We start from the raw sequence: 72,089 nt of genomic DNA on the forward strand, positions 1-72,089 counted from the left end.
ATGACGTTTCTAAACTTTTCACTCAGCTTAACTGCCCACAGAAGCAATACAACCAAAACATTATTTTAATTACATTCGCAGTAAAGGGAAAACATCTATCTGGTAGTGGTTTGCCATTTCCTTTTTCTCTTGAATGTGTGTGAAATATGCACACACTTGCAAAGTGATTACTTTTGGAACCATGTGAAAGCATTCATAAAGCTTGATGTTAAACATTAAATGTATCTTCTTGGTGCACTTGAAATATATTTGCAAAATGTCAGGTTTGCTAATCAATGCAAAGAAATGTCACCCTGTGAAAAAACGAGGCAAGCTTCATTAAAGATAAAATTTGTGCATTCAAACAGTGTTAATAGTGAAGAAGTCCACTGCACGTGAGAATTCCCAAGTCAAAGCATGCATAATGAGGAATTCATTTAGAAAAACATATTTAAAAACTGTAGGTGATTCGTCTGCCACCAAGTATAACATACTGTTGGACTTATTCTACTTCCTCCTTTTTTAATGTATTTCTGTGCCTACCGGCTGTAATTAATATTTTATTTCGATGTCAAATGTGATATGAATATATTGTCCAGGTCTGGCTTAAATGGAAGTTCTTATTTAAGTCACATGTGTAAAGGAGAGCAAGATGATATAAAAGCTAGATTTTAAGTGCTGCAGTTGGGCACGACTACACTTAATATAACTATTCAAACAAGTGCCAAAACATTGCATTTCTAGTTGTAAAATAATGAATAAATGGATCATCAATGGATCATCAACAACTATGTTTCTTTCTAGGAGGTTTTGTCTAACACACACACGCAGTCATTAAAAGAGAGCGACAGTCCAATGCCACTTACAAAGAGTCAAAAATTGATCCTGATGTTGTGAGATTATTTTAATTATCTTATGTCATGTTAGACCCCTAATTAAAGATTGTGAAATTATTATGTAGTTTTAGTTTGGATTATTCTCCTGAATTAGAAGGTGATAACTATTACATTTGTTAAACTGATTTCTATTACATTAGACTGCTGATTCATTGTGAATGAATGATATTGTTTTATGATGCATTATGCTGCTGAGTTATAAGAAATACTGTTTTCAGAGAGTCATGGCCTTATTTGTTTGATTAGCAAAGAACAGAACATACTGCACAGAAGCCAAGGTCATAACTTAGGCTCACTGAGAGAGAGAAAGAATGTGGATGTTTAGGTTTTATGACTAAGTGGAGGGGGAGCTTAAGCTATAAGAATGTGTGGAATGCTCAGACACTTCGAGATCAGGCGGACACCCTCCCGCGCTCATCTCCCCTCCGGATGGTTTATGCTCATAAAGTGTTGAATTGTATGGAATAAAAGATTGTTGATTGAGCATTTATACACCGAGTATTGTCCTTCCTTCAGCCCAAAGATCAAAAAGAATTGGGAGAATTTAACAATGTAACATTTATATTTCTGGTTTGGACTTCCCTATATATGCACACACTGATGGAAGGTGGTTTGTGTCATTTGTACTGAATGGAACCAGCAGGTGCAAATAAATCTCAGTGGTGTAATATGAAATTGTACATTCTTTCCTTATTACTTGTCCCAAGGACAAACAAAACAGTTTGCTTCCTGTCCTTTTACTTGGTAGCATTCACTGTGTAATATTGCTGGGATGAAAGCCAACAGATTCCTAAGAAATGCCAGCAATTAACAATAATGACAAAGTTTGGCAATAGATGAAAAAAAAATACATATATAAATAATAAAGATCATTATCTAAGAAAATGATAATGAGGAATGCGTGGGATGGATTTGTAAGTCCATGTGTTCGCTCATTTCTTTCATTACCATTTTTCACTGCTTGTGCTGATCCACCAACTCACATCCTAGCATGTGCCCACTTATTAACCAACTGTTTATTTAGTGATCAAAAGATGTCCAATTTTTTTTTAAATCACACACTGCCATTTTCCATTATTTACTTATTACACAAAAAGCACAGCCCGTGTCACGGAGAGAAGATAGAACTGTGGAAAATCTGAGGCAAACATAAGGGAATAAGGTTTCACTTACACCGGTGACATTACAAAAAAAACCCCAAAAAAACAAAACACGCATCCCTCTTAGGAATTAAACAGATGTAACCCCGCCTTGATTTTCCACAGTTCTTCACAGCCGCCGCGTCTCCCGTCTCCGTCAGTGCAGAAGGTAACTTAGCTCTCCGCGTAAAGCTCCTGGACACCAGAAGGGCACCGCACAGTTTCCGCTTCTGCTTCTCCGCTCTCTCAAGATCAGAACTGATCTAAAAATTTAATAAAATAAAATAAACCTCGAGGGTTTAATTAAACGGCCGGAAAACAGCAAGTGATCTTAGGTGTTGTTTAATTCATTCGTTCACTGTTAGGCTATGTATTTTGGCTCCCAGTAGTTTATTTTTTTTTAACCTACCAGCTTGAACTAATGCCTCGCACCAGAGACGACGCGAAGAGACGGTTCGTTTTTTTAAAGAGTAAGCAATGAGTAAAGCAAATAAAGGATACAGTGGGAGCTAACTGTGGATGATCTTGGATTTAACAGCCGCTTCCTGTGAAAGCAAAGATTCTGAAACTTATGGCGTGAAGGTAAGACAGTTCTGTTTTCTCTGTGTGATGTATTAAACTTGAGAAAAAATAAGATAATCCAGGGTAGTTTATAATCTATGACATATCGCTCAAAGATACATACATACATACATTAAATAACACTGCAGGTAGCGCAAGCGGCTGTGCACTGTTTTATTTGTATGACAGGTCTACTGTTTACCTTATCGATCCTGGCTGGGCGTTAATATAAGACAGTTTTAACCACCCCAAGAAAGGGTGGGTGGCTGGGGGGCTATAAGTGAGTTATACCCTAGTTTCAGACTTGAGAGTGGCGATGTGTCCGTGTCACGGTGCCCTTTCCAACCCGCGAAGCGCTGATTTCAGATCTGTTCGTGCTTTCCAATTTGTAATTAGTGCTGGGTTTTCAGAGGCAGCGGGTTCTCGGCACAAGCTTCGTGCTGCGCAGGTGACTGCTGTACAGGCTGCACACTCCGTCCTGTGTCAGCATCGCTAAGCAGCTTTCACAAGTTATCAACAACAGGAAATAAATAAAGTGGAAAATGTATCTAAACCTCTCTTGATAAGCCTGAGTGCCTCGAGAGCGCTTTTGATGGAGTTTATGTTACCCTTTTATGATCTATGTGAATATTTAAAAAAAAAAGATGTGTATATTATATGTATGTTCCGAGTTACTGCCATATTCTAACTAACACATAAACAGCATGACAAATGACTGAATAATGCTAATGATTGTGGTGATTTTGATTTAAGACTTATCTCTTTTGATTGAGTCAGTGCTAAAAGGGGAGAAAGAAATGAAAGAACAGTATGACTGCCTTCTGGAAAATATTAATAAGCCACCATAACAACAAAAACCTGCTTTGACATTTGGTCAGCAGCTGCTCTGTACCCAGCAGGTATGGATATCTGAATAGGTCAGGTGGTTATAACACCTGGTTGGCAAATTGGTGGTTTCATCAAAAGGGATGCTGTCAGGCTTTATTTGTCAAGGCAAATTGCTCATATCAACTCCACTTGACTAGAATTAACTATTTAAATCTTCTTTAATATAGAAACCAAACCAGTAATCCTTAGTGAACCCATCTTAGGTTAAATGGATAGAGGCTGAGCCTGGTTATTGAATTCCCTTGACACATTTTGAATTCTATACATTCCTGTGTCTGATCTGCTGGATGCTTTTGTGTGGAAAACAGTCTGACCAGAGCTGCCTGATGCAGGCTTGTCCAGCCTAGCTGTTTGGCCACAAGCAGATTTTCTGAATGCAATCTCCTGGATGCTATATACAGAAATATAAGCACAAATTAATCCCCACACGGATTATTTGAATTAATACTCGGGGGAAAAAAACACTAACAAGGGCTCAGATTCCATAAGATTCCTTAAGATGCATTGTGAGAGATTTGATTTCATGGCAACATTTACGTTGAGGTGATGCACAGACTTTGAATGGATTAAGCGCATAAAGATCTAAAGGGAAATCACTCGATGCTGCCGTTCGATCAATAAAATGTTGAGATTCAACACATTGCTCTCAAATGACATGCAGTCAACAGAAATGACGCTGTGTCGCAGCTTGTGCTTGTTAAATCCAATTACAAACCCAAACAAAAGTTGTTCGGGTGCAGGGAGCTGCTGCTGTGAAACCACAGAGTCTTTTATTAATCAGACAGATTTGAAAGTCATTCAGAGGAGAAATCTTACGTCGGACTGGCGTGGTGCAGTTGTTTTGTTTTGCAAAGTAGAAACTGTAAGGAATTTTAATGTAAATTTTTCATCTGTATGTATTTATACTGTATTTATATATTTATATTTTTATAATGCTGTGTACCTTTTGTAATTCTGTTTGCAGTCTTGTATGGTTTAAGCCTTGTCATGCTCTGGAGGAACATTTAATTTCATGGTGTATAGTATTACCTGTACATTATATGGCTGAATGAATGAGGCTTGCCACTTCAGAAATACACTTTAAAAAGTGACTTTTTTTTTTTTTTACTAATCAAGTCTTACATGACTTTATGCATCTTGCAAAGTGCAACTTCATAAATGTGTAGGTGCAGAAATGAAACCACATATATTCCAAGCTCTATAAACACTTTTTAATCATTGTGTATAGAAGACGCAGCTCAGACCCAGAATGTCATGGAGCACTTGATGATACTCAGTCGGGCCCCAAAAAACAGCACATCTGACCTTTGCGTGTGGCGCCATCTGACATCTAAGCAACCGAAGAAAATATAAATAGTTTAGATTTTCAGCAGAACATAGAGCTTACTAACTGGATGCCTGAAATGGCCTCCGAATAGTGTAAGCATGGACTCCTTCAAGAAAAAGCGGAGGTGTATTCCCTTTAATATCCCAAAAGGATGCCCATCCACAAGCTCTAACTCAGCTACAGGGTTCTTCTTGTACGTCTCACAGATTTTATATCAGGGTCACAAACATCCCTGTAAGTAAATCACTTAATTGTATTGGATCTCTGAGACTTTATCCAACTCGCTTACAGTCTCTCTCTCTCCCGAAACCCCTTTCCCAGCATGTCAAATACATCAACACTCAAGGGACGCACACAATTACTGACAGGATGGACGAGCCAATTAGGTCCAAACCCAATAGGAGATCTATTATGATCGTGGTTCTACTGTTATATGCTGTGATAGTCAGGTTAGCTGGTTGGTCTATATATGCGTTAATGGTGTGTCCATATTACATATTGATCTAAACAGTTTAAACACTATTTACAATCACTAGGCTTTGTTTGTTGTGAATAACTGGATATTGATTTTTTTATTACTCATTTAACACTTTGCAATCGCACATATTTTATTTTTAAATGTAGTTACATGGAGAGGGGTACACACACAGTACTATATTTTTGGCAATTATAGTGCAGTTCATAACATTTTCAAATCACTAACACCTCCACAAATTCAATTTTATATTTAGAAGAGACACACAAACATACAGAAAAAAGCTGCAAAACGTACTCTCTTGCATTTAGAAACAGACAAAAATAACTTATACAGACTTACTGCTCTGCTGGATAGAAATCCACCATTGCACATTTTTAATTTAAAAAAAAGAGCCTGTTGGTCTTTATGTTTTTAAGCTTGAGCAACAGGCAGTCAAAACTTAGTATACCTGGAAAACACACTGAACCTTTGAACAGCTCGCTATCTCACTAATCCACAGATATACACACACATGCAAAGTTTTTCCAGAGGTATGATCCTGCTTTACCTGCAGTTAGAGAACAGTGTCAGAGAAAATTAGGCAACACCCTCATTTCTGCATGATTGTACAAACCATACACCTTTTCTTAGTTACACATTGCTAGTACCAGGTTCTACCCACCTTTGGAACTCAGAACTGTGGCATAGATTCAACAAGGTGCTGGAAACAATTCTCAGAGATTTAGGTCCATAATGACATGATATCATCACACAGTTAGTGCACATCTGTGTGATGTTAATTTTTTAATTCGACCACATCGCAAAAGTGCTCGACTTGACTGAAATCTTTAGATTGTAGAAGAGAGCCTGACCAATATATTGGCAAGTTGATTTTATCTACCAATATGAGCTATTTGCTGATCGATTAATATCTGCTTTTATAACAGATTATGAATGAAAAAGTAAAAGTAAAGAAGAGATGGGAGAAAGACTCTTCAATCATGTTATGAGTGTTGATGTTGCATAGTTTTTCCTTGTTGGCAGCACATTTGTTTGTAAAGTGTAAACAAGTAAATAAAAAAATAAGTCAATAAATGATAACCTATCTACTTGTGTTGTGTGTTTGTGTGAAGTGTCCAAATATCAGTGTCAGTCTTACAAATCCTATATCAGTTGGGCTCTACTGTGGAGGCAGTTTAAGTAGACCACATAAATCTTCATGTTGAGGAAACCAGTTCCAAATCATTTGAACTTTGGGACATGGGGTGGTCATAAAGCAACCTGATATCACACCAAAATGTGTAATAGACACGCCGGTCCACTGTGTCTATTTCACGCTTTGCCTCTCCAAAATGTGAAATGGACACACATGCAGAAGTTGCATGCAGGGGGAGATAATATATTAAAGACAAGAAGTAATTTCAGGGTTCTTAATCATCAGAAATGAATAAGATGGGTGGCTAATATCTATATACATGCAAATGGGGAATAATGTCTGTCTAGCACTTTCCTGGTTATTTTCATGTTGGCTTGAAATAAAATATCTCCCTCTGTTGTTGCGGCAATTTACTGCAACTTCTGCATGCACATCGTTTTCATGCTTTGGAATGGCGAAGCGTGAAAAGGGTCCGATGGATCAACGCGTTCATGGTATTTATGCCATGAACGCATATAGGTTCTGACCCAACAATATGTATGTAGCAGTAGAAATGAAGACATATCAGAAAAGGCAATGTTTTTATGATCTTCTATTGTCCAATTTTGGTGATCCTGTGTAAACTATTCTTAGCTAGCAGGAGTGGCAATCCAGTGGTCTTCTGCTGCTATACCCAATGTTCTCATACCCCTGGTATCAATAACGCATTTTCACTGACCATTTTAAGTAAATTCTAGAGATGGTTGTGAGGGAAAAACCCGGTACATCACCACTTTCTGAAATACTCAAAACCAGCCTGTCTGGCATCAATAACCATTTGTTCAAAGTCATGTTTCTTCCCTATTATCCTCTGTTTAAATTTCTGAAGGTTCTTTTGACCATGTCTACACAGTTAAATGCATTGAGATGCAGCCGTGTAAATAGCTTAGTAGAAATTTGCATTAATTAGCAGGTGAACAGATATACCTAATAAAGTGACCAGGGAATATGCGCACAACATATGTGCATGGATAGTAGACATCGTTGGCTAATTGGCTGTAGCTCCTACAGGGAGTGCAGAATTATTAGGCAAGTTGTATTTGAGGAATAATTTTATTATTGAACAACAACCATGTTCTCAATGAACCCAAAAAACGCTGAATGTTTTTGGAAGTAGTTTTTAGTTTGTTTTTAGTTTTAGCTATTTTAGGGGGATATCTGTGTGTGCAGGTGACTATTACTGTGCATAATTATTAGGCAACTTAACAAAAAACAAATATATACCCATTTCAATTATTTATTTTTACCAGTGAAACCAATATAACATCTCCACATTCACAAATATACATTTCTGACATTCAAAAACAAAACAAAAACAAATCAGCGACCAATATAGCCACCTTTCTTTGCAAGGACACTCAAAAGCCTGCCATCCATGGATTCTGTCAGTGTTTTGATCTGTTCACCATCAACATTGCGTGCAGCAGCAACCACAGCCTCCCAGACACTGTTCAGAGAGGTGTACTGTTTTCCCTCCTTGTAAATCTCACATTTGATGATGGACCACAGGTTCTCAATGGGGTTCAGATCAGGTGAACAAGGAGGCCATGTCATTAGTTTTTCTTCTTTTATACCCTTTCTTGCCAGCCACGCTGTGGAGTACTTTGACGCGTGTGATGGAGCATTGTCCTGCATGGAAATCATGTTTTTCTTGAAGGATGCAGACTTCTTCCTGTACCACTGCTTGAAGAAGGTGTCTTCCAGAAACTGGCAGTAGGACTGGGAGTTGAGCTTGACTCCATCCTCAACCCGAAAAGGCCCCACAAGCTCATCTTTGATGATACCAGCCCAAACCAGTACTCCACCTCCACCTTGCTGGCGTCTGAGTCGGACTGGAGCTCTCTGCCCTTTACCAATCCAGCCACGGGCCCATCCATCTGGCCCATCAAGACTCACTCTCATTTCATCAGTCCATAAAACCTTAGAAAAACCAGTCTTGAGATATTTCTTGGCCCAGTCTTGACGTTTCAGCTTGTGTGTCTTGTTCAGTGGTGGTCGTCTTTCAGCCTTTCTTACCTTGGCCATGTCTCTGAGTATTGCACACCTTGTGCTTTTGGGCACTCCAGTGATGTTGCAGCTCTGAAATATGGCCAAACTGGTGGCAAGTGGCATCTTGGCAGCTGCACGCTTGACTTTTCTCAGTTCATGGGCAGTTATTTTGCGCCTTGGTTTTTCCACACGCTTCTTGCGACCCTGTTGACTATTTTGAATGAAACGCTTGATTGTTCGATGATCACGCTTCAGAAGCTTTGCAATTTTCAGACTGCTGCATCCCTCTGCAAGATATCTCACTATTTTTGACTTTTCTGAGCCTGTCAAGTCCTTCTTTTGACCCATTTTGCCAAAGGGAAGGACGTTGCCTAATAATTATGCACACCTGATATAGGGTGTTGATGTCATTAGACCACACCCCTTCTCATTACAGAGATGCACATCACCTAATATGCTTAATTGGTAGTAGGCTTTCGAGCCTATACAGCTTGGAGTAAGACAACATGCATGAAGAGGATGATGTGGACAAAATACTCATTTGCCTAATAATTCTGCACTCCCTATATAGAGCTTCATAAAATATAAGAGGCTTACAAACCTTGGCTCAAAATGCAGGAGAATTATTTTCTAGTGAAAAACTGCATGAGACAGATGAAAGACTTTGGGTTGATATTGACAGGATGAGCATTATAAGACAAGGATTGAGAATTAATAGCAAAATAGAAATAAATAAATAATTTTTCAGGAGAAATGAACTTACTTCACCGTTCTCTTGTTGTGTGGACAGTTTGGTATGAAAAGCTTTTAAAAACCACAAATATGTGGTTCACCCAAGGGTTTCTCACTGTAGACTTTAAATTAGCGGCACTTGTTCGAAATCATTCCAACTTCTGCAGATGGTGCTTGACACCCAGAGACCCTCTAGGTGGTGTAGAAAGAAAAAAATACTCTTCTTGGCTGTGAATGTGAACCTTAACAAGGGCCAAAATTAAAAGGTGAAAGTGAGATGAAGTAGGGCGATGTGTCCGTTTTGATACAGCACATGACTCATTCGTCTCTTTGAACTATTTCTTTTTAAGCGATGTCAAATGCCAAACGAAAGCTGGGTTTGTGTTATGTTAAAGACTCTTTCATGGAAGTTCCCTTGACATTTTCCTCAACAGCTCAGGAGTCTTTTGTTTTAGAAAGCAAAACAAGCGTTTATTATGAATAACTTCAGTCTTACTCTTTGTGAACTTGATGCCCAGTCAAATATTATTTCATTAGAAAAGTGACATTTTTAGATGTTTTCACAACCACAGTCAGGAGCATAGTATAAGAAAACTGAAGAAGTGATTTACTGCGGTTATAATAATTTAATTGATCAGTCCTGGTTATGTAAACGGTTGCTTGCAGTAACAATCTCACTGAAACCAGCCCTTTGATTTCATTATTCTTGCTGTTGCTTTGAACTCATTGTCTTTGTTTTCTGGTATGGATTTTTTGGTTGCTTGCCATAGTTTTCGCCAGCTCTGAGCACAAAACCATAGGCAGCTATTTAAAACAGATGAGCTTAGATTAGCTTTGCGCCCAGTAAAACAAAGGTATAACTGGTGGCTGGTAAAAATGTGATCAAACACTGAGCATTTTAAGATTTTCTTTAAAAAAAAGAAAAGAAAAAAGATCTAAGTCAAGGCAGGGATTAAAAATAAATGGATTACTGGACCCCTCTTGTTTTTGTTGTACTGTTTAAGCCTTAGAAAACTGATTCCTTAACAATATGGGGAAATTGGGCATCACTCAGTAATATTTTCATAGAAATGTTATCAGTTTACGTACACAATAAGTTTGCACTCACTTCATTTAATGAATCAGGTTTATTCTACCATAGATTAAAAGAAATGTGACTGAGATTGTACTGGAAAGCCCCCATTTCACTGTATGAGAAAATATACTTGTCTACATGTGCATAACAGAAGGAGAAATGGAACGACTGGAAATGGAAAGACTGGAACTTGAACCCCTCAAGATAAACAACATTTTGTTGTGCAACCCCTCAGAGCTTGAGAACGTTTGACACATATTCCCATACACTATCACGGGTAATTGTTTGTGCTTCTCAGTAGGATTGCTTTGTTCTGCATTTTTCTGTGTCATCATTACACACCGTGTACCACTAGGCCTTATATGGAAGGAAACCCTGCCTATGTAGATTTGGTACTTAGGGGCCTGGTCTTAAGCTCCTCTAAACTAATACAATGTGCTTTCTTTCAGACTTGTTTTTCTTCTTTCTGCCAGTGAGACTTTCCAAGAGTCCGAGATACTCGTTTGTTAGTTCAACCAGTGGATGGGTATCTTTTTAATTTATTCGTGAATGCAATAAATATGTGTAGCATATAGGAAGCAGTAAAATAAGTACCATTCATCCATCCATCCATCCATTCGCTTCCGCTTATCCTTTGCAGGGTCGCGGGGGGCGCTGGAGCCTATCCCAGCTGTCATAGGGCAAGAGGCAGGGTACACCCTGGACAGGTCGCCAGTCTGTCGCAGGGCCAACACACAGGGACAGACAACCATTCGCACTCACTTTCATTCGCACATTCACACCTAGTGACAATTTAGATTATCCAATTAACCTATCCCCACAAGCTGCATGTCTGTAAAATAAGTACCAACACTTTAATATTTCTTGTGTTTGAAACTGCAGATAAGGCTTTCGTTCTTTCGCATCTCAGTGATCACAGAACAGCTTGAGAGTAAATAAATAAAGTGAAACCACCACAAGACACTATTGTGGTTTCTGTTTTCACAGCCAATCCATCTGGTCACCTGACCTTTGTCAGACTTACACTTGTTGCACCTCATTTCCCACTGTGGAAATGTGAGAAGCAGCTGCTCAGAGTCTCCATTTAATGACACACAGTTAAAAATTCACCTTGAAACAAAGTGACATATTTTCATGTGTTTAATTAAACAATTCAGGACAAATCCAGGGAATCGTTTGACTTTTCAAGTTTCTCGTATAATAAGACCTAAAGTGTGTGAGCAAAAAAGAAGAGGCAGATACTCAACATTACAGGTGCATGCACTTCTGTTCATCTGTTTCTGGCTCTGTTTTACATGGGATGCAATGGAAAAGTAGTAAACGGTGTGCGTGTGTGTGTATGCAACGTCTCAAGGGACCACACCAGTTGTTAGGTTGGAACTACCCTATCACCTAATGAGGTCAATGGAGGATTGTTACCAACCTCCGTTTCCTCTTTTGGCAGTGGGTGGATGTCCTTCCATTTTTACCCTTATGGCTTGATCTGAATAGAGAATAGCTCAAATCTTCACAACAGTAACCTTTATGTCTCACTGTATAAGCAATGTTGTAGCATAGGTAGAATTTTGTAACCTCTGCGGTTAAGCCTTCATGGTTGACTCATCGGTGCTTTTTATTCAGCCCTTTATGTATCTCTTTCACTCTGTTTCAGTGTGCCTGTCTTGACGCTTCCTGAATCTCCAATATATCATTTGTTTTCACCTCCTTCAGACAGTCTTTTCACAGTGAAAGCTCCCTTGCCAGTGTTAAAACGCATACTTTGATTTCCCTTGATATGGGTTATTGCATACTATATCTAAACCAAATAAATGGCTGGGTGGTCTCTTATGTAAGTCACATTGGCGCTTGTGCATCCTAATGCAAACTGCTGAGGGCCTTTCTTCTTTAACTCTGTTTAAACAGAGATATGCTAACCCGGTGCACACTGTGTGAGAAGGATGGATTTGATTTAGTATGATACATATATAAATATAAATACAGCTTTCAAACTGCTCCAGCGTCTCTTCGTTATGAAATGTGATTGTCTCACTAAAACGAGAGAGCGTACCTCTGTCCACTTTCATTTGAACAGAAAACACAGCTTACCAATTATTTTTAGTAAATAAGCTCCACGTTTTCTTTTTTATGTAAAATGTTTATTGCTTTTATGTCAGAGGTGTGCCTGATCAAAGCAAATGCACCCCATATGGATGTTGGGAGAAAAACGTTTAAATTGCAAGAGCCGAGAGAAAGGCAGCATAATTGCAATGACAAGATCATGACACACTAATTGCTACCGGAATGAGCAGGTGTCACGGTTCTGGGTCCGTCGGACCCAGTAGTTTGAGTTTTATTATGTTTTGGTTTTAGTTTGCATCAGGGATTGTTTTCTTGTTCTCTTGTAGTGTTGATTATGATGATGTTTATTATTTGAGTTTCATGTTTCTGTGGTGTTTAGGATTTGTTCTTCAGTTGTGTCTGCTTAGTATTTGTCTAGCTCCATGTGCCATTTTCTGTCTGTCTCTCTATGTCGAGTTTGTGTCTTAGTGTGATGGTTGCTTGTTCCTGTTTTATTGTGATGGTCTGCGTCTCATGTGAGTGTGTTCAGTTTTACCTTTGTCTCGTCTTGTTGATTATTCCCAGCTGTGTCCACCACCTGTGTGTAATTCCCCTGTGATTCTCTGTGTATTTAAGTCATGTCTGCCGTCATTGTAGTTGCTGGTCCGTCTGTGTATTCCACCCTGCGTCATCTGTGTGTTTCCCTGCTGTCAACCGCTAAGTGTTTCTGCTCATGTTCAGGTTCGTGTTCTGTAGTTAGTTTGTTCCCAGTCTAGTTAGTCATAGCTCCCTTTGCCGTTTGTATTTACTTTCATGCTCAATAAACCACCTTCACACCTTCACGACTGCCTGCGTTTGGATCCTCCTTCATTGCCTCCACACGGCTCACCTCACTCGCCGTGACAGCAGGTTTATTTTAGGCACAGTAAAAGTCATACCAGCTACCACCTACACAGCCGGTCCGTACAACGTGGCTTCACATTTGCAACGAGCTGCATTTTCACTCACACAGCAACAAAGGGGAGCTATTTTCTGAGAAAGCGAATTTACAACATAGTCACTGACTTCCTCAGCTTCGGTCATTCTGACCCAACAACAAACAGGGCTGTGCCAGATAGAAAACTAATTAGGATGAAGGTTATCACGGGCTTAAATCAAACATGTTGTTGGTACTGACAGACTGATATCAGTTTAAGCTTTTGTGTTCAGCTTGTATAGGCTGTTACTAAAAACTAGACAAAGATTTAACAATGAAGGGTCTGAACACAGACTAAATCCCTGTGTGCACATAAACATACACGACAAAGGAAAACAGGTGTAATAATCAGTTTAGAAAAGGCAATTACCTTGATCCAACATCCACAAATTAGATTTATGTAACAGAAGAGAAAATGGGGAAAGGCAAAAAGAGCCACTATCAGACAATGTGTATCTCAAGAAGCATAATGATGGTTTTGTAGTACAGCGAGGGAAGTTATTTATTTATTTATTTATTTTTTATCATTCATTTCTTCAAGTCAGAGTCTCATTGAGATTTAAATCTCATTTCCAGGAGAGACCTGGCCATCATGGCAGCAAAGGTTACAGCAAATACAACACATAACAAGTAAAAAACAAATACAATATTTCACACAAACATACATTAAGAGCCATATTTAAAAACAGTAACACTGACTAAAAGAGTTATTCTCTCACTCCTTTAAAATGGACCTAAACTCCCCCATGGTAACCATCTCTGCCAATTTCAGTTCCTCCTGTAGACTATTCCAGGAAACAGGGACAGCCTTTTATTTAAATGCCTTTTTCCCAGTTCTCTTCTGATTTTCAGGACAACTTATTTGCATGGCGTTGTGACAGCGAAGGCTATATTGGTTGTAGTTTTTACACATATAAATACACAGATAAGACTGAACTAGCCCGAGGAGAGAGTTATAGATAAAACCAACCAATGGGAACGTCTGCTTATATACACAGATGGCCGATTTCCACATCCAATAATAACATAAAAAGGCACAATGATAGACACTATCCACCCTCTTTATGTACAGGGCAGGTGCATTCATAAAAAGCAGATCACCAAAATCTAATAACAGTTAAAAAAAAAAAAAGTTGCATAAATCAAGTGTTTTTTCTCACTTGGATAAAGAAACATGATTTCCAAAAAACTTCACTTTTACTTTCAACTTGGACACAAGCCTTTCGATGTGAGTTTTCAATGACAAACCTTGATCTCTAATGATACCTACAATAGATAGAAACACAGATAACAACTCTTTGCCATTTGAGAATAACGTGAACTTAGATTTATCTACATTTAACACCAGGTTAGTTGTAAGTTGAGTTAAATGTTACTGAGCAACATCAAAGGCAGACTGTAAAAAATCAAGGGGTTTGTGCTACTGAAGGAAATAAATAATAGGTGTATCATCTGCATAAAGATGGAATGCAGCATTAGATAAATTTTCACAAAGGTTATTTATATAGAGAGAAACAATTATTTGATCTAATTCGGGATATGTAAGTTTGCTCACTTGTAAAGAAATTAAAAGTCTCTGATTTTTAGGGTGGCTTCATTTAATGGAGAGAGACAAAATTTCAAGCCTAAATCCAGAGTGACCAGCATTTGATCCCTAAGAAAATCATGATTTAGTACTTGATGAAGAAACCCTTTACACATCTTAAGAGAGGTTTGGTTCCACTCTATAAATCCTTTTGTTTTCTTGGCTGCTGCTTGGTAACTCGAAGCTGCAGCTCCCTCCACAGATTTTCTATGAGGTGTGAAGAACAACTTAGTTACTCCATTTCCTTAATGTGTTACTTTTTTAGCCACTCTTTTGTTCCCTTGGTGGCATGTTTTGGGTCATTGTCATACTGGAAGATCCATCCACTACATGGCCTCCGTTTACTGGCTTATCATCGCAGTGAAGTCACACTTTACCCTCAGCAGAAAAATAGCCCCAAAGCATAAAGTTTCCAGCTCCATGTTTTACTGTTTGGATGGTGTTCTTTGGGCCATGCTCAGTATTTCCCATTATACAAAAACATCAGGACAAATTGATACCCCTCAGCTTGATTTTGATTTTATCTACCGCAGCACTTCCTCTGAAACCATCTCTGAATCATTTAGATGTTCACTAGTAAACTTAAGATTGGCCTGTACATGTGCCTTCTGGATCAGGGGGACCTTCTAGACACTCCAACATATGCTTTAGTGTGTTACTATTGGTTATCTTGGTGACTGTGGCAAGATCTTCCACTGAGGGTGACAGATGGTCATTTTTTTATTCCATTTCCGAGTCATTGCACCAACAGTTTTATGTTATCGCCAAGCTTCTTGCCAATGCTCTTGTAGCACATTCCAGCATTTTACAGGTGTACACTTTTCTCCATAGAGATGGAGAGGATGGAATAGAGGAAACTGATTGAAAAATGTATTGATTCTGTGCTCAGGTGTGCTTTATACATCAATCTAATACGTTGAGATCAGGAGTATCTGGAATTGATTGATTGATTGACTGTAATCTATGTGCTGAATGACTAAATCCGGTTTTGCTTTGGGATCAAATAGTCGTCACTCAGTGGCATGCAAATCCATTTGTAACTTTTATATAATGTGTTTTTTCTAAATTTTGGTTGATTATGGTTGATGTCTCTCTCCATTAAAATGAAAATATCATCAAAATTAATGACTGTTCATTTCTGTGTAAGTGACCACACTTACAAATTCAGCAAGGAATCAAATAATTATTTTTCCCGACTGTAAATGTTCAAGTTTGAGTGCTTCTGTGAGATTAATAATCAAGTTTAAAGGCTCATAAATAGCAGCAATTTAGTACAGCTGCTATTAAATGGCGCTTACTGTAAGATTAACAGGGTAGTTGCATGGTTTATTAAACTGAATTTTCACAACTGGTACTTGATGCCAACATTTGTTGTTGTTTAATGTCGTTTAATGCCAACAGAGTCGTGTGTTTTTCCTATATTAAAGTTGCAGGTTAGGTGTGCATTTATGAGAGGATTATAAAGTCATTATACTTAAACTATTTTCAGATTATGGGGGAGATTTATAATTACAGGGTGTGTTTTGTAAATGTAAAAGGTAATCACAACATAATTTGCTATCTGAAATCTAATCCAATAACAGAAATTAGAGAACTACAAAAAATGACCAAGTATTCATGCTTATGAGTCTATTCAATCTTTTATAATGCATGAATGCATGAATCAAAACCTGTCGGCGGGGGGGGGGGGGGGGGGGGGAAATAAAAATTCCTTATTTTATATGATTAAAGAAAGTGTCCAAAAGCCCAAAGTGAAGTTACTATCTGTTGTTTTTTAGAGGGTCGGCTTGGCAACGTGCAGATGAAAATCACATTCATATCACATTAGATAATGCCTTATGCTCCCATAGATCACTGCTGGGTCACCTGGGAATAAGAGGATGCAGTGAGATGTGAAACTGAGGGATTGTGGGTATAAAGTGAGGTCAAGCTATTTAGAGATTTCATTCAGGACCGGTCAACTGCGCACAATTCAGAGGTCATCTGGTTGGATAGAATGCTACATAAAAGTTGAAATAGGCAACATGTTGTTAAAATCGCTGAATAATAAATTTTTAATTTCCTTTTAGCAAATTTGTTTGTTTGTTTTAGAGACGATCACAAGCAAGGGGTGACTTTGGCAAGTTATAAGTGTTTTACAGCCAGATCTTGTGGGAAATGTGAAGCATTATCCAGAGCAAAGTGTGGTGGAGTGAGTGAAAAGGGACAGATGAAGCCAAATCTGAGCACTGACTTATTTCAAATATACTTGGATAGAAAAGAAGAAGGAATGGTTTTGGGGGAATTGTTGAATTCAAAATTTGGCCTTTGTTCCCTCTTTAGATTTTAGCACAGAGAGCTGGATACACTTCATCCGCTGTTCTGTGGTGCAGCTGTTCAATAATGCAAACATGCCATATGCCCAAGACTGTGTAAGACGCTTTATAGCATGAACAGCTCTCAGTAGGTTGGCAGTCTTAGCTGGTCTCTATGGATAGTGGTTGCACAGTGTGTGGGAGAAAAAAAAGGAATTTTCAAACTAACAGTGCTTCTATTGACCATGACTCTATTCAACTCACTCCCTGTCTCCACATCAGTGCGGTAAATATATTTATGCATTGTCACCGGTCGTTTTAGGAACATTCAGTTATCATTATTTTGTCAAACACAGTGCATTTAAAAACACCGCTTTCACTCGCTTAATTTTTTTTAACAGATGTCTGTTTTTGTTGTTGTTAAGTTTAATTGACAATTTCACAATGTTTCTTACTAATTCAACTTGTGAGTCTTAATGTACTACAAAATCCCTCTTCTACTAAAACACACTGTAAAAAAAACTTTAAAAAAAATTCATCCTAAATATTTAAGATGCATTTTTTTTTTTATCAATGAATGCCTTTTAAGTTAATTGGTAGTAGTCCAGAGCTATTGATACAAAGCAGCTGATTCTATTCTTCCTGAGTTACATAACAGGAAAAAAAGAGTTTATTGTGGCTGTTTTTCTGTCAAGAGTTAAAAAAAAAAAAAGAAATTATATTAGTCTTCACAGCTTTCCTGTCAATAGGAAAAAGAGAGAGGTGTGGGGAAAGGTTTGAGGACAAAGAAATCTTCCGAAAGACTGTGCAGCTGTATTATTTACAAATCCACTTCATACATGTAGTCAGCTAAAGAGCTCAAAAATACCACTGCTTATAAGCAATGACCACATCATAATGTCAGCCTGCAGTTTTCTCCCACAAGCAGTGAAAATGCCCCCAGGACATGAGTGAACACTACATGACACATGGGAAATATTACATTTCCTGCAAGCTAGTAAGCCATCCTCTATGGCAGCTGCTGCCTCTAAAAGGGAACCAATGGTGATGACCCTTATCGCGGAGGAGCCTAACAATCTGCCTGTTCAGTCCGCTCACTGTTCTCAAATGAAGGCCAATACACGTCAGATGCAGATGTACGGGAGTCAGCAGATGTGTGAGCTGGTAATTATGGAGCATGTTTACGAGTGTAAATAAGCAATTGACTGGGATTAAAAAGCAGAGGAGGACTACATTACAGACCTGCATGTTTATGTCTGAAATTAAGCTCTCCCTCCCAGTTAGTAAGCTGTTGTTGTTTGTTACCTGTGTCACAAAAATGGCAGCAGTTTGCCCCATTTTTGCCTTCTGGTCTCTCTCATGGTTTTCTTCTTTTATTTACTTGTAAAAAACATATACACAAAGATTAAAAATGGCTAAAAAGGCAGGTAGATAATAGAACAAACATCTTTTAATCATACACAAAGTAATATATCTACACCACAAGGAGCATTCTTGGGTTTTATTTATTAAGTTATTCTGTTTTGTGTACTTGTACTACCTCTTGGTTCTCTAACTCATTTGCTAGCTTGTAGCTCCCTTCCAAGAATCTGCTTTTTAATAGTGTCAATCCAAATAGAAGCTTTCAGTCAGCTCTTGGCCACATGTGAGCTCTTTCATGCAGCAACGTTGTTGTTTGAACATGCAAATAATCCTTAGATTTCACTGCGGAAGCACTGCTTGCCTTGAGCTAAAAGGCGAACTCTACCACTCAGTGTCAGATTGTCTTTAAAATCTTATGACGTCCTGTCTGAGTTTTCAATTAATCAGTTTACTGGCAGCACTGATCTCCAACAGACCAATGCACAATGCCCACAGTTCACACTTACGCCACACATAACACATCTTATAATAATAACTGGTGCAACAATTTTCACATAATTTTATCTGCAATGGTTCCTTTTTTATCCTTGCTTTGTTTACTGTTCTCTGTTTACTGTTCTGGCTGTCAGCTTTGTTTCATAGGACACCCACAACACCCAGGGGGTTACTTCAGTTTTTATCTGAGATTGTATACTCACACTTTAAAGTTAAAGCTCTTAGGCAAACCGTGGTCATTTTATGTATCTGAGCATGTGTGCAAGCACTGTCCTACCAGCAGCTTTCTGACTGCTGCTTTCATATACATGCCACAGACACACAGAAGCTTCTGAGCTGAGAGGATAATAATGCAGAGGATTGTAAGACCACTGACAGGTGTCTGGCGTCGCATGCTGTGGCCCTAGACAGACGTGACTGAAACAAAAGACATAAATTTAAGAGTAAAAAACAAAAAACAAAAGCAATGAAACGGACAGCTAATTAGTGGTGCGCCTCAATGGAATTAACACCATAATGGGCCTCAAAAAATCGCATAGTAACAGCTTGTTTTTAGCCGCATCTTCTTTTGTTAGAGGATCACAAAGTGCATGTTTTTGTTGGGAAACAGAAAACACGGTCTGAATGGTGGGTTTTTAAAAGCAGGAAACAGTTTGACTATATAAGTAATTGCAAAGAAAAGCGATATTGATCAGCAGCACAGGAAAACCTTTGCAGATGTTGAAAGGAAAATTTGTGCTCAGAGAGAAAGCTCATTTATTGCAACTCTGACAGTCATTTGTATTGTAAAATAATGTAGCAATCACAGTGATCATTTAAGTTAGTTTTGTACCGCTGCAAACATCTGACAAACATCTAACACCAACAAGTATTATTTAAAAATTAACATGGACAAAAATCTATTTTTTAATTACTTTTTCCTAAAAAATTAAGGACAAATAATTGATATAGATCATAAATTAACAATTTCAGTGAATACTGTGTACTGCATATAAAAAAAATAATCTGATATCTATTAAGTCTGTGGCACTTCCCTACCTTTTGTATTATGTATGAAAATCTTCTAACTTTCTTAATGCAGCGTGCACTCAAATGTATCACTTTGTAGCCCAGAGACTTTTAGGGGCGCCATTTTATTTTTAATGTGCTTTTATTTTGGAGGGAGAGGTCAAGTGGGGGAAGAAGAATAAAGCTGAGCCACAAGCGAGAGGATAGTGGATAGTTAACTAAGATATCGGACTTAGGTCCATTGGCAGACTCCACAAATTACAGCAAGGACTGCACTGGACCTAAGACTAGACCAGTGAGGATGGAGACTCGGCCTGTTAGATTTTCAGTGACGTAGGAGTATGCTTGCTGCTCTTCTTACTGTGCAGCAGTGCATATAAGGATACCTCTTCAATTTCAGTTGAATTTCCTCCACAGAATAGAGGTGCCATTTTTTTTTCAGGATTTGCCTGGTAATTTCAGAAGCCAGAGATATACTGTATGATGTGACCTAAGTTATAATCATTAAGCTGTAGTTTGTGATTATTACAAAGCACTTTGCATGGTTTAAATTTTCTGTTAAAACCTCCATTGTTGCCTTAGTGCCTTTCAAATATTTGCAAAGCTAATTGCTCAGACACCCCCCGCTGTTGCCACAAAGTATTAGATGTCCACACAGCCCCAGATAGCACTGGCCATCCTGTCCAAGAGTTTTGCTTTCTGTGCTGTTTGTGTAATTCGGTCTTTTCATCAATTCAAAGTCCTTATTTATCCTGATCGTAACATGTTCTTTCCTTGAGATTAATGCAGTTATGCAGTGTGGCAAGAGCCTGATATTGAGACTAGGCCTAGTTCCAGAACAAAAATAAATTACGGCGCATCTGCGATAACTGCTTATCACAGTCATGTGGACACCTAAAAGCAATCCTCGTCTGCCAAAAAGTGGTTATCGCTGACTTTATGTCTGCAGCTGCTTTTTTATTTTATTTTATTTTTTTATCAAGAGCAAACAGACTTAACATTCACATACACAAAACTTTATTTCTGTGGGAACAGGAAGGTTGCGTGTTTGTTACATTTTAATACTTCTTTAACACTTCAAAGCGAAAGTAGCATTTCCACTATACAGCTTAACAACATGTGGCATGTATGGGATTACAGGCGATACAGTAGTGCTACTTAAATTTGTATGTTCTCAATATTTCTAATCTTCTTTTTGAAGCCCATATATTTGAAAACTAGATCATAACTGATACGATTCACAGACTGGTTCATATATAACATGATATATGCAATTATTTTAAGAAAAAATTATTGATGTTGCAAATTCACTGAGAGTGTAATTTGTGCGTTTGCATCCCTGTAGAACTCAACCCGATTGAGATGGAAACATTCATTTAGTAATTTGTGTGAAACTACTCCCTGTTACCATGTGTGCCACGGTCCTATTTACTTATATGTGCACAGAAATGTTCTTACCCTGCACAAAAAATAATAATAGTACATGCAAAAATTACCATCAGATTCATAAAACATTGCCCTCCAGCCAATTTTGTTCTTATCACAGCGCAAATGTTAGTGAATCAGAATCTGCTTCAGGTCTACATGCTGCCATGCTCTTTGTAAGGAAGAAGTTCACTTCAAGGTGAAGTGGAGAAGGCGGGGTGGATGTTGTAAAAGATAATTGTGGTGTCTGAGGAGAAAGAAAGAAATGGCGCACCTTTGCAAAGTGTTTTCTACAGAAGTGATGATAGTTTTAAAAAAAACAAAAAAAGGGTAAGGCTCAGGTTGAAATAATAGTGCTGAATATCATTTGCCCTGAGACGCTCACTGTGCTACAAGTAAAATACATAAAAAAGTTTGACAAAAAAAAATACTGATAATACTGGACTGTAAGTGAAAGCATCCAGCTTGAATGATAATACAAAGTAAGTTAATGCTAATGAGATATGCTTAAAAAGGTTGAAGGTTATGGCTATTACATGTCATTTAATATCTTACTTCTATCCATTTCATTCTCATTATGAGGATTTTGGCTCATGGTGATGGGGAAAACTGTAACTAATAACCAAAGAAAATAGAGAGAGATAACAATATCCCCCCATCCATCTATCAGTTATCTTCCACTTATCTGATGTCAGGTTGCACTGCAGAGGATATTGCAGACAACCTCCTCCCCAGCCACATTTTCAAGCTTTTGCTGGGGAATCTCATTGCATTCCCAGGCCAGATGAGAAATATCAATTCTAGCGAGTTCTGGGTCCAGGGTCTCTAACCTGTTGGGCGTATCCGGCGCACTTCCAAACTAAATTTTGTAGGAATTTAAACTAAATTCCTGCCCTTGCTTGTCATTACCAGAAATACTAGTCAGTTAAATATATTATTTTAGTTTATTATCGTATTAGTGTACAGTGACAGTAATCAGTTCAAAGATGTTACCATGCCACCGACCACTTCCCAACACTGCAGCCCTGACAGGCAGTGGCAACTTGCCCGTTTCACTCTCTCTGTGAATAAGACTGAAGAAGCTTCTTGGATGAGAGGTGAAACATCTTCAAGCAACTTAAAGAAGTTCAGACACTTTTCTTTCCAAGCTCCTTAGACTCAGTGAGAGATGGTTAGGTGATGTCCTTATCAAAACTGATTTTGACCCACCATGCAATACAATCTCAGTGGCAACAGCTTTTCTTTTCAGTATGACAATGATCCAAAAGACACTGCACATGCAGTAAAAGCACACCTGGATAGGAAAACACAATGGAACACTATCAGCCCTGGATTGGTCTCCCCAGAGTCCAGGCGTCAACATTACTAAAGCAGTGTGGGATCATCTTGACAGAGAACAGAACAAAAGGCAGCCAACATCCAAAGAAGAGCTGTGAATGTCCTTCAAGAATCCTGGAGGACTATTGCTGAAGACCGCTTAAACAAATGAAAAGGTAGTTGCCTAAGAGAATTCAGTTGAAGGTGGACAAACCCCATAAACTGTTTTTGCTTTTTATAATGTTTTTCAGTTTCTATTTGCATGTCTTGATAAATTGCTGCTATTTTCCATTTTCCTAACAAAATACAAAGAAATGAAAAGATTCAAGAGTCTCAAGAGTATGTTCTAATTTTTGGATTAGTCACCCAGTTTATTTTATTTTCTCTTGTTTAAATTACTAGCAAATGAGTTCCTAGAAGCATCCAAAGCATTAACATATGCGATATGGTAAGTTAAACTTTAAATTTCCAATAGCTTCATGGACAAAAATAAAAGCACATGCCTTTTTTTTTAAGGAATAAGTACATTCAAAAAATGCTTTAGGCTCTCACCTTTCATTAATTTTTTTCGGTGTACCAATTTTTTTAGTCGTTTTGCAGCAACTATAAAAAGCTGCAGTGTTTGAATTCTACACTGAGACTGCTTGTTAATATTAATTGGTTGCTACCAATCCAAGATTTTACTGAACTGTGCAGAACCCTTAAGTCTCGTAATGAGTAACTTGCTGGTGAGATTATGTATCATATCACTTTTCCTGCTTTACATGTAAAAGTTTAAATGTTAAAAGATGTTGTGAAAGCAAATCTCATGCAATCTGCTCAAAACAGAAACAGCACAGGACCAGAGGAACCCGACAGTCTACAGTGTTTGGGGCCAGGTAGCTGGCTCGGGATTGGCAAGAGCAATCTTACAGACGACAGCTGCTTTCACAAAGTTGAAAGGCTCTTTACAGTGTTGTTTGTTCAGAAGAACACACAAAATATCCTAAATACATTCAAAGGTGTATTTCAATATTCTGTTAGATATTTTAATACAAGCACTCAGCAGGTATTATTTGGTGAAAAGGTTCAAGGTTCAAGGTTCTTTATTTGTCACATGCATAGTTATACAAGTATAACACACAGTGAAATGTAGTTATACTTGTATAACTACGTCCTGCGTGCAGTGAATTTGACGCGTTTTTTGACCACTTATAATGACTCTCTTACCTGTCTGAAAGATATACTCTATTTTATTAACCAAACTGGTCACAGAGGGTGGAATTTAAAGTATATGAGCTATTTAAGGCAGCACAGAGAGCGTGGATGTTTTTGTTTATAAGCAAGCACCAACTATCAGGCCAGCAGTGGGAACAGTCTCACGTACTGTATCTAAGTAAGTAGAGTGGGAAAATAAATAAGATTAGACAGCACAGGGCATCTGCAGGGTACACACAGACTGGTGCCCTAGAGCACTGCTTACACATCCTAACGGGAGCATGTTTCCCTCCCTTCTACTTCTCATTGCTTCTCACTTAATCCTTCTTTACCCTCTCCCTGGGTTTTGGTTTTCCTTTGCCCTCTGCTGGTACCTTTTCTTTATAATTCAGCTGACTTCTGAGCTCAAGAAATAGAAAAACACAAAGAAAGAGGCGTAGTTTTTGGTGTTGTTTTTCACTGTACTTAGTTGCATAAATATGATCACAATGTGGGGATAGTATGCTTCCATCTCCAAGGTCAATAATAATTGAGGCCAGAACCAGTGTGTGAACCTCTCAAAAATATCAATAATCTAATCATTGCAGTGAGCAGACCCTATTAAAATTCCTAACAGTGTGTCCTTTGCAATGTCCTGATCACTAAAGATTTTCAAGGATGCCAAAATAAGAAACTTATTTGAAGGGCACAAAAAGCATCTGCAAAAAGATATGTCCTCTACACACCAGTTGTTGCAAGCAGGTGTTAAAAGTCTGTAGAGAAACCTGATGAAGAAACTAGATTCAGTAAAGACGCTAAAAAGAACACAAGCCTGAAAAAGAAAACATTGGCTGACATGTCCGGTTTGCTACAGGTGACCTGGATGGATGTTTCACCATTTTGTCAGGGCAAGCAAGGCGAGCACTGCTTGCCAAAACTCCACCTTCTTTTTTCATTGATATTTTCATTTTCATTTTTCCTGCTGTATATATTGACGGTTCACCATGTCAACCACTGCTCAAGGCTTTTAATTCAGCTGTTTTGTTTTTTGATTTTTTTGTATTATTTATATATTTAATATGCTAAAAAGAAATATCATCAGGCCTGTGTTTTTAAACTCATGCACAACTGTTTTTTCATAGATATGTGGTTCTCAATGGACAGCAACTACAATATGTGATTTGTAGAATATGATACTGGACACTGAACAGATATTATAATATTATATTAAATATATAAAGTATTTAAAATTAATTCAACCAAAAGATATGTATTAATAATGGGGAACATTTTTCTGCAGAATAACATATGTACTAAATGTTTTCATGGTGTTTCATTGCCTTTTATCCTAATGAAATAGTTTGAAAAATTCATCAACCGCTTATCATTGTCAGCTAATAGGAAATAATAGGAAAACATTTATGTAAGATTAGATTGCAGAAAGGTGAAAACCTCCATGAACAGTGTAGACAGTCAGCATAAATAGTATGTTTTAATCTGATCTAATTTATCTTGAATTGCTAAATATTAGAGAAAAACGTTTTTGTTTGTGATTGTGGATGGGAGGGTGGTTAGTCTCTGCTTGGCTATCTGCAAAAGTAACTGCATGCCACTTGGTTTCATGTTGTATTATTTTAAGGAAGGCAACTTCACAGCAACACTTGAACATAGAATAGATTCACATTTTCACATTCCCGTTAAATATTCTGTTCATCAAAACAATGTTAAAGTAAAATATTGAATTATAGATCACACACTTAAAGTTATTTTAAATTTAAAAGTAATTTTTCCTGTAAGTAATGTTACATAAAATCAGCAAACATGCAGAAAAGAAAACAACAGTAGAAACAGTAGCAGTTTTCACACAAAACCTCCATTTGAAAGTAACACCGAACCAGATATGCAGCTTTGCCTTTGGCCGTAAGCAAGGGGGTAACACTGACTGATGACAGTCATAACCCAGCAACAAAGAAAAAACAAAAACAACCTACCAAAACAATTAAAGGACAGGACAATAATTGTTGGCTTTAAATTAGCTGAAGAGATAAAGCGAGTTAGATCCAAATAGGGATTTGAAGTAGATTTCTGTCAGCAGAAGTGGCAGCTTGAAAGGTTGTAGAACCAATTAGTGTGTGAGTGAGGAGGAAAGAGGAAGTGAAAATGGAGCTTAGAAAGTGGAGGATGACATAAACATTAATCTAGACAGGTATGTGGGAGTAAAAACACTGCTGAGGGTATTGTAAAATAGGATGCGCTTTGCAGTGGATGTGTTTATTTTGTGACTATGACAAATCTGAAGGCAAGATAATATTTTAGCAATATTGTAGTCAACCGAAGATGAATGCAAAGCACACATCAGAGTAAACAGACTTTCATATCCCAGAACCATCTGGGGTTCAGTCATATTTCCTACAGCATGATTTTTTGGCAAGCTGCAGTTTTGCTTATAGCACAAACTCTCTAAATCAGTTTAATAGATAATTATAATAATGGATTGGATTTATATAGCGCTTTTCAAGGCACCCAAAGCGCTTTACAATTCCACTATTCATTCACTCTCGCATTCACACACTGGTGGAGGCAGCTACAGTTGTAGCCACAGCTGCCCTGGGGCAGACTGACAGAAGCGAGGCTGCCATATCGCGCCATCGGCCCCTCTGGCCAACACCAGTAGGGTCAAATGTCTTGCCCAAGGATACAACGACCAGGACAGAGAGCCCGGGAATCAAACCGGCGACCTTCTGGTTATAGATGCGCTTCCCAACCCCCTGAGCCACGGTCACCCGAAGATAAAGAAATGTTTCATAAACTGTAACACATCAAGTGTTACAACTGGACTTGAATGACAGAGAAATATAAAGTTGCTTGCACATGATAATGAATTGTGGCTTGTTTGTGATTGCGTCTATATTACAGCTTTGTGGAAATTGAACCATACCCCTGTACTGATGACACTTCATTGCCTCCAAATACAATATTCACTTACCTTTAAAATAGTGTAATAATAAGTCTTTTGTGTGTTTTCCTAGTTTATTATTTATTTATTTGTTTATTTTATTGAGGTGCATGATATATAACATTAACAGGTTAGTAGAATTGTACTATCAGACAGGATTGTGTAAAGGCACACATATCATTATATGTGTGCCTTTACACATGGACACATGGAAATTTATGCAGCATTAAAAGCACCCAAAAGTACAGGTCAGATTTTAGACTTTGGAACTACCGATGAATCCAGTGAGATTTGGAGCTCCTTTGTGGAGACAGGAGAACCTTACAGAAGTACAACCTTCAGTGCATCACTTCAACCATCAGGCCTTTTTGTTAGAGTTGGCAGAAAACCCATTCTTCACTAAAAGGCACATAACAGCCCCCAGGGAGTTAGCTAAAAGACATCTGAACAGCTCTCAGACCATGAAAAGCCAAAGCCGCAGGTTTGATGAAACAAAGGTGGCCTTTGGTCACAGTTCCCAAGGGCATGTGTAGAGGACAATCAGGCACCAAGAATCACCTCATAGGATTCCCCCCCCCCCCCCACAATTGCTTTGTCTCATTCTGAAACTGTCAGAGCTGTATCATGGGACAAAACAAGTCTATTGTGTGTCTGCAAGCAGTAGTCGATCTAGTTATTGTTTCACCGAACTGAAAAATGCCTCTAATTGTTTTTCAGTGCTTTAACAAAAATAAGCTTTGTTCTTCTTGCTGATACTGATTGCTTATTGTACAGTATACGGGTGAGTTTTGTCCAGCTGAATGACATTCAGTATCACACTGGTATTTTTAGATTCTCATTTTAAACTGGGAGACAATTCATGAGAAAATTCCATGCTCTACAGTATATTAATTACAGATAGGCATGAACAATAGTATTTGAATCCTAGCTCCAAGATTAATGTTATTATCTTATTAATGAGCCACTGGCTGGCCCATTAATAAATGACAACTAATGTGGCTGCAGGATAATCGCTAATAGTTAAACAGCTAACATTAACATTTGCACCGGTCTGGCTAATAACTGTTTAATACTTTAATCTTGTTGAAACATGAGCTCCACTGACCTCCTCAAAGTGTCCTTCAGTGTTGTGAATGGTGACTACTTCAGCTGCTAGTGAGGGGAGGGGCTTTGTGCGTCCTGTCCGCAGATGCTGTGTGAAATTGTGTCAACTGGAAGAGGTGAAGATGGCACTGTTGGTGTGTTACTGCTGCAAATAAGTAAGCCAAGAAAATAAGCCAAGTTTTTTTATTTACTTATTTATTTATTTTTGCACTGATTAGTATCTGAGTGTTGGCTTCTTTTTTTGACAACCATGATTTACAGTGAAAATCATGGTTGTCAGAATCAGTCATCCATATGTAACACGTGCACTTCTTCAGCAAAAATCAACAGATTGCACCTCCAAATAGCTTAAAATTCCACAATTTGTCATATTTTTGATGGACATCTGTTTCTCTTATTAATAATGCATATATGATGTCTTCCCTCACAGTGGACCAGGGAAGAAGTCTCCTTCCATGGTGCAACCATGCCCTAAAATAACTTTTCAGTGTCCTCACGGCTAGCATTCATGGTGTATAACAAATGATGTTGTGGCTGGTGGTTGCATACTTACCAACATCATGCTAAAAAGTGCTCCTCTCATATTTTATTCAGAACAGTGGAAGGAACTTGGTGGAAGTTAACATTATCCAACACAGTTACATAATTTTGTATTTAGTGTTACATAATTTTGTATTCCCACCCTAGTGGGAGACACTAGGGTCTCTTTAGGTCAGGTTGGGTGTTATAGGGATGTGTAGAAGTACCAGCCATAAACATGGCAGAATACATTGGTCTGATATGTCAGTCAAAATGGTATCCATCAAAGCTCAGCTGAGAGGATGCAGTAATGTTTACATGCTGTATGTCTGTATGTCTGTCGCTAGCATGAGCCTGTTGTCACTGGAAAATGGATGGATGCAGACCGAAGAGGTCAATCGATATAGTTCAATATATAGATAATAGTTCATGCTCACAACAAGGTTTGCAGATTTTTTTATATCCACTTTTACTTCTGTGTGAATGGTCCTGGTAACTTTTACACCGATAAACAGTTCTTAATGCCCTTAGTCACTTGTCAGATGCAGCACTTATTCCACTTCAGCCGTCAGGGCCTCTACTCCAAACACTACCAAGACGATGTTGTGTGATCTGGTAGGAAGGCTTCTGTCCCCCTTGTAGCCTGAAAGATTGTCGCATTTGAGGGTTTATCATAGATCACCATGTCCTTCTCACATCATGTCAGCAGGCTACAATCTAAAGATTAACCTAATGATGTAGTATTCCCAAACAGATTGTTCTCCACCTTAGCTTTGATGGATAAACAGACCATTCTTGTGTTAGACTAACGCCGGTCAGCACACAACGGTGAACTATGGAGATAGATATTCTTACTTTTCATACTCTGTATTTCTCTGGTAAGTGGTTAACCTCATGAACCTGTTGTAATATGCATTAGTTCGTGCTCTTCATACCTTTACCGTGTCACTGAGATCACTGCTCTTCTTTCTCTTTAAATTTTAAAAAACTGTTAACTGAACAAAGTCATCCTCAACTAAAATAATAGGGATCACTCCATATATTGCCACTTTTGCAGCTGTTTCCCAACCTGCCAGTACCCCCCTAACTTTTTCTGCTAATGTTTCTGCATTTTGTTCTTTTGGTGTGTTTTTTTTTTTCCTATTTATCTGCTTCTCTGATGTCTTTCTGTTGTTTATCTTGATGATGTTGCCTCTTAATTACATGTGTTATGTTTATATAATGTCCATATGCTTGTATGTGTGTTCTTATGGTACATAACTAGTGGTTAGTTAAAATGGTTTCAAATTTGTGCAGGTGCCCTTTTAGCTGTTGATATTTCTGCCATCAAATGTTCTTAACATCTTGTCAGGTTTTTTTTTAAAACAAAGGTAAATAAATATAATAGTTAAAAAACACAAAAGAAACCAAAAAATTGGTTTCAATTCTACCAAGAAAATCGATGTGTTAGACTTGTTAGATAAATCCACACGAAGTTTGATGCTCTAACTGCAGCCAAAGATGGCTAAGTACCTACTAAGGAATGCACTTAGCAAAACACTTCGAAGGTCTGTTTTTGCTTTGAACTGGAGTACAGTGTCTGAGGAAAGATATTAATTTTACATTTCCATTACAAGATAAACCTGTATCAAAATCTTGAAAACTTAACCTCAGATGTCATCCTGTAGCTTTTTATTTCTCAGTCGGCAAACCCTAAATGTATACAACATTAATAAAGTATTTCTTTCCTTTTGCATATTTTGCAGGGCCCATTCTTGGCCTTTGTCACTCACAGCTAATGGATGTCTTTACCCAGTATGCCTACAATGACAGTTTCTATGACAATGGAACATGGAGCTTCAACGATACAGACCAAGAGCAGAAGCACCCCTACAACTACTACGCCATGCTGCTTACTCTGCTCATCTTCGTCATCGTCTTCGGCAACGTGCTGGTGTGTATGGCTGTGTCCAGGGAAAAGGCTCTGCAGACCACCACAAACTACCTGATCGTCAGCCTGGCTGTCGCTGACCTTCTGGTGGCCACACTTGTTATGCCCTGGGTTGTCTACTTAGAGGTAGGATTGTAGAAATTCACGCACACACACTCTCTTTGCCCATATTCGAAGAGACATATAGCCTGACATGACCTATGCAGCAGACATGCTCTTTTATTTCTTTTTCTTAAACCTTTTTTTTCCCCTCTGTGTCTCGGGTTTTCAGAAAGCAGAAAATTGCCATCTTAAAAAGCAGTATTTAGTTTTCTTTTTAAATCATTCTTTTTAGAAAGGGGTTAAAAAACTGGAAAGGGCAGGACTTTAAGTGAAATTGCATGCCAGTAAAATAATCTTGGTGAAAAGGATTTGAGCCAAACAGTCACCCACAGTTAACTACAGGTCACAGGCTCAAGGTGATACAAAGGTGAAGACTAATGTGTTCACATCAGTCCTGCAGTGGATAAAGGCCTGTAATGTAGTCCCACTATGTGACAACAGCAAAATGTCAGAGCAGTCTATTTGAACAAGAGCTGGATGTTAGGCTATAATTCACCCAAATACTGGGCTACATCCTTTCTCATTCAGAGAACTGCTGCATTTGTTTTTTAAATGAATTATGGTACATCATTTAAATATGACACATCGGAATCACATTTTTAAAGAGAAGGCAGACTTCGATGTTTCATAATAGCATGCACATCCTGCCAAGTGAGTGGGATGTGGTCGGTCTTTTTGAAAAATCTTTGCCCATCTCTGGAAGCTACCTCCTTCATCCTGCGGTTATTTCTGACCATTAGGCTTCAGGTCACGCTGTCTGATGTAGGAAAAAAAAGCAATCTAAGACTGCGGGGACTTTAATCCCCCCATGTTTCTCAGAAACTCTTGATGATTATCACTTTAACCAGATTATAGTGCATTTAAAGAATTTCATAGCCCAACTCTGTCCGTATGATCTGGGCATATTTTTTCAAATAAACAAAAGAATATTTTTGTGGTCATTGCCAAAAACAATCAGATTCAAGCTCGTTCATGCATAAAGTATCCAACCTGCACATTCTGTTTGTTTTTATCCAAATTATTTACTTGTTGTCTCTGTTGATTTGGCCAGCTGGATACATGCAGATGGAGCCTACATCAAAGCGGATCGCATAAGTGGGAGATGAATTGTAATCAGCAACGTATCAAAGCCCACAAATTACAGCATAAAACTTTATCAATAAAAGATAGCATTTGATATCAGAAAAGTAAGTCTTTGATGGTGTAAAGAGATTTAACTGAACAAGTGTGCGTTACTAAGTGTAACACATTTGAAGTACGGCGAACACTAAAACTACTCCGGATCTTTCATCAAATATAAGTCACAGCATGCTTTTGGACAAAAATCTGACTGTTTGCTGTTCCTTTATAGGATCTGTTGTGTGCAAACATAACATCAGATTACAAAACACTCACCGAGTAGTTGGCTGCTCTTGTTTCTCCTGATGCCCCACACTTAGTTCTGGCTCTACACATCATAAATGTAGTTTGGCAAAATTATTCATGTAAATCTATAGGAATCAAAGTCTAGCTCGATAGGATTATTATTTTACTTAGCTAAATGTTTGGCGTCTGTGTTTTCCATTCAATCTACATCTCTTACAGTTAAATGGGGGGGGGGGACCACGGGGGGAGACCCACATGAGCAGATTGGTGCATTAAGAAACAGATTTCTTCAATTTTATAGCCATTTAATCCAAACAGGCTAATAACAGCAATTTGGAGAGTGAAGTCCTCCTTAGAATAATATGCTGGGAAGCAAGTGCTGGCTGTTTGTCAAAGTCAAAAGGGATTACTTCCCAGCTTGTGTTTAGAGTGGGATGCTCATCTGATTCTGGTGTGTCCCTCCAAGGCTGTCAGGCCTCCTACTAATGTGAGATGGGATAAAGTGAGACGCTAGTAGTTGGTCCGCTAGAAATCCTTGAAAATAGGAAATTATTTGGAACTGCTGCACAGTTCACATCATTTTGAGGTAAACACCAGACAGTTTCATAATCTCTGGATTAGCGTGTTGAGTGAAGATGGCCTTATATGTTCAGAGCTCACAACGGAGGAATTTAGGCAGAGATTTGTCAATTATTCAACTCATGTTCTTCATAACATCTTTCTTCCATCACGGACACCATCTGAAATTAGGCTTCGTTTCAGATGATTAAAACAAACAAACTTCATGACAATACTTACAATATTGTTTTTGTTTTATTCTGTTTTTTGCTGAACTCGGAGAGGCCTTTCTTCAAGCCCCATCTTTCCTTTTTGTTCCTATTTTTCTGTATTCATGTGTAGGCACTGAATTTTTTTAGAATGCCACTGACTCAGGTCATCATGTAACTCGCGTATTAACTCGTGTTAAGAATGTAACAGCATGAACTACAGTGGGAACATAGTCACAGAGTGTGGGCAGGTTATTCAACTTGCCCTTTATTATTAAATACTAAATTTGCATTAATTAGTGCAGGTTTCGCTTTCTGCCTAGTGTGACTGATTTAGAAAGCGTACGGAGGGAACATTTTGCATAACTAGAAGTTGAGAGTTAGTTTAAAGTAAGGGTGAATAAAACGTGTATATAGTAGAATATTTGCTTTCAAGGTGTTGCCTCATGTCTTTATAGCATCCACACAGCAGGCAGATGTTTGAAAACTACTGCAAACCAAATGGCTCATAAATGTAATCAGTGGAAAATATTCATCATGCCAACAACTAAACCTGTTAGTCTATTACCTTGGAGTGCATAATTGGCGATCAGCTACAGTGACCTGGTCAGAGCCATGAATTTAATGAAGGCTATGAACAGTGTTGCACAAAAACTGCAGGAATAAACACCCGCCTTACCTGCGGAGGCAGCTAATGCTGTAGTTTAAATCCTGTTTAAGGCTTTGTAAAGAATATGCTGTCAGGCATTGTGGCTGATATGTGTACAGAATTTCAATTTGGAAACCAGAGAAAGTTTGTAGAGTAGAGTGATGGCTCCTGTTGTATAGGGGTGGGCGATAGAAACGATATAAATTTGGCCAACGATAGAGATTTTGACTATATCGCTCTATCGCGATAGCGCATGTTGATGATGTCATCAAGCTGCGCCTGTTTTGGTCAAAAGCATCGCAGCGGCTAAAACCATTATCATCTGCAAATTATGACGGGCGACAGTCATAGCAAAGAGATGAAGCACTTTTGAAATATGGGGAAAGCCAAAAACTGCGCTTCCTCCACTTCCATAACATTGATACATTAATGTTGAATTCTCTCGCAGCTGTTCTATTCCCATGTTGTTGCAGTATATTAATAACTAACCTCGTATTGTGGATGAATAATCTCAGTTGTTCTCCTGACTGAAGTACAGCATCCTGCTATGCGATTGCATTTGTCCCTAACCACCAGAATCCTGCACGTTAACTTTTATCGAGTGGAAAAAAGTTGGCATCCATCCTCCAGCTTCACTGTGCTAATGTTATGCTAACATAGCTGTGTCGCTAGCAATCACGTAGCACAACATTATATACCAGGTAGTCCAACTACAAACCCTACAAACTAGGGGTGGGTTTTTATAATCGATTTATTGATTAAAATCGATTCTGGCTTGGATAATGTAAAATCGATTCATTAAAATCCTGAATCGATTTTTTAATATAAATTTATTTTGCCCGAAATGCCAGAATCTCAGGTGAAATCTCACAAAATTTCAACAGCCACCAAACAGCTAAGACAGTAAATGAGAGCAGGAACACGGATTCTGCACAAAGACTTAAACACACAGCGCAACCCACGGATCAGAATCAGTTAGATGTTGCCTTTCTCACAGTCGGGGCTGAAAGCCGACAGCTCGCTGATTCTGATCTGTCGACGGGTCTGCGCTTTGTGTTTTTCCGGCCTTTTATGTGCTGATTCTAAAGCTGTTAGTTTGATGTCTCTCTAAACAATATTGACCGAACCAGCAGCAAAAGAAGATCCAAACTATGCTTCACATAAACATCGTCATGAATTCAGTGTACTTTTACTGTTATGCTTCGACCACGATGCACAGCTGCCCCCCCCCCCCCCCCTCTGTACTTCAAGAACAGTTTCCCGTCTAAAAATCTGTTTTCTTCATTATTCGATACTTCCGACGCTTTTTTTTTTTCGTTTTATATACTTCCAAAAAGAAAACCTAATTTCTGCCGTTCAATACTGAACAAACATAAACTAAAATTATGCAAAATGCAAAACGTTTAGTCGTGTCTCTAATAAAACCGCTGTAACTTCAGAGGTAATGTTCATGTGTTGATTATTGGTTTTCTTTCATTTTTGATGTACTGCAGAATATTTTTATAAAATCCCAGGCCAGGAAAATCACCTTCATGTTTTTCTGTGTTTTATCCTCAGCTACTTTGACACAAAGGCCTCTGCTGTGATGCTCACACCTTTGATAAAGTCTTGCGTGTGTCAGCTTCCTTTTTATAGATACAAAAATATGTAAATGTACTGATCTGAATTATAATATTTCTGACTGTCAAAATTTCCCAGATTCAAATCGAATTGAATCGAATCGAATTGAATCGAATCGAATCGTGGATCGAATCGATTCGGGACCTTGTGAATCGGAATTGAATCGATTCTAGAAATCAGTGACGATACCCAGCCCTACTACAAATGCCACTGCTGTTTAGTTTTCTGTCTTCATTTATGTCGGAACTGGTAGCAGAGCTGTACGTTTTAATTAGTTTAAAAAATCTCTCAGTCAGAACATGGTATGAAATGTTTAGGTGTAAACTAGCGAGCTAACTTCCTGTTAACTTCTAACTCCATTAAATTTAACAAATTCTGTTTTCATGGACGCATGGATGTTAAACTTAATTGTTACACCCGATAAAGCAGCAATGCTGATGATTTAATTAAAGATGAAAGAATTTAGACCGTATTTAACTCTTAGTGTTTGTTTTACTTTGGGACCTGAAGTTGACGGAGTTTTGGACCCATATTACTCCGCAAAGCTCCTCACTAGGCAGCCGTAATGCTCTGACAATCCATCAAGCAGTGCGGCTTACCAAAGCTGTACTAAAACATTTTTTAACAGATTTCTGCACGCAGAAATCGGTTCGAGGTCAGTAAGCACAACCAGAATTCATACATAAGGAACACTCTCAATTTTTGAGAAAATTAAAGGATTTTTAGTGTGGAAAATACGTTATACAGAAGAAAAGAATATATCGTGATATATATCGTTACCGCACATGCTTCAAATTATATCGCGATATGAATTTTAGGCCATATCGCCCAGCCCTACTGTTGTATTTACTTCTTTTGACATTTTCAGGGAAAAATCTCATCTGACTGATGAGTGACATAACCCCATTTTTGTAGTAAAGCTCTACATGTGTACATTACAGCAGCGGTCCCCAACCTTTTTTGCGCCACGGACAGGTTTATGCCCGATAATATTTTCACGGACCGGCCTTTAAGGTGTCACAGATAAATACAACAAAATAAAACTAGTACCGGTACCGAAAAAAAAGAAGATTTATTCATAACACACGTGAAAAGACCCAGGAAAACCGAGTTAACGATAAAAACAATAACAAAATAACGCTGAAAACCGATAAAAACCTTGAAAACCATACATTTCACACCTGAGCCTTAGCTCTCGCGGCCCGGTACCAAACGACTCACGGACCGGTACCGGTCCGAGGCCCGGGGGTTGAGGACTGCTGCATTACAGAGTCAAATTTCCATTTTTACCAATATGATTATTTATTCATGTATGTATTTATTGGTTATTTGCCTATTTACGTACACTATATTGCCAAAAGTTTTCCCTTGCCTGCCTTCACTTCACATGTGAACTAGAATAACATCCTATTCTTATTCTTCATGGTTTAAATGACATCTACCCATCCTCTGCAGACAACAGTGTCAACTCTCCTGCGAAGGCTTTCCACAAGGAATTTTTTTTTACTATTCTTCTAGAAGCATATTTGTGAGGTCAGACTGTTGTTGGACGAGAAGGCCTTGCTCACAGTGTCTGCTCTAATTTATCCCAAAGGTGTTATATCAGGTTGAGGTCAGGACTGTGTAGGCCAGTCAAGTTCTTCCACACCAAACTCGCTCATCCATGTCTTTATGGTCCTTTCCTTTCTTTGTGCACTGGTGCGCAGTCATGTTGGAAAATCAAGGGGCCACCCCCAAAACGTTTCCACAAAGTTAGGAACATGTGCAAAATGTCTTGGTATGCTGAAGATTAAAGTGTTCCTTTCACTAGAACTAAGGGGCCGAGCACAACTCCTGAAAACCAACCCCACACCACACCAACAAACTTTTACTTGGCACAATGCTGTGAGATAGGTACCATTCTCCTGACAACTTCCAAACCCAGACTCCTCCATCAGATCAGGGAAGCATGATTCATCGCTCAAGATAACATGTCTCCATTCCTCTAGAGTCCAGTTTTAACCCAACTGCATCAGACGCTGCATCGCATTTCATAATGTGGATACAGCTGTTCTGATGAGCCCCTTGAGGAGACTGTTGTTGTGATTTAGTTCTATATAAATAAATTGAATTGAGGTAATCTGAAAGCCACATAAAATGTGGAGATCTGTAGCTACTGATTCTGTAGAAATTTGATGATCTCTGCACACTATGCACCTCAGCATCTACTGACCCCGCTCTGTGATTTTGGCTGGCCTACCACTTCATGGCTGAGTTGCTGTTGTTGTTGTCATAATACCAATAAGAGTTGACTTATATTTAGTTGTGAGGAAATTTCTAAACTGGACTTGCTGCACATCCTATCACATTACTATGTTGGAATTTACTGAGCTGCTATGGGCGAAACATTCATTCGAAAATGTTTGTAGACGCTGTCTGCATGCCTAGGTGCTTGATGTAATACACCAGTGATCATTAAAGTGATCCAAAAAACACCTGAATTCAATTATTTGGATGGGCATGAGAATCTTTTTGGAAATTTTCTGATTTACTTTAATGTATCACATTCATCAGCCACTTTTTAAGGTACAGAAGTTCAGCTGCTTGTAATGGGAAATAATCTAATCAGCCATCACATGGGAGCAACTCAATGCATTCAGGGAAGTAGACATGGTCAATACAACCTGCTTTATGTCAAACTGAGCATCAGAATGGGAAAGAAAGCAATTTAAATGATTTGAATGTGGCATGTTTGTTGTTAAAAGTCGAAGCATATCAGAAACTTAAAATACTGGGATTTTTCCACTTGACCATGTGTAGGATTTGCAAAGATCCTAAAAGACAAAGTCAGTTCTATATTTAAAAATCTGTTTAATACCAGAGGTCAGAGGAGAATTGCCAGCCTGCTCCCAGCTTAAGGCAATGGTGTCTCAAATAGACACTCATTACAATCATAGTATGCAGAAGAGCATCTCTGAATGCATAACACATTGAACCTTGAAGCAGATGGGCTACAGAAGCAGAAGAGCACACCAGGTGCCACTCTTGTCTAAAATTATTACCATTCATCAAAGTTGGAAAAATATTGCCTTTTTTTTTAATTTTTGGTAGGATCAGAATTTGGTGTAAACAACATCATATCAGGAGTTCAGGCTGCTACTGCTGCTGCTGGTGTAATGTTGTGGGGGATGTTTTTGTGGTACTCACTGAGTTTCTTTGTACTACTTCAAGCATACCTGAATACAGTCATGATAAAAGGAAGTCTTGTTTTACATATCAGGACATAATAAACAATTGTCAAGTTCTTATAGAATTCAAATGAGTTGAACACAAACCTAGATGAATTACAACACATAACGTATTAGACTGTTTCTTTATTTTTTTTATCTAAAAACTAAGCCAAAATGCAGAAGCATGTTGTGAAAAACTAAGTACGCTCCATGATTCTGTAGCTTGTAGCAGCAATAATTTGCAGTAATCAAATTTTCTGTATGACTTTGGTCTCAGTCTCAGTCTGTCACCCAATGCAGGAGGAATTTCAGCTCTCTCTTATTTACAGTGTTGTTTCAGTTCAATTAAGTTTGCAGGAATTTTTTATTATGCACAGGTTTCAGTCGGGTTGAGTTCTGGACTTTGACTCGGCCATTGTAACATCCTTTTTTACTAATTCTATTGTAGACTCACCGCTGTGCTTGGACTCATTGTCCTGTTGCATGACAATATTTATGCAAAGCTTTAACTCTCTGACTGATAGACTTAGATTTGGCTCTACAATGCTTTTATATACAGAGATGTTCATAGTCAACTCAATGACTGCAAAGTCCCTGGATCCTGTAACTGCAAAACAAGCCCAAATCACCGTCCATCACTGTGCTTGACACCTGGTATGAGGTGTTTGCGCTGCTGTGTTTATGCTGTGTTTACACCAAATGTGGTGGTGTGTATTAAAGCCAGATTTATAGCCAGATATCTCCACTTTGCTCTTTCCTGCCCAAAGGACATTATTCCAGAAGTCTTGTAGCTCAAAATCTGATCTTATGAATCTTACAATAAGAATCAAGCTGCTTTGCAAGGTAGACACCACAAGTCAAAACATGCACAAAAATTGTTAATTGTAGTAAAGGTGGGAAGAAAAACATTGATGTTCAAAGACATGTAGCACTTCTGTCAGTAAAACACAGATACTGATGCTCCACCCTGCTGAGCAAAAATAGCATTTTTAAAATAATACATTTTCCTTCTTTTTAGTTATAAAACATTAATAAAAGATAAGAATTAATAAAACAGCACATTATTTTGACTGTCAAAGGAATGACTCATTTAAATCCAAATCAGCTAATCCTTTCTCCAGTTGACAAATGAGAATTCATTTGACTAGTAAATGATGTATCTCATATAACATCCTTATTTCGAGTTACGTGTTGGCAAGATGGCGTCGTAGCGCTAGGGTTGCCAACTCCCTGAAAAATAAATAAGGGACACCTCGTGGCCAGGGCCGGGCAACCCAGTTGTCTTCACCCTTCCCAGTGTGGTAGCTCTTTTTTTGTGTGTGTGAAATTATTTTTTAACCATTTGACTTGAATTTGATTTAAGCAGATGCATATTCTTTGTGATATGACCATATGGGAAACAAATGATCATTTAGCCATTTATTTTTAGCTCAAAATGACAACATTAACACAGTAAAACAGGTCTCTTTCTTAAACAGAAGCCTGTCATGCTTAACTTTTGAGAATATAAGTAAATCTTTCTTTAAAAGAACTCTGTCCTGCTTAACTTAAAATTATATAAATTAATAGAAAGCAATAGAACGAAAAATATTCTTGTAACAGTGCACATATAGTGCATTTAGTACAATTGGCTTCAGTTGAGGTATTATTTCAGCTTTTCTAATGCTAATCAGCTGCTCCTGTTTGTAAACCCGCTTGTTCCCATGATTACGCACCTTAACTCATCATCATTATTCATCTATGTATTACTTTTATGTATTAGTCATCAATTTGTTGTAATCATCCATCCTTGCAGTTGTTTATTACACAAAATAAATGATATTATCACACTTCTGGCCACATAGCGCTGATATTCACCGCACATGCCCATATTAACCTTAACCAGAGGGTTTAAACAACAAACCAGTGTTTACATACCATATCTGCTTCTGCCGTGGCCTGGTGGACAAAAAATTGGTTAAGGGTTCCCCGAGCTTTCACGCCCCTCATGTTCTTCTTGTGCCCACCACTAGAAGCATGCCTATGGAAAAAGTGCGCCGGCACACAGTGCAGTGCGCTTTATAGGTGTTATTGTGCACTTTCCCAGCCAGGTGTTTTCCTTTTCCCAGTCCTCCCTGTACTTTTGCAGCCTTTTTTTTTTCTTTCTCTGAGCGAACAAACATTGCTGCTCTAATGCTGGGCTTACACTGTGCGATTTTTGGCCCATTTTGAGCCGATTTTTGAGTCGTGCGACCGATTTGGTGATCGGCCCGATTTTGGCCTTCATCGTGCATCGTGTAGTATACGTGGGGTAACGAGAAGCGATTAACACCTCACGACCAGCTCCCGATCATCAATCGCTCGTGAGGGTGTCACCACAGCCGCTCACACTGCTCATGCGCAAACACGTAAACATCGGTGAAAAAGACGGCGCAGCACGGCTGTGCAGCGTGTGATCTGGACACAAGTGATGGAGGCACTTGTAGAACTTTGGAAAGCTCATCCGAGCCTTTTCGATGTGGCATCACAAAATTATCACGACCACAACAACCGTGAAAATAGTTGGATTTACACTGCTGCTCAATCACAGCTGCCTGATCATGTTTTTCATTAGCAATTTAGCAAAGTTGATGGTGGTGTGTCTGTGTGAGTGAAAGACAGAGAGAGCGAGCGACAGATTTTCTGTTATAACCTTCATGTTATGGAGGCACAGTGTGAGCACTCAGGTCGCATCAGAGCATCGGGCCGTATAGTGTGAGACCCTGCATCGTGACCTGCAAACTTCTAATCCCTGCGAGTCAATCGTGCAGTTTGAGCAAGAGCTGAATAACGTGACTGAAAAAAATCGCAGTGTCTGCCCAGCTTTAGGTGTACTGTCATCCGAGACGTGCACCGCAGTGTCGGCGTTTGTTTCCCTGTTGGCCATGCTTGTTGTTGTGGTCATCTGTTGTCTTCCGGTATTTTCTCCGCAAGCGACCTTTCCTCGACCAATGAGATAATCTGAATTGTCATACTTGAATTGTCATAAGTGTGCTGTCAGCTCATTGGTCACAAAGCAGGAGAGGGGCTGGGAATTATGTTTTCAAACAAAGCGTTAATTCCATTAACATTTATAGACTACTTTTGATTCTCACTGTATTACGGGACAAAGTGCGTCCCTTATTAGCTCAATACGGGACGTGTACTTTTGTTTCTAAATACGGGACGATTCCGTTTTTTAAGGGACGGTTGGCAACCCTACGTAGCGCGAACACCCGTCTCGCTGTGCTCCGGTGAGGTCCCCCGATTATCCGTCTAAAATACGTGTTCACCTGGTGAAACGTTACAAATGTGCGTGGGAGTAACTCTATAATGAGTCTGGACGACTATTTTTCTAAAATGCCTAACGTCAGGTCTAAGAAAAAGACAGCTCCGGTTGTGCAAGCTAGCGACATTGTGGGTCCTATGGCGGCTGAGCCTGAAGAAGCTAACGCCAGCGACACAGAAATCTCCGCTGACGCTGAGGAAACTGGGAGTGATATCGACCCGAATATCCTTGCGGCTCTGAGTAAGATAACTGACAGCATTACAACTTTATTGGATGTTAAAGTTGATACTGTGCTGGCCGCAATCCGTGAACAGACGTCTCGGATCCAGGCTCTGGCGACACAGGTGGGAGACGCCGAGATACGGATTTCAGGCGTGGAAGACACGGCAGGTGTATTGCAGGCGAAAGTGGCTCGACTCGAAAAACAAGTAACTGACATGGCAGACCACATGGACGATTTAGAGAACCGCAGCCGCAGATGTAACCTTCGCCTGGTCGGGCTTCCCGAGGGCACGGAGGGAAATGATGTTGTCGCCTTCATGGAGTCATGGCTCCCCTCCTATCTCGAGCTCACAACTAAAAATTGGAAGATCAAACTAGACCGCGCTCACCGCTCTCTAGCACCGAGGCCGGGCCCCAGCCAGCGTGCCAGACCCATCATTATGAAGCTTCACAACTTTGCTGATAAACAACATGTGATGGCCGCAGCTCGGCGCCTGGCTACGCAGCCGAACCAACCAACAAGTCGGATCAAAGTCTCCTTCTTTAATGATTATTCAGCGGCGGTAGCCAAGAAACGCAAGGCTTTCGACGAGGTGAAAAGCTGCCTGAGGAAGAAGAATGTGGATTATGCGCTTCTCTACCCCGCCACACTGAGGCTGTTTGCCAACGGCAAGGAGAAGAGATTTAACACACCGGAGGCAGCTGCGTCCTACGCGGACTCGCTGCCCTGAATCCCCGTAACCACCGGAGTACTCCTTTTCTTCACACTATGCCTTAATTAACCGGTGTGAGTACTTGCCGAATCTAGGCGTATATGACTCTTTTTTTTTTCGTCCTCGCTGCTTATAAGCGACCAGGTGAAATCTTCCACCCCATCGGGCACCGGACGGACTGTGTTTTCGTCTATGGGTAGGCGTGAGTTACGCGCGTGCAATGCCCTTCGGCTTTCCCGACGGGCAGGAGGAGATTGGTTTTTCCCTACATGTTTAGTAGGGCTGTTGCCAAATCACTGTTCTTTGAATGTTCCGTCACACAGCTCTTTCATGCCTTTTTTATTTTTATTTTATTTATTTTTTTTTTCAACCAGGGTGTGGTGAACCCTTTGGCTCAATATGCTTTGTGTGATACATGAATAAGTCTAATAATGAGTAGGCTGCGAATATGCACCTGGAATGTACGAGGGGTTCACAGCCCTATTAAGAGGAGGAAGATATTTACTTGTCTAAGAAAGGACGGTGTAGATGTTGCTATGTTACAAGAGACACATCTTGATAATAATGAACACTTGAAGTTGCAACAAGGATTATATGGACAAGTGTTTTTTTCATCCTTCACTACAAGAAGTAGAGGAGTGGCAGTGTTGATTAGGAAAAATGTACCTTTTGTAGTAACTGATTGCGTTAAGGATCTGAAGGGCCGCTACGTGATAGTCAAAGGGATTTTGCAAGGCCAAAATATCTTATTACTGAATGTTTATTTTCCACCTGCCCACCCAACTACCTTTCTTACCAAAATGTTTCTGGAATTAGCCCCATTTCTTCCTAACTCTACCGTTATTATTGGTGGTGATTTCAACTTAATGTTAAATCCGCTTATGGACAGATTTCCACACAGCATTGCAACTCCTTCTCCTCAGGCCAAAGCGCTTCATGCTCTATGCGACGAGTTTGGACTTGTGGATGCTTGGAGATATACTCACCCCTCCGATAAGCAATACACATTTTTTTCGGCTCCGCATAGGTCCCAAACTAGAATTGATTACTTTTTTCTCCCGAAAACTGACTTAGGTTCAGTAGTATCGTGCGACATAACAAGTATAATCATCTCAGATCACGCTAGGGTAATCATGGATCTCGATCTTAAAGCTGCGCTTCATAGGTCCCGCCACTGGAGGCTTAATACCATTATTCTTAAGGATGAGGAATTTACCTCTCACTTCTCTGCAGAATTTAAAGCGTTTTTGGATATCAACACCCCCTCAGCTACTACTGCCTCTGTTTTGTGGGAAACATGCAAAGCTTATGCGAGGGGCCTAATTATTTCGTATTCTGCGACAAAGAAGCGACAACGGATGGAGGAACAAAAATCTTTAGAGAGCGAATTGATGGATAAGGAGAAAACATATATTGCCTCCCCATCACCACCATTATGGCAAGAAATAACCGCACTCAGGTCAGCGCTGAATTGCCTTCTTACCAGAGATGCAGAGAAGAAACTTAAATACACCAGACAGAGGTTCTACGAGCATGGAGATAAGGCCGGTAAATGTCTGGCGTACTATGTTAAGAAGCGCGCAGAATCGAATACCATTGCAGCGATATCTGATGAAGGTGGCCACAAGATATATGAAAACAAACTGATAAATGACTGTGTTAAGAAGTTCTACGAAGCCTTGTACTCTTCTCAACAAGTCCCGGAGGGGGTGCAGCTGATGCATAATTTCTTCACCCAATTCGACTTACCAAATTTGTCAGAGGAACAGAAGACTGCCCTTAACAGCCCTATAACTAAGACCGAAGTGTTTAAGGCTATTAAATCACTGCAAAGTGGAAAGTCGCCAGGGCCTGATGGCTTCTGTTGTGAATTTTATAAACAGTTTCGGGATATTATTGTGGAACCGCTTCTTGATATGTTCAACCACTCCTTCATTACGGGTGAATTCCCGCAGACACTGAAGGAAGCCAACATTTCCCTAATTCTAAAGAAAGGGAAGTGTCCTGATTTGTGCGGATCCTATAGACCTATAGCCCTCTTGAATGTAGATAGGAAACTGCTTTCTAAAATTCTGGCCACCCGCTTAGAAAATTTTTTACCTGTGCTGATAAGGGAGGACCAGACAGGCTTTATAAAGGGTCGAAACTCAGCCACCAATGTTAGACGCTTACTGAACGCTATTGTAGCTTTCAAGCAAAAATCTATTGACGGCCTGGTGCTTTCTCTCGATGCGGAGAAAGCATTTGACAGAATTGAGTGGTCTTATTTGTTGTATACTCTGGGCAAATTCGGCTTAGGGGAGAATTTTATAAAATGGGTCAAAGTTATCTACAATAATCCACAGGCAGCAGTCCTGACTAATGGACTTAGGTCTGATTACTTCAACACTCATAGGGGAGTTATGCAGGGCTGCCCCTTATCGCCCCTTCTATTCGCTCTGGCCATAGAGCCTCTTGCTGAGGCCATAAGGGCGACGCCCACAATACGTAGTTTAGAGATTGGACAGCTGTGTCATAAAATAACCTTATACGCGGACGACATCTTGATTCTTTTGACTAACCCTGTAACATCCGTACCCAGTCTCATTGAGGTGATTGACAGGTTTAGCCATTTCTCTGGCTATAGAATCAATTTGGCTAAGTCAGAGGCCATGCCTCTCGGTACTCTTTTCACAATGCCGGCTACTGTTCCTTCCTTTCCTTTTAAATGGTCTCCTAATGGATTTGTGTATTTGGGGATCTTTATTACCCCGTCTCTCGACCAATTGTACAAAGCCAACTTCACACCCTTATTTGGCAAACTCAAACAGGACCTAGAGCGGTGGGCGTCACTTCCTGTCTCCTGGCTTGGACGCATTGCCCTGATCAAAATGAATGTGCTGCCCAGGCTATTGTATCCTATCCAAATGATCCCCGTCTTGTTCTCTAAGAGAGTACTGAAGGACATAAATGGTTGGCTCACCTCTTTCATCTGGAACAAGCGCAGACCCAGACTCAAGATGGCAGTGTTGCATCTGCCAAGCTCCAGGGGCGGCTTGGATCTACCTAATATTAGATTGTATCAGCTTTCTGCCCATTTAAGATTTGTGAGCGACTGGGTTAGGGGTAAAACCTCAATCTGGTCGGATATTGAGACAGCTCTGTCACAATGCAAACTGAGCGATCTATTATTTTGTAATGATTTTAACGGAATCAAGGCCCTTTGTACAAATCCTGTAACAATCAACACCCTAAAAGCGTGGCGAATTGTCCGCCGTCTTGAGGGAAGATCGAGAATAACATCAACCTTTACCCCTATAATGAATAACCCTGCTTTCCCTCCGGGTTCTTTGGACCCCGGCTTTCAACGATGGTCTGATAAGAATATTAAGTCTCTTGGTGACCTTTTCTCGGGTGGTGAACTCATGTCATTTGAACAGCTTACCAACAGTTACGGCTTGCCTAGACAGGATTTCTTTCGTTTTTTGCAAATACGACACTATATCACTCACAATACAACCCTTGCTGAGCACCCTGAAGTATCTGATGTTGAGAGGGTTTTGTTTGGGCAACAGCTGACGGTGTCTCTGAGTTCATTTTGCCATGTGCTTAATGCTTTGACTACCACTGATGCACAGGGGATTAGAGGTGTGTGGGAGAGGGAACTGTCGGTAACCATAGATGAAGATAAGTGGGATACCATTTGGTCTCTCGCAAAAAGGATTTCAATTTGTACTCGGACAAGAGCAATCCAATTTAAGATTTTACACAGATTACACGTATCCCCTCACCGCAGACACCTCTTCAGCCGCTCTCTTTCCCCTGTGTGTCTTAAGTGCAAAACTGATGTAGGGACTTTAACTCACTGTTTTTGGTCCTGTTATAAGCTTCAAGAATACTGGGCTGACATTACAGGTGAACTGGGGAAAATCTTCCACGTTGATATAGAGATGGACCCTTTGTCCCTGATTCTAGGTCTTCCAAGTGACCGCCTAAAAGCGGCGGCCAACAAAAGATTGTATAACACTCTAACATTTGCAGCCAGGAAAAATATCCTCTTACAATGGATCAACGATAGGACTCCCACTGTCTGTGGCTGGCGCAAAATAGTTTTTGAACTGATTCCTCTGGAATACCTCACACACGTTATACACCACAGTGTGGGTCAGTTCTATGGGATGTGGCACCCCTTTTTGGACTATATTGGACCGGACCTTTCCGCTATCTTATTCAAAGGACTACTACACACGTGATCACCACCCGGGCGCTGTAAGACTGACTCACCACCTCTTGTATGTTATATTTTGTATTTTGTATCTTGTAATATGCCTTATTTAAGAGCTGTTGTGTACGTTTTGTGTTTGTACTGTTTTGTTGTTCTGTGTCTACTGTCGAGACACTGTTGTGTTAAAGGAAAATCTGCAATAAAAACAATGATGAAAAAAAAAAACATCCTTATTTCTACTTTTTCCCAGCATTGTAGATTGAAATCAAATGCCAATACCCTCTAAGTGATATGCATATGCATAAGTGGTATGCATAATATGAATTATAGATGATAATTCACCAAAAAAATGAGCTTGGCAAATAAAAATGACACTGCAGTATTACAAGAAAACCCATTATGGGAATGGAAAGTTCTTCAAACAATCTACTAATTTGCAAACAAAGATGCAGTCAATTAATTTCAATAATGAAGTGAAGTGCAGGATTTAAGGAGAAATAAATAAACCCATCATTAAAATTCAATAATATAATAGCACTGTTGTGTGTTGCTGATGGACAACATTAGTAAACTTGTCATAATTTCTATCTTTTTATTGCCTACATTTTTCATTTGTTGCCAGAAGCATAATGCCATTGGGTTAATCATCCCATTCCCATTCTCATGAATGAAATATTTCTGAACATGCTGAGGTAATATCTTCAAATTTGGCACAAATGACTCAAAATGAACAGATTTGAATAAAGTAAAGACCTCATAACACAACGTTTTCAACTGAATACACTTATAATGACAAAAATCTATATAAATATTTCACAGCATAAAATGATGATGTGTCATAATTTAACTTCAAAAGATTAAAGTCATCTTCACTTTAACAGAAAAATGCAAACGGTGGGATAACTGAGAAGGACAGATCGATGTTTCCTGACAGGGGATCACGCCAGTTTTGGCACACATGCATTTATTATGACTGTCTTGTAAAAAGCTGTTTAATATCCACAAAAGGTGTTTCGCTACATAGACTGAACAGACCTCAGTTGCAGCCACAAGGACATGAAATGGCTTTCAGCTCTTGTAGGCCTTTTAAATTTTAACACTAAAATTTGTTCGCAGCTCTAGCAGGACGGGAACTTGCACGGGTGTGTTGGAGTAGCTTTGACTGAAAAATAAAAGTCAAGTGCAAGGAGCAAAAGGATGATAGCAAAGAGAGAAACAGTCAAAATGAAAGCATACTATCATAGTGGTGCTTAGCCACAGTGAAGAGAAACGTCAAGAGTTAAAGGTTGGAAAATTGTGGAAAAGAGAAGAGAGGAGAGGTGAAATCAGTTTTCAGGGCAACAGAAAACTGGCTATAACGACACCAGCAAAAAGTTACAGCTCTTTAATGATGGGAGCTTAGTTTTATGAAGACACATCCACAAGACAAAGATTAATCAGCCAGGCAGGAGTTGCCCCTGAACAAACACATCTCCCTTACCCTTGATAGAGCTGTGGGAGGAAACAGGCAGGCTTCAGTGTCAGACAAGCTGGGCGGCTTCAGACCTGTCACAACATCACTGATGTTGGTTTCATCATGAGCTTAGATCATACAGCTGAGAGCAACGGTGGCATGAATTCAAACAGGTTTCGATCTCGTCTTTGATCAAACGCTTCCTCGAGCTAAAGAGTAGGATACATGGTAAAGAATACTTGTCTTGTCTAAGGAGGATGTCTATATGTTTTTGAAGCTTTTACTTCTTACCACTGTAAGTGGAGAGATAAGATAATCTGTCAAATTTCAACTAGTCACTTGTAAAATTCTTCATAAAAAAGAAACTGACATATTATTTGGATTTGGAGCTCTTGCAAAATGTTTATGACAGCAAGAAATCTCTTCATGTGATAGAACGGATGCTTTTTTAATACTTACTCATTCATAATTCAGTCATCCATTCTTTCCTCTTATGTCTCAGTTTTGTTCCTTTGCTTCTCTCTTTGTGTTGCCAAGTTTGAAATGATATGGGAAATTATGCAAGAAGGCTTTAGTGTCAGGTTTGCTTTTTATTGCTGAACACAAACACATTATTTCTGCCAAGAAGCTTCCATTGCTAGCATATTGACTTTTTTCTGTTGACTCTGGCAGTTAACTGTCATTTGTGGATGTTTTCCTCTCCTAGGTGGTGGGAGAGTGGCGCTTTAGCAAGATCCACTGTGACATCTTTGTCACTCTGGATGTGATGATGTGTACAGCCAGCATCCTCAATCTCTGTGCCATCAGCATTGATCGGTGAGTTTGCCACCTCGCAGATTGTTTAGCCTGTTATGATTCCAGCATGGATTTCCGATGGAAATCTTTACCTGCTGAATAATATGAAACAGAAAACTGGTGTCTTTTAACTGCATGACCATCAAAGCACACACAGCTATTAACAAACAAAATGAGATTTTTAAGCCAGGAATACACCATAACAACACATTCAGTTTCTGTTTATCTGCAATACTGATTACCAGCCACCAGATGTTCAGGACAGAAATATGTATGCACATCAATATGGCATATTGATGCAATTTTGGAACTAAAATGAGTGCATTATCCAAGGACCACCTGTAAGACAGGTGCTGTGGAGAGTGAAATCTAATAGCATATTTGTGGGTGCCTGCACACTGTCAGCAGCAACCTTTTCATAGACATATGCCAGGGTTAAAAATTTTAAAAATAGATGAACTTTAGCAAAGGTTTAACTACCGGGTACAAAAATTAGCAAATCACTGAAAAGGATTTCATCTTGAGTAATTAATTGTTAATTGAATATGTAAAAATAAATACATTTTGTAATATAAATATACACCAAATTTTAAAAAAAGAGTTTTAATTAATTAAGTCTTTAAGAAAAAATAAATAAATATTTGCTGAACCCAATTTCTCAAATAAATATTGTTTGAAATAAACATCTTAATGCCTAGTGTGTCATGTTTAATACATATAGTTTTTTTGTGTGGTTTGGGGATTTCTGCATAATCAGTGTAATTTTTTAAATCCTGAAAAACCTAAATAAATTGCACGATGTATTTTTAAGCATTTTTTAATGTCAGATGTAGCAAATTAAAGGACATTTAAATGTAATTTAATCAATTTTATTAAGCAGATTTGTTAGATGGTTCAATAAGCTCAATAAATGGTTCAGAAAATTTGAATTTCCTGGCAGTTATTTCATAGGTCATGCTATAAAGGGTTAAGTCAATGTGATGACTTGTCAGATGGTGTTTTGGGTTAGTTGTTAATTTTTAGTTAACTGCTGAGTAAACCCCAAACACCATTTACAAAAAAGTTGCGATGGACAAGGCCGAGAATCAACACTGGATGCCGGTGATCTTAAGATCCTCAGATGGCAGTGCAATAAAACAGGAATCCTCCTGTCATAAGAATTCCTGCATGGGCTCCGGAACACTTCCAGATAATATTGTCTATAAGTTGTATAAGTTTCATGATCCATAAATGCTGCCATCTTCTGTGACCCAAAGCTCATTTAAAATGGACTGAAGCAAAGAGGGAAACGGTTCTGTGGTCAGACAAATCGAAATTTCTTACATTTTTTGGAAAATATGAATGCCACATCATCCACACTACAGGAGCGGGAGAGAGACCATCCTTGTTGTTAAGCCTGCATCGCTGATGGTATAGGGGTGCATTAGTGCATGTAGAAATGGCTGATTGCAGGTGTAGAAAGGCACCATCAGTGCAACATATAGAGCAAAACAAACGTCACTTTTTCAGGGACGGCCTTTTATATTTTTGTAGGACAGTGTTAAAAAGCATGCCGCTAATATTACAACAGCATGGCTTTGTTATGTAAGAGTCCGAGTGCTGAAACAGCCTGTCAGCAGACCAGATCTTTCACCAACTGAAAATATTTGGCACATCATGAAACAAAAAATAGGACAAAGAAGTCCAGCAGCAGCCCCCCTCAGTTCCCAGATATTTACAGACTGTTGTTAAATGAATAGAGGACTCTAAATTGTGGTAAACATGGCCCTGTAACGACTTTTTAGAGAACTGCTTCTGCCATAAAATAAAAATCAACCTTTTTTTGTTTTAAAATCATGATTTTTTTTTCTATAATCTGTTGTGAATGGAATATGGGTTTATCAGGTTGTATTTACACTTTGGAGCTGGGGTTATGAATATTAAATCCTGTGATCAAGTTCCAGTAATGCCATGCATGCAGTCTGGCCAGTGTAATGTGTGAATTGTCCCCCTGTAGTCTAGACCTGCCTCACAACACAGGGTGTTTCTTGGAATCCCAAGTATGAAAAAGGCACCACTTAGTTTCTAAATGCTAACATAACATAACACAATGCTAAACTATACTATACTTATTGCGTAAATTTTATTATTTAAAAAAACATATACATTAAATGCAAATTTGTTTTCTGTCTTTCCTTTAAAGTTGTCATCCTGAATCATTAGTCATTTGTTTTTTATGCAATTCACAAACGACATGTTTTCTGTGAGAGAGTGCAGACAAAGCAAACAATCTACATAGTCATTTAGACTGCAGAGCTTGCTGGCTTTTCAACCAAATTAGCTGCAAAAATCCTTAAAATAATCTAAGAGCGGAAGACTTTGACTGTGGTTTAGAACTAAACTTGTAGCAAACAGTCAGGTTTATAGAGCATATTTGCTTAAAAAGGTTTTTGCTGCAGCTGAGACCACAGAGAGCAAGGAATGCATCAAAAATATTAACACTAGTGGAAAACTAAAAGAGTGAGCTGAGGGATGCTGAAATGTTCCACAGACCTGAGTCATATTTGAAAGTTTCTTTAGTAGAGGTGGCAACTACATTTACACAGCAGCTTAATAATGCCATTATTAAAGATATTCGATGCATTAATAAAAAGTGCAATTTAAAAATAACAGTGAATAATATCACTTTAGATTAATTACAGTATCTCAATTATAGTAGCTTACAAACATCTAAAAGTACACTGTAAAGCTTTGACTATCAGTATTAAAGCCATGTGATATAATTGTGTAAATCTGAATGCTAAATGATGTACTATAAGCAAGAAAGTTTCAATGAGTATAGGTTATTAAGCATTCATTTTACATAATTCACTCATATATCCTAACTAAGTGTCAGTAGTAAAACAAAGTTTGAATTTTTATGTTACTCACATAAATTGTCCTCCTGTAAAGATGTAAAGATGATCAAAATACCAAAGAGCCTCTCACATGCAAAAAGGGTGTAAAATTAAGATTTAGATGAAAGTATTAAATAAAACAAAAGGCTCAGGTTTGAATATTAAACTGAGCCAGAGGCATTCATAATTCAGATTAATGATTGCATATTACATAGTATGTGTTACAAACAGCATATGCATCAATATTATTTAATAACAACATGAAATATTTTTATAATAAAGAATTAATACAGATTATTTTAACAAAGTCAAAATAGCTTAAACGTAGCACTTCAGTGTTATATTTTTCTAGCATCAGTTTTTAACTATCTGCTCAGATACAGTCTTTCAGAACACCCATTACGTACACAGTAGTTTGATTCATTGTTTAAATATTGATCGGAACTGCTTAAAATCAATAGTCTTTGTTTAATTCAACATAACAGTGCAAGAACACTGCTTCTTGTCTTGTCAATAAACGTGGATTCTTTAAAAACTAAATTCTCTCATTTTGTTCTGTGATTTAAAAAAAAACTGTTTAACGATAGTGCTGTGATTAAACTTTATGTAATTTTTTGAAACTTACACTTGAAGGCTGTTCATGGGAATATCAAGGATATATTTACCACATTTTCCATCCATCTATTCTCTTCTATCTTCATTTAATTTAATTTAATTCTTTCACGATTAATTTAAAGATACACTAAAGGAGCATATCCAGTGACACTGATTTATTTCTCCATTTTAAAGAAGTGATCTGCATCCACAGCAAAATTAAATGGGTTCTTCTTTTGCCAGTGTTGTGCCTTTCCACCTATGGTCCTATAATTACACTTTGTAGATATCGCATAGTCTTGCTGACTAGTAAACAAATACAATAATCTCATAACTCCACACAGGCTTTCACTTTAGTGTAGTAATAAATATTCACCTTGGTCACATTTTCAGCTCTTACTGAGGTGAGTGAATTAGAATACAGATGACTTGTATGTGGAGAAAATCTTATTAATCTGAATAATGTGATCGTATATCGCTGTTTTTGTATGTAAATGAATGTTTCAAGCACGCTAGAGAGGAATCTCACCTGAATTTACATTTAGATATCAGTGATATGGCCTGTGCTTGTTTGCCGCATATTTGTGAATACCAAATATGTGAATCATTGTGACAGAATCAAGAATCACTTCACCTGGCTTTGGCACGGTTAAGGATCCACTCACATGATGGCGATTTATTTGCAACAGTCACAGATAAATGTGTTTCCAGCTCTAGGCAGCACAGTAATTTATACATCCAAGGATTGCTTCCTGCTGTGCTAACTTTGTTCTTATTCTCTAATGTGGAGCAAATTGGGGTGTGATGAAATTATGGGGTCTATTTCTGTGTGCAAATGTAAGTATTCACTCTTTTTAGAAGGATGACTAGATTAATTGCAATTGGAGTTGGGGCGCCCTCCAACAATGGCCAATCAATTTAACCACTCACTTCCTCTTTAGAAGCAGAAGACTAATGGGACTAAGACAAAACTGCTTATGTGTAGGAGGTAATACGAATGTACGCGTGGACTCCAATCTCCAATTATGCTCGCCAAAAAGCAGGCGGTTTTATGGCTGAAAACACTTCTCTGTAATAATGCTCTCAGTGAGTCATAATATGCAATAGAATAAATTAATTTAACGTTATTTGAATGTGTTTATATACAGCACGTTGCTTCAATTACTGTGAGAAAAACTAATGTCTGTTTACATAAATGGTTTGCACAATTACCTAAAACTACAGCTTCCCAGAACAATCTTATTAATGTAATATGAAGCACATGACAAAAAAAAGGTTGGAAGAAAACATGCATCCCATGTCTCCAGGTGTTTGAGCTGCTTTACCTTAGCGCAGGTGCTTATTTAGTGGCTACATATTTTGCTAGAGCTTGATAGTGTCTCACAAGTTTTCAGACTATTGACCTGATGCACACTGGTCCTATTTTTGTGTGTAAGCTTGAAATGACAGGTCTTTTGTACGCAGGCTGCGTGGGTTTCTGCGAGGCTGCCACTGGCACAAATAGCCAAAGGGCTTGATTGATACTAAGTGAGCTATTAATCAAGGGTGTGGTGATTATTACATGTTCACTGAGTGAGTCATATCGCCGTGCTCAATGTTCTAACTACACTGATGAGCGCCATCAACAGCTCAAAAATAGGGGGAGAAAACACTTAAAATGGTTATTATTGTTTGAATGATTCATGTCATGCATGCCAAAAAAAATAATACTAACAACTGTTATTGAACTGTCTGACGCTTCAGCTTCTTTGCAACCACCTTCCTAACCTGTGCTTTCCACCAGCCACCAAAAAAAATTGTAAGGTAACGTTACAAAAATCCCCTATGAGCAAGAAGTTGGCTTCTTGCTCATAGGAGGAAAAACTTTTACTGGAAGAAATCTCTGCCAATATCATCGTAAACATTAGATTGGTAGTCAGTAACCACTGATTTTCTGTCACAAAGACACTCAGTCATGCGCTCTTAAAGGCTTTCCCAAGCTGACTTTCTGAGTAAAACACTTCAAAACCAAAAAGAAAATCAATGAATGAGAAAGCTGGGCATTTCCTAGTGATTACTGCAAGCTCACTAATAAGGTTAACTAATGTATCAGGGTTAAATGATAAGGCCTTTCCTGCAAGAGACTGGGGTTAAAACAGCCTTCCTACTAGTATCTCATTTTATTGGAGCTGCAGCTTACAGCACCAGTTTCCACAGGCCAGTCCATCTCGGAAAAGGATTTGATTAAAAATGACAGGCAGCATTTCTTGTTTCACCCTTTTCTGGCTCCATGCTTTCTGTTGTGCTTTGAGCTAAAAATTTCAACTGATGGAGAAAGAGAACTGGAAATAGAAGTGGTGTGATCACTTAATGAAAAAAATACAATAAAATGAAATTTTATTAAAAGCATGTGTGTGTATATAAATATTTCAAACCTGCTTTACTCACTATGTACAACTATAAAAATGTGCCATGTTTTTCACCAATTATAACTATGACAACTATGTTTCCTTTACCCCTTACAGCTACACGGCAGTTGCAATGCCAATGCTGTACAATACCCGCTACAGTTCCAGGAGACGGGTCACGGTGATGATCTCTGTGGTTTGGGTACTGTCTTTCGCCATATCCTGTCCCCTGTTGTTTGGCCTAAATAACACAGGTAAGAGAGAGTACAATACACACATGATCTTCAGTCTGTGAATCAGAAATGCTTTTGTGATGGTGCAAGACAGAGTGATAGCAGAGGTAACAGACGTTTGCCACTGTACTTAAGCAGACCATCTATGTCAGCACCCAGTTACAGCTACAATACTGCACTGTAAATTCACTATGGAGCTATTTGTGCCGGTAAAGAACTCCTTCACACCCGTGTGTATCTACTTTTAGTGAGCCTTTGGCCTTTAGGTTGGTTATTCCAAGGAACAGGGGCTTAAAGGAGGATTACTAGTAAAGCAGTTTTGATTAAGTGCTTTTTGCGAGGCGCCACCTTGTTGTTGACCAACTCCAGTGGCCTGTCACTTTGAAGCTCCGCTCATCCCTTTGAGTCCTTCATTTAATGCTAGTTCAGCTCAGACTCAAACCCTGAGAAATAAACACTGACTGTAGATCGAGTCGGCATATTTTGTAGAAAGCATGAAAGAAGGAATTACAAATTTCAAAAGACATTTAAAAATGGAGAAAAGTGAAGCATCAAATAGCCAGACTTCTAGCCCAGAGTGTGAACTGAGCTTTAAAAACACTGGATCCTACATTTCTCTGATAGCAACTACTGAAGGCTTCCTGCATCTTTCTTGAACCTTGTTAGTGGAAAGATAATTCTATGTATAAAATTGGTGAAGTTCCCCCTAAATAGACTACTTTCTCTAGCCTTCTAGCCACAGCCTTCAGCGTGACAGTTGGACAGGTTTAACTTGAAATGCTGCAATTTTCTTTATAATTATTAGTTTTGGTTTGTCCAAAAAGCTAGAAATACAAGCCCAGAGAAGCATCGCCTCAGTTTCTAAACTAGTTTTTAGGGAATTTTAAAAATGAGGGCAATTCATCTAGTAAATTATTAAAATCTAAACTTAACAAACAACCCTTGCAGAGTCCAAAACTGGGGTGAGATGATCTCTGCATTTGGCTCCACAGCTATAAGGCAGTCCACATGGGCTGTGAGAAGTGGGAGTACGGTTAATGTGAGTGGAGGTGAGGTAGAAAGAGTGCTGTGTAAATAACCTCAGAGTGAGGAGAATGTAGAAGTGGTGACATTTTTGGATCTACTTGCAATCAAAAAGCAATTATTGGTTCAAGCAAATCTAAGGTTCCAAATTCTGGTTTTACAGACTTTTAAAAGTGGAAGTAAAATAAGATTAAACACATACACACGCACAAAAGCAGCAAGTCTTGGGAGAAAGAGAACACGCAGTCTTAATTCACATTGTGCTTATCTCCACAGCTACTCGTGATGAGTCTCTCTGTGTGATCGCCAATCCAGCCTTTGTGGTGTACTCTTCCATTGTGTCCTTTTATGTACCCTTCATCATCACTCTGCTCGTTTATGTCCAAATTTATGTGGTCCTGAGGAAGCGCAGAAAACGCGTCAACACAAAACCAAAGCAGCTTGTCTCTCAGGCTGCGGACCCTGATATGGCCACCTCACTAAAGGTGAGCTGCTATAGCTGGCTCGTGTTTTTATGGCTTCATTTACATATTTATTTTATCAAAGCTCCTTTATCTCTCTGTACTGTCTTAATATTTTAGAGTAATACATTAAACTAAAAAACATCACAAAAGACATCATTTGCTGTTTGATTTTGTTTGTTTCTTTAGAGAACTGCAATACATTTTTTCAGTCCAGCTATTCTTGTTGGTTTTACAAGCAGACATTGTATTACAGAGCAACACATTATTAAAATAAAAACACAGACTGCGATTGATTTTCTTTGAATACACAATGGATTAAGATAAGGGGTTGAATTGAGCAAGACTCTGCTAGAAAAGGCTTTTTAGCTGTTTTAGTTTTTAACACCTTACATGAAAATAAGATATTTAATATCAGGTTTAATCCAGGACACAAATTTGAATCTTAAATGACACATTTCCCTGTAAAATGTGTCATTTAAAAAGAAAATGTGACATGCAAAACTAATTGTGACGGCCCTCAAATGACCTTTTGCTTTTCTGGGTATTGATTTTCTTGTCATAACTTATTGATGTCTGTACAGAAAGTAAGCAACACTCTCGATCCAGTGCAGTACATTACTCATGTTTATGCATGGCTTCGTGCTGTGGTTTTGGTCAATATATGGCAGCATATTGACAGATAGCTATAATCTTTATGGGGTAACGGAGCATAATTTTTCACTTCTTATCTTAATTATCAAATTAAGGTTGGTGAAATTATTTCACACAACAATATATTACATGGTCACATTGATGGATTGGATTTTCAGCGGGTATAGAAGCTGCAGATCAGAGTGCTGCTAAACAGCCTTTCCGTGCTCAGTGTAGCCTCTTTTGACCGTGTAGGAAGCGGGACCTGTTCCTCCATGCTTAGACGGCCCTTTTGTCAGTTGCTTTGACATTGTACTCTCTCCTTGCCTGACACAGCTGTTTTCATTTCAGGATAAGTGCACTCATCCAGAGGATGTGAGGCTGTGCACCATGATTGTTAAAACTAATGGGAGTTTTCCTGTCAACAAGAAGAAAGTGGTGTGTATACATTTTTGTTCTTTTGTTTTTATGCTTTCCCCTAAAAGTTTAATTGATGGAAAAAAAAAAAAGTTTTTGCCTGCAGAGATTTCGAAAGATGTCACCTTGAAGTTTTCCCCATCTGCTAGAATAAATGTAATTTTAAAATTCAAAGTTAAATAAAGAAAAGTTTTATACTCGCTACCCCCATCCGAATGAACCTTTACTAAATTTGTCTTCATTCAGATATTCATCAAAGATGTGGTCAATGAGGGAGAAGATCTGGAGCTGGATGAGCTGAATAACAGTGGAAGCAGTGTGAAGCAGAAGCAGCAGATACAAGGTGCTCTTGGAGACACTCCAGCCACGAGCCATCAGCTATTGATGCCCAACAAGGCCAGCGCTAGCCCCATCTCAACACCCCCCACACCCCACAAGGAGGGCCAGAAAGCAGAAAAGAACGGCGATCCTGCCAAGGAGACCTTAGGCGATCCGGCACCCATCGTAGCCAAAGCCTTCCAGACACAGGCCTTACCTAATGGCAAGACTCAGACTTCTGTGAAAACCATGAGCAAGAGAAAGATCTCCCAGCAAAAGGAAAAGAAGGCTACCCAGATGTTAGCCATCGTCCTCGGTAAGTTAGTCCCTTATTATTAGTAGTAATTTTTAAATTATTCATTTGATTTTAAAAGAAGTCATGAAAGTGAATACAAGCTCAATTAAAAGCCGTTTTATGTGATTCTGCACATCAAAGTTGAAGTGACACTAGAAAATTAAGCATTTCTAGAACCAAATGTTATCTTTGAACATGCAAAGGAGCGTGTTCAAAGCGTTTTTTGCAATGTACATATCTTTTTTTTCCCACTGCTCTATCATAGGTATTTGGCTGTCTTTACGTTTGTTTTTGTTTTCATTTCAATCAATTTTTTCAGTAGGACCTAAAAAAAGAGTTTGAAAAACAAGTCAGACAGTGATGCAACAAAAAGAAATTGTACTGATACTTTAGAATCCAACTCCTCAGTAGGGCCACCCATATTTGGGCTTTATTTCCTCATTCTCTGTATCTTATTCTAATACCTAATTTTTTTTTTCTTTCCTCAGGTGTATTCATTATATGCTGGCTGCCGTTTTTCATCACACATATCTTGAACACCCACTGCACCAAATGCAAGGTTCCTGCCGAGATGTATAACGCTTTCACCTGGCTGGGCTATGTGAATAGTGCTGTAAATCCCATCATATACACCACCTTTAATGTTGAGTTCAGAAAGGCATTCATTAAGATCTTGCACTGCTGAGCTGCAACATCACTTATCTGATCAGACTAAAGGAGAGGTGATGAATGAAAGCATATCCTGTGGCAAATACCTCATCCTCTTAAGGAAAATACACCACGTGGGGAAACTACGATCTGTTCATTTAAAGTTAGTTAAGTGACTGAAAAAAAAAAAAAAAACTGGCTTTGGCTTTGTCTTCTTGAAAGGCATCTTGGATCTATATGTTAAATTTCGTGTGGAGTCCCGTTCTCCAAATCACTGAATGTAAAACAAGAAATGTCTGTAACGATGACCTGTTTTATGGAGAGAGAAAAAAATGACATTGTTCTCTGACATCATTGTGCTTGTCATGTAAGGAGCCATCTGTGTATACCACACACATGCAAACTGCTATTTATTGTATGTGTACTTTATGTTTTAATCATAGATGTTTTTTGCAAATCTTAAAGATATCGAGTCAGTGTTCATTGCAGTGTTAAAATTGAAAACAATTCACTGATTAGATTCACTGATTGTCTGAAAGACACGGTATAATTTACTTGCTGTATGATGCAGCCATGCCAATATCTGCAATTTAGCAATTTTATAAATAAATATCTATTATAATTACTAATGCTATTATTATTATTATTTGTTGTACATAGTTTTTCTTAATGCATTTATTGTGATTATATGACCGCAATAGAAATGTGATGCATGCTACACTGCTCCTCTACTTGAAATGCATGTTTAACAATAAATTGCAAAAGATCTCCAATAAATGAAGTTAAGATACCGTGTGAAGTGCCACATGAATATCACCGCTCACTGTGTGTATACGAATACACTCATAACTGACTGGTCATTATTCAAAAGCTTCTCTGTTATTCCTAGGACTGATCTGCAGTTTGAGTTGTTTATTGGAAGCAACACCAAGCTCTGCTGCAGAGGCGTTGTTCCATTAAAACTAATGAATGGTATGTGGACTTTGCAGCTTCCAGGTATAATCATGTGGATATGTGCAACCCAGCCCCTGAAGCCTCTCCCTGGGGCCTTTGCTGAGCAAGAATGGGGTGAAACTGAAATAATAGCTACCGCAATACATGTATACAACTATTACAACTACAGTGTTGGAGTTGGAGTGATGATCTCATTTTATATTTACAGTATATACGCACACACAGAGCTACCGGACTGACTCGCTATGTGCCACTGTTTGAATAGCTTCAGTCCTAATGAACAGGTGGGAAAAGGGAGTTCATGTCTGAAGATGAGATCAAAATGAAGCGTAAATAACACTCCAGCTTATTCTTTAGTAATGAACACTGACTGAATTTACTTGTTATTACTGTGTGTTATTCTTTTCATTGTTGTTATTCATGTTTAGTTATTTAAAACACAATTTTGAGATGGTTCGATGCCTCTGTGCATCTGCTACAGATCTCATTTTTGAATATTTCTTTTTCTTTAAAGGGCACGCTGTGTTACGAGTCATTGGGAAACTAAATATTTGTGGGCGCCATGGTTTGCCACTAAACCGTGGTATCTATGTGTGACAAACTGACAAGTGGAAATAAATATTTGAAATAAAGTTTTGTGTGTTGTGCATGGGTAAAAGAGTAAGAATACAGTGTCAATGGATGCATATCACCATGTCTGGGTCAAGAGGGGGATGACATAATTCCTTTGTTGTGGCTGTGAAATGCACTCTTTACTCTCATGAGTAGCTGACATCATTTATACTTTCGTTCAAGCTCAACATCAGTCTTCGTGATGGCCAAAGATGTTTGAGCATTGCATCATTTGAGAAAAAAAAAGAACAACAAAGGGATGAGCCAGAAACAACATATTAAAGTATTTCTACCGCTGTTAGCAATCCCCAAGTCTGACTAAGGCAACCGAATGAAAAATAGTTGCTGTTCAAGGTAATTCATCACTTGTGTTGAGTGCTGCACTTGCAGTCTGAATACACAATGCTCTGGAAATGCAGCTTTCACCTTTTTTTGTTGTCATGTCATCTCAGAAGACTAAACCTTTCCTTGAAATATATCTGAGCAGCTACAGTGCGGAAAGCAGCGCTAGTAAAGGTGATTATTCATGCTTGATTTTATTCTGAGGAGTTGACATTTAACTGCAGATTGTGCTGGCTTTACATCAATAAACTGGGAGTTAAAATGATACCCAAACACCCTAAAGTATCTAAAATCAATATCTTAAAGAAGAGCCAGGGAAGTGTATCTTAGCCTTATCAAGGGAAACAGATGAGAGCAATTTATTACACCAGCAAAAAACAAAATTATGAAACTGAGTTGTATTTCTATAGGAGTTTGATTATTGAGACGACTGTTTCTTTCTTAATAATTAAGATCTAAGAGCAAATAAGCATACTCCCAAAATGATAAAGGTTCCATATCATAAAATATAAAAACTGTAAAAATATGAAACCCCAGTTAAACATAACCATAATCATCTTCCCTCATTCGTCCCTCTCTTCTGAGGTAAGGTGAAAGTGATGGGGTGGGCATGTTGCTAACGCTACACTGCTTTTTCTAGCATGCAGGCAAAATGTACTGTTGTTGAGTGCAACAGAAAACAGGAATTTTTACTGAGTCTTCATGAGAGTTCGTGTTTTCTCTTAAGTGACTAAAGCTGTCTGTTAAAAACACCACTCCAATGACAAAAACTTAATTTAACATGCAGCTTTGTTAGCTTGCTTTGGTTGGTTGATTTATGGTTTTGTGTGATTTTTTTTATGTTTCTATAACTTAACGCCAAAGTCACCCAGCTGTGAATTTGTATATGAGGCTATCATTGGCATTTTTATTGATCATATGCCCACAGAACAAAGCTGTAAGACAAATGTTTTGTCAAAAGTTGGTTAGAAACTGTGAAAACCTTTTAAATAAATGTAAATTTAAAACCTGTAAAAAAGGGCTTCTGGTGGTCAGCTTTGGTTTTTGCCTTCTGTGCTTCTCTGCAAACTGAACTCAGCTGGCTCTCTATTAATTTTGTCTTTTGCAAAGATAATGCAATTAATGTTATTATATTTCATAACTGAAGTATTCACTCAGCAGTACTTACATTTTATTCATTAGTTTATCAAACCCTACAGTCACAACAGAATTAAAACTGTGATTGCTGCTCAAGAGTTTGTTACATTTCCTTGTTTCTTTTACAAAAGAGCAGAATCAGTAACGAGGCTGTCAGTTTCAGTGAATACCTTCATTCAGCAGCTGACTTGTGAAATAGTTGGTGATACAACTTAATGGACTTGTGCTAACTATAGGGACTTGAATTTTACTTGCCCCTTGAGAAAAGCTGTTATAGAAGGGCTGTGACTTATGACATAGGCTGTGTGTGTGTGTGTGTGTGTGTGTGTGTGTGTGTGTGTGTGTGTGTGTGTGTGTGTGTGTGTGTGTGTGTTCCTGTCTAGCTATCTTTGTGAGGACCGAAATCTGCATTCAACTATACTAGTGAGAACCAACAGTCACTTGTGAGGACATACAAACGGTCCTCACAAATTTGAAGGCATTTAAAGGCATCTTTGAGGCTCAAAATGTGGTTTTAGTGTCAGGGTTACAGTTAGGTTATGGTCAGGTTTAGGTTAAGGGTTAGGGTTAGGCATTCATTTTTTTTGTGTGTGTGTGTGTCTGTCTGTCTGTGTGTGCATGTGTGTGAGAGATCCTCACAAAGAAGCTATGTAAGGCTCATGAGTCCCAGTCGACTGTGTATAAAGGTTTCTTCCTTTAAGTCTTCCATTGGTATTTGTTTATGGATTTTTCTGCCTTTAGCTTTTATCTAATTCAGCCGAAGGACCATTAAGTTCATGGATTCTGTTGAGGCATCCATCTACAATTCACAAAACTACAGTGATCAAACATACACACACTAATTGCCCAATGGGTTTTCTCCCAAACATGTCTTCAAGGTCAAGATCTAAGCCATGTTTGTTTTCTTACTGCATTGAGGCAACTGTTGCCTGAAGGCACTTTATATTATAAGGTAGATGCCCTACAATAATACAAAGAAAACAGAGAAAACCCCAACAAAACTATATATCCCCCGATAAGCAAGTGCTTTGGTGACAGTGGAAAGGAAAAACTCCCTTTTAACGGAAGATACCTCAGCAGAACCAGGCTCAGGGAGGGGCAGCCATCTGCTGCGACTGGTTGTGGGTGAGCGATGAAGACAAGACAAAAGACAGGACATGCTGTGGAAGAGATTTATTATGGTATTGTAAGTCATTGTGATTTAACCACCGCAAATTAATCCATTACTGATTACACAGCAAATAGGGAAGCACTTTTAAATGTTCAGTTTCTATGCCACATGTCAAAACAAGATTTTGAATGTGATTAAAGTGCTGAATGGGTTCTTTTGCATGTTTAAAGAAGCCAATTGAGTCTAATAATAGATTAAATGCCGTGTTGAGGATATCTACATGGATGTTAAAATTACACACAACTATTTTATCTAAGCTGAGCCCTAAATCAGGTAAAACGTTTTCCAGCTGGGTGGACAAGGCAAAGCATCAATTAGTGTAACTCAGGGGTCATTTAAACTAACACAATCATCCTACTGTAATTATTAATTTATTAACTAACATGAACTTAGAGGAGAGAGACCTAATGTTTAACAATCCACATTTCACAGTTTTATTTGTTGTAGATACAATATTGTTCTTTCTTTGGAATTTTTTGTGTTTAAATTATTTCAGCTGATTTTGGTTTGTTTTTTGTCAGGGAGCAGACAGAGTCTCTAAGGGTTTGAGGGGGTAACAGGAGGAGAGAAGCTGCAGAGAGTGAGAGCTGCTCCATCCAAAGTGGGATGGATGCCATCTCTCTCCTAACAAGTACAGGTTTCGCCCAGAAGGTTACGTAGCTATCTATAAAGTCCACATAGTTTTTTGTTCCAACATCACCATCCACCTCTCGTTTCTGAATGCACAAAACTTATTTTAGTTTTTTTAGTTTTTCAAAATATATCAGAATCAACATCTTTTGTGTGATATTTTGTTTTGGAGACTAAGGATGGTCACTTTTGCTTACACTGAGAGCCACTTTGAAGCCCCCTTGTGAGTTCTTTTGGAAGAAATACAACAGAAATATCCCACATCTCTTCATGAAACAGCTCTTAGGGAATTGCCTCTGAAAAATAGGGGTGTCATGATCAGTGTGTAGGAGTGGAGGAGCCGAATGTAGAGCACTGCAGGCGGAATTCAACACGAAAGGGTTTTATTGTGGCTGATCAAAGTTACAAACAAAACACAAAAATCCAAACAAAGCCATAATCTAAAGAACAAGGACATGCCAGGAGATACAGAGGAAGAAGAGCAACATAGCTCAGCTATTAATAAGAACTTCAGCAATCCCAGATATGTACATAATATATTTAATATGCCATGGTATTGAGAAAAAACTGACAAGTTTTAGCCTGTGGCTTTTGAAAGCCACCTGTAAAGCTACTGAGAGTACCATGACAAAGGAAAAAGGGAGGCTGTGCAAAAAAAGACAAGCGAGAAAACTGGCTATCAGGATAAAAGAGGAACTAAACTACAACAGAGGAAAACACCTGAATGAAGTCACTCTGAGGGAGAACACAGAGAGATAAGAGAAAGGAAGGAATTATTAGGAAAACTCCAAATGAAAATACAAAGAACTTGCAACTGTTACAAAAGAGTATATTATATAAAATTCCATTAAATTCTATGAAATTCCAAAATTTCAAACACTAGAATAATAAAAACCAAAGTCAAATACTGTATAATTCCCTGAAAATGGTAACCTCAGATGCAGATAGAGATGAACTGCATGTAAAAATGCTTGTCACCTTAAATTCATCAAATAACTGTAATCTGTTTTGGTAGCAAGCTAAAATATAAAAACAATGTCACTGTCTAATCATATATGGGACTAACCATAAACCGTTTGAACGTCTACATTGGAGCTGTGGTGTATATTTATGTAGTCAGAGTGCAAGAAATGCAAGATAAACATAACGTAATTCACAGTGACAGACTCAGTTATGAGAAAGCCAAAAAGCAACAATTACGGGTATCTTAAATGGGAATTCCTCACAATGCAATCTTTTTGTATTCATTCATTTTTTTGTGTCATTTATGAAAAACTATGGTTTTGATCCCACCTTTTTTATTGATGCTACAGGGCACCGCCATGTCTCTGATTAAATTTCTGATTATATCAGGAGGAAAATGTTGGAATGCTGGACAGCCCGTCCCCAGTGTCATTCCTTATGCACCGCCTTAGGGCTCCAGTTCAAGGATTACTGATATGCTGAAGCACCATTGTACCCAGTGTTCCCCAACACAGGCATATACAATAGGAAAGATAAAGCGATACAGCCTCTCGCGTTCTGTCCAGTCCTCTCTGTATTATATTTCACATGTAATGTGACCAAGCAGTGATTTACATTTGGCTCTAAAGGTGGTTGGATATATGCTTTCACACAATATGTCTTTGATATTGCAGTACAATATCAAATATCATATCAGCAATAAACTACATAACACTGGCAGTCAGCTATTCATGCAATGCAATGCTGTACCATAGAGTCTCTGAGGAGAGTTTTTGTTGTGTCTGTTCCCCCACCCTCTTCTTTCTTCAATCTCTAGTGTATGTTTTCCCTCATCACCTCTGTACAGTTTCTATCTTTGCAGAAATAATTGACAGGCGTGTCCAAAAATAGCCCCAGGGGTTGGAGAAGTAGGATTCAGACAGCACTGTTGTTGTGTAGGCAATAAGGAACCTAAGGTAATGACTGGATAATGATAGCGTTCCTATATAGCTGAAATCTTCTCATGCCTATGAAATGAGTCCTATCGAGTGCCTATGCTGGACCATTAACAATTAGAAAAATGTATTATCTGCTAAGACCCCAAAAGGCCCTAAAGGCCATACGCTTACTTAGAACAAGTGGTGCAAAATGATAATACTTTCAGAGAAAGTTAAATACTTACAAATACCTGGACTAATTTCCTAGCTCTGTTTCTGATAGAGATTAAATGTAAACATGTAAAATTTCATATGACACACCGAGATAGTTTCTTGTGCATGGCTGTGTTCTAGCCTAATCCTAAAGCAAGCATTACCATAGTGGATGCACAGTGATCGGAGGGAAACTGCCAAGAATGTATTTAATGATCAGTGGTGGAATGAGGAAGTACAGAAAAGTATTTAAAGGAAGGGGCTAGCAAATTTAAAGCGGAATAGTAATAACAGAGAGGAGTAGGAGAACTGAAAGGCTAGGTGTATGAGTGTATGTGAGGCTGGACACCAAGGAAGGAGAAAAGGACTCAAAAGTACTGGTTGATTTGGCCGGGAGAGCAAGCATGAAAGAATGTGCAGCAGGTTAGAGGTATACAGACGGAAGGGGTACCTCGAGAAGCTGATAAATGAAGAAATACATGAGAGAGAAATGTGGTATGCGGCGGTATGAAGATGTCTAGTAGAGAAGCCAGGGCAACTTGTCACCAGGTTATTTAACCTCTTAAGCCCCAACGGCCCCTGATACGGGGGCAAAAGGCAGGAGATTCAAATTCAAATTCAAATTTTATTTGTCACGTACACAGTCATACACAGTACGATATGCAGTGAAATGCTTGGACAACTGCTCGTGACCTAAAGAAAACAAAAAAGGAAAAGGCTATGAATAAGATAGGAAATAAATATGAAAAATTAAAAAGGGAAATAAATATGAAAAATTAAAAAGGGTAAATTTTACTAGGAAGGAATAAAATATAAATTAAGGTTAAAAAGGAAATAACTGTACAACACAAATTAGAATGAAGGGTAAATTTAACTGGGAAAGAATAAGATAAAATATATAAATTAAAGTTGAAAATAAAATAACTGTACAACAAAATACACAATATAGAACTATATAAGAATGTATGAAGAAATATAAATAAATATATACACAATAACAGCAGCTGTACAAGTATTAACTGGAAATGAAGAATATAATGTCCAGTGTTGTGCAATCCACATTTGTAAGTGTCTTCTGCAGTGCAAATATGCTTAAAGTGATTTAAGTGATGAAGTGAAAACAATGTCCAGAATGTCCAAATCACCATCAGGGTGTATACCTCACCCCTGACGTCGTTGCCCACCTCTCAATTTTAAATACACTTAGTCATTGAGGGCTAGCAGGAGGGACTATGCGCTTACCTGCTGCTCCTTGGCAGGTAGCTCCATGCCCTCCTGGGTTTTAATTGCACCTTAGAACACATATGCATCAACACTACAATGAGCGGGTGGAGGGAGGTTTGGAGTCTTCTCCCACCCCCATTCTCTGCGGCCTGCTGGAGCGGGAGGGCTAGTAGGAGGAGTTGGCCGTCCGACTGCGGTCTGGGGTGTGGGGCCTCCCTGCTGCTGCGGAGTCTGGGTGGTCTGCCTCTCCCCACCGCAGGGAAAAGGGTAACACCACCTGGGTCTGGGTGCAATTCCCCCCTCCAGGGGCAAGGGTACCTAGACCCGGTTTGTAGAGTACGCTTGGGGAGTGTGATTGTGTGTACAGCGTCTCTTTATGTCTGTCTCCACGTTGGTTGAGTGTGGAGTAAGTGCATATGAGAGCATGAGGGTGGGAATGGATGTTTGTGTCTGTGTGTGCCTGTATGTCTGTGTCTATATGTCAGGTTGGGTATCAGACGCCACCTCTCTGGGGACACCTCAGGCCCTCCAAGGTTTGGAGGCCTATCTCCACCCACCACCACTTCCCCTGCCGGTGGCGGACTCCCTCAGGTGTCGGTGTGTTGGTGGTTCTTTGTGTCTGGGGGTGGGCGTCCGGGTACACACCGGCTCACTCCTTGGCGGCCGCTTGTCGGGGCCTGGGGCCTGGGGCCTGGGGCTCGCTCGGGCCCCTTTGGAGGTGGGGTGCCCCCGGCCTCTCGGCCTGGGGCTCGGTCACTCAGGCACAGCTGGGGGCCGGCGGAGCTCACGGGCGCGTCACTGCAACTCCCCCTGACTTCTGCTCCGCGGCTGCTGGGCGAGCCCTCATCTGGGACTCTCCTCAGCTCTTACTGGAACAGTGGCGCGGCTGCCCCTCTGTTGGTCTTCCATGGTCTCTTGTGTTCTGGGGGCCTCTGGATGTCTGGAGTTTTGATCTCCTCCATACCTGCTTCACACCCTGGAGGACGGGGCTGTGGCCCCCCCACACTCCCTAGCAGATCATTACATGGAGAAACCTTTGGAATGCAAGCATGCTGATCCACACAGGTATGCACACATGGGTATTCACAGACGCGGACTAAAGCTTTCTTGGCTGCTGCCTCAAAGCACACTGTGCGCTGTCTATCTTGCGTGCTGCACAATTTCGTTTATTATTTAGTAAATATTGATATCTATGACTAGCTAGTTTATTGTGGTGGTGCTTTGTTTTCTCTATTATTATGTTGCTCTTTGTTGTTTGCTGTCTCCTCTGTTTGTTTTTTTTGTTTGTTTGTTTGTTTTTTCTCCATACAGGTGACCCAGGAGTTCTTTTTTTTTTTTTCTCTCTCTTCCCCCCCCTTCTCACCGTCTCTTCTCCCCTTTGGTTTTCTTTCTTTCTCTCCCCCTCTTTCTCTCATTGATTCCCCCTGTCCTATTTATTAAAAAAAAAAAAAAAAAATGACAAAGGATGAACTGAAGCTCTGCCATCACGTAATGTCGCATACTGCTGTTTCTGATGTCATTTAAGAAAAAAACCAAAAAAAATACAAAACAGAATGTCCAGTGTGTGTAAGAACCATATGTGTGGGTCAGTACTGTGTGGTGGTGTGATTGAGAGACCGTATCGCCTGCGGGAAGAAGCTCCTCCTCAGTCTCTCTGTGTTGGTCTTCAGGGAGCGGAATCGCTTTCCTGACCTCAACAGAGAGAACAGTCCGTTGTTGGGATGGCTGAGGTCCTTCACGATCTTCCTGGCCTTGGTCCAGCACCGCCTTGAGGTCAGGGAGCTCGGAGCGGATGGTGCGCTCAGCTGATCGCACAACCCTCTGTAGAGCTCGTTTGTCCTGCATGGTGCTGTTTCCGAACCAGGTTAAGATGTTTCCCGCCAGGATGCTCTCTATGGTGCACGAGTAAAAGTTCCTGAGCACCTTGGAGGGCAGTTGGAAGTCTCTCAAGCGTCTGAGGTGGTAGAGACGCTGACGGGCCTTTTTCAGATCAGTTAGGCTTGGGGCTTAAGAGGTTAACACAAACCTGGAAAGAGCAGGGCTGTAGTAACTACAGAGGGACAAAGCTGAAGAGTCATACCATGAAGAGGTGATGATCATTGAGCATTAGTTTATCTTCAGGCTGACAAAGAGCATTAAAGATGCAATATTTGCTTTAATAGTGTTCTTGGAGAAGTATAGAAAAGGTCAGAGGAGCTTCATTGTGTCTTTGTGAATCTACAGAAAACATTTGATAGGGTTCAAAGAGTGGAACTTTGGTACTACAAGTCAGGAGTGGAAGAAAAGTTTGTGAGGGCAGTGCAAGAGTTGTGTGAGGACAGTGACACAGTGGTGAGGTGGGCAGTAGGAGTGACAAATGGGTTCAAGGAGGGAGTATGACTACATCAGGAATCACCTCTGGGCCCCTTTTTGTTTTGGTGCTGATAGTTGAGATCAAGCAGGAGTCTGCTGCTGTTGAAAGGGAAAGAGTCAGAAAACCTTATATCCATCTTCTGAAGGATGTCCCTCTCTACAACGATGTTACTTAAGAAAATGTTAAACCCTCTGGGGTCCAGGGTATAATTGGCCATTTTAACTACTTTTGATTTGACCTCTACATTTCACCTTTAAAAACTATTTACTTTGTCTTGTTTGGAATTAAAACATAAAATCTGAGTAGAAAGTTATATTTTTTACTGTAACAACCACAAACATGTTTATTGAATCATATTTCATAACTTTAAATGCAAATATAAATTGTCAATTTTAAAATCCTATGCACAAGTTTTGCAAACAAAGTTATTTGCAGCCATTCACCCTTTACCCTTTGTTATAACCATTTCAAACTATTTATATAACCATCAGCTGTTCTGCATTCAATAAGATGCCACAGAAATTATTTGTGCGACTCCAAAAAAATAATTTCTGTCCACTATAAAGGAGAACATCACAGCCTGATACCTGCAGGTCTGACAGCAGCAGGTGTATCACTCCTGTTCTCTACCTGGAGACAGCACTCACCTCATTGTTGTGACACACAACACAAAACTATCCTCTACACTACACACTAACTACACAAGACAACACATTAACTACACACTCCAAACACACTAAACGTCACAGATCTCTCACGTCTCAAAACTCGCTCTCTCTCTTTTTCTGCTGTCTTTCTTTCTCTCACTCCCTCTCTCTCTCGCCGTTACTCCTAAAACTTCCCCCTCTTCCCTAAACAACCTTGATTGGTCGACATGGTGCATTTTTCCACCAACACGAACAGGCTGTCTTTTGTTTTGTTTTTTTATTTTTTGCTTGTAAGCAGAGAGTGCTTGCTAGCGCTGTCCTTAGACAGCAAACGTGATGAAACTATTGAGGAAAAGCGCAGCGTATATATTGTTTATCATGACTCTGGTTTCACGTGGCCTATCAACATAATTTAAAAACTGCTATATATGCTTTGTCATCTTGAAGTGGTCGTGTGATTGGCTTACTACGACTACTTTATTCTTCCTCAGTCAAACAGCAGCACTCATGTGATTGTTTTGCCCCCCTGAGCTCCAGGTGTTGTGCCAAAAAGTGACCGTGATTGCCCTCCGTGGGAGCGCGGCCATCTAGCTGTCTAAAGCTCATCTGTAGACAGCTACTTCCGTGCAACTGATATAAGGTGCGGTAAGCTGAAGACAGCTTCAACCGTCTGTTTGTTGAAAAATAGTAACGTGACTGCACCGCATTTTCTTGTTAGTGATGGTAACGGCGTTGTAACGATAGGAATAGTAATTAGTCAGATTACTCGTTACTGAAAAAAGTAACGCTATTATTCCCATCACTGCTCTTGAGAGTAAAAAGGCATTTTCTCCTCCAGAGTTTCTAGAGTATTTTCAAGACTCTGTACTTGTTTCTACTGTTTTGTGTGGAAACAAGTGTGGGTCAAAGTTGGCAGTGGATGCCATTACAGAGCTTGACCTCTGATTTAAAAGCAAAGCTGGCGTGAGAACAGCTGCACAGGTGGTTTTGCATTAGTTACTGCCATAACCTCTGCCTTGAATGTACTCAGCATTCACAGCAGAAGTTGTTGAGATTTGAAATATATATTTTGAATGCGTATTTGCTGATTATATTGTGGTTACTCGTTACTGAAAAAGTAACGCCGTTATTCCATCACTAGCGAGTGTTGGTTGTGTGTATGCAAACTGAAGAAGCACTACATCCAGAATCTGTTTAGCAATACTGATAAGTATCTCCTAAGAACCACTCATGTGTGAGGAATGGGGATAGATAAAACGCCCATGTGGAGCCTTTTTCCGTTAAGTAGCTGGTTAATGTTGCATCACTGTGATCGATTTTCAATTCATTACAAGTTTGAGGAATTTGTGTCTCTGTCAGACCACAGAGGTTTTGGAGGTGAGTAAATGGAGTAACATCTTAGTGCATTGATGAAGGTTTATGTTGACATTGATTCTATATATAGTAAGCTCAGTGCATGCCTGTGCTACCTCCAAGAGCAGGGGTGTCAAACATTAGCCCGGGGGGCCATAATCAGCTCGGCAAAGACTCCAATCTGGCCAGCTAGACAGCTTTGGATGGAAGACATAAATTTTAGACTTCTAACTGTAATTTTGATCAATTTTAAAGTTTTTCCTGCTGATACAGTTCTCTTCACAGCCATTCATGCTCCACCAAAGTAGTCGCGTAACAGATTTTACATATTTATCATGCAAGAAAAATGAGATGACTGGTGAAATTGCACTTTTTTATTTTATATTAAGATACCTATGGGATTAAATGTGCAACATCTTTACACTAACACTCATCCAGCCCACTAAAGAGCAAAGTGGCAAGAAAGTGCGGAGGAAGGACTTTTTCACCGAAAGAAGTTGACGGTGCTAGCAAGCTAAAGTTACACGGAGCTATGGAGATGGAGGCATTTGAAGCTAACATTCTCGCTGAGTTGAAAAAAGTCCAGGATAATTTGAAAAGAGAAATAGCGGAAAAGACTGGACTTGTGAAAACAGAAATGTCGGAGTTTAGGAAAGAAGTGGAGCAACGGCTCGACGAAATTGTCATGGACTTAAAAGAGGTAACAAATAGGAGGAGGTCGAACAGAGAGTAACCGAGGTGGAGGAGGTCACAGTCGACCTTAAAGACGTGCTTGGCCATACTCTCCAGTTACAAGAGGCTCTCCAGACACGTCTGTCCGACCTGGAAGCCCGCTCTCGCAGGAATAACATACGTGTTCACGGGATACCAGAGGATGAAGA

At 39.1% G+C, this 72,089-nt stretch overlaps 1 protein-coding gene across 1 annotated transcript; it reads left to right on the forward strand.

Moving 5' to 3' along the window:
• The first annotated feature begins 2,162 nt into the window (after positions 1-2,162).
• Positions 2,163-59,487, forward strand: drd2a (dopamine receptor D2a). The gene is made up of 8 exons (XM_085430068.1): positions 2,163-2,596; positions 30,238-30,548; positions 48,719-48,828; positions 54,782-54,918; positions 56,197-56,405; positions 57,366-57,452; positions 57,678-58,065; positions 58,533-59,487. The coding sequence occupies exons 2-8, from the start codon at positions 30,270-30,272 to the stop codon at positions 58,727-58,729; spliced, it is 1,407 nt and encodes a 468-aa protein (XP_085286194.1). The 5' UTR covers positions 2,163-2,596; positions 30,238-30,269; the 3' UTR covers positions 58,730-59,487.
• Positions 59,488-72,089: the final 12,602 nt, after the last annotated feature.

Source organism: Copadichromis virginalis, linkage group LG14 (genome assembly GCF_057382275.1).
Source record: "Copadichromis virginalis isolate Kocher_CV1m ecotype Utaka linkage group LG14, C_Virginalis_male_GT1.1, whole genome shotgun sequence".
Classification (NCBI taxonomy): Eukaryota; Metazoa; Chordata; class Actinopteri; order Cichliformes; family Cichlidae; genus Copadichromis; species Copadichromis virginalis.

What these genes read in the sequence shown, in the direction of transcription:
- drd2a (XM_085430068.1), top strand. Translation starts at nt 30,270, where the DNA reads ATGGATGTCTTTACCCAGTATGCCTACAATGACAGTTTCTATGACAAT. An exon ending in TGTGCCATCAGCATTGATCG is followed by an intron (nt 48,829 to 54,781) that starts GTGAGTTTGCCA and finishes TACCCCTTACAG; the next exon opens with CTACACGGCAGTTGCAATGC. An exon ending in GTTTGGCCTAAATAACACAG is followed by an intron (nt 54,919 to 56,196) that starts GTAAGAGAGAGT and finishes TTATCTCCACAG; the next exon opens with CTACTCGTGATGAGTCTCTC.